Consider the following 72,089-nt stretch of genomic DNA (forward strand, 5'->3'; position numbering starts at 1 on the left):
GGACGAGAGAAGCAAGTTGTGCGATTGTATTGCCAGTTGTATGAGTCTTGTGTGAAAGTAGACAAAAATCTGTTTGGTGAAAGCAGACAAAAATCTGTTTGTGACTATCCTTAAAGTATGCTCCAGCATAGCAGCCTTATATCATGGGATGTTTATTCATAATCATATTCTTGAAAGTAGCTTGGAGTTGGATCTTCTCATTGGAGGTGCTCGTGTTGACATGTATGCTAGATGTGGGAGCCTAGAGAACGGACAGGTTGTCCTGCATAGCCTGATCTCGGTTGATTGATCTTCTATCCTGAAATTAGTCAAGGTCCTCTGTGGTTGCGACTTCTCTTTCGAAAACCCTTCGACAATGGTGGATGTGACTTGGGTCCATCCTACAGAAGGGTGGTCCCGTTTAGCTGGGAACTTTTCTCAAAAGACGTAATAATGAAACTGTGAAGACCTAGAGTAAGTAGAGTTAGAATCCCGATTTATGTTGTTTTAGGGAAGCGGAATGGGACTATTTGTTATGGGCAGAGAGGTTGAGCTTCACATCCCTCTCGTTTCCCATTCTCCATGAACCAAGTGCAGCATAAATCCGCTTCGACTCTGTTGTTCCTACGCAAAATGGTTCATCTGGAGCTCGACACTGGCTACTTCCTAGGGACTTGGCTGATAGGAAAGAAACCCTGACTTCATGTCGGTCCTAAGTGGGAACGGTTGGATACTTTCGCTTCGGGGCAGACTAGGGAAGACCTAGATCGCAAACCCTGTGACATTCCTTGTAAGTGCCAGGTGGCGCTTTCTAGACTCCCCTTCCGATGGGCTGCTAAGACGTGTCCCACAAGTGGACAATCAGACACGTTACAAATAGGTAATCCTTGAAGGATCGTAGTACACAATTCAAGAGTTTACCTAGTGGAACATTAATATTCAATGGTCCCCATCCAGTTGATACTTTGAATGACTGTGAAACAATCGAAATGCTTGGCATGTTTCTTAGCGCAATTGTGGGGTTAGTGTCAATGTCTTTTAGCTCCTCCGAGATTAGTATTTAGGGTTTTACCCTATCTCTATCTAAGGTGATTTTTTGGATTTTTCTTGTGATCTTTATTGGGTTTATCATCCAATAATTGGCTCTTCTACTTGCCAGGATAAACTTTTGTCTACTTTCCTTTGTGAATTCCAAGGTGACCATGTGGATTCTTAACTCCACTGGTTTGCGGATCCTCCCTCAAAACTTACTTGTTTTCTCCTATTTTGGGGTAGCTACTTCATGTGGAGATGCATGCTACAATTTTGGCTTCACAAACTCCAAGCCTATGATCAATTAGAGGTTTGAGTGACTCCATCTTGGGTGTGTTTATCTTCATATCTTGTTGTGTTCCTTGAGCTGGCAGGATATGGGTAGTAGACTACAAATTTTTCTCTACACATGAGCTACCAAACCAATGCTAAGTTTAACATCCAGATTAGAGCTCAGGGCTAGATATGTCAACTCTCTTGCTGACCATACTACCACCTAATGATGAACTTGTGCTCTACACATGAAGTTCTAATGGGTCACAATGTAGCTTCCTTATATGTTTTGCCTGACCGAGTTATCACATGAACATTCGGTTCTAGTTAGTTCCTTGATTTCAACTATATTAGCTTCGGTTATTTATGATGGGTCATGTCCTTGTCTTTTTTGAGCATCATATGCTTGAGCTTTCAGACACTCTAATCTCATGTATCCTATCTGCATGCATAGAAGAAACAATGTTTAAGGATGGTCAAAAATTTCCTCAGACAGAGTTACTGTTACTCATAATTTGTGTAAGCAGTAGATAGTGAAGGAGCTTGATTGGCTAGCATGGTGATCCATTGGCCAAAGGGGAATGCTTTGCTACCTTGCCATTCTCCTATAGATGGGCCATGTGGTACCTACCATTGTACTGGTAGTACTCAATGTTATGAATGGCCATGTCACAAATACTACACCATCTCTAGTTTAGATTGCATTCAACCTGAACGTATTTGGGGCTATTGCACTGTGTGCACCAAATTTTTTTCTCTCATTTTTCTTAGTATTTTTTATGTGTTCTTGCCCTTGTCTTTCTTCTGACTCCTTGTGGACTTTTTCTCCTCCTCCTCTTCCAAGTTAGATATCTCACTACCAGATTCTGCCTCTAGGTTAGAATTAGAATCGAAATCACTATTGTCATCATTGTGGTTCTTTTGAGTTGACTTATTGGATTAATTTCCTTTTTTGACTTTTCTTTGAATAAAAATTGCTCTAATCTAAGGGCTTTCTTGTATAATGGGTCTATGCTACTACCCCATAAGTCATCGAAAGCAATTATTGAATAGGTTTATTAAAGTCTTGAACATACAATGTATTCAACATCTCATCTTTTGGTTGAGCATTTGGGTCAAATCTACTGTTCAAAATAGTGAACTTAGTGGTACACACCTCAGCTAATCGATTCCCTTGGTTAAGGTGGCAAAGCCTTTCCAGCTTTTGCACATCTGTTCTATCAAGTTGGAATCTAATACAAAATGCAATGAGTGCATCATTCCACCTTGGCTAGCCATACTCAAGTTGCAATCGTTTTTTGCATCAAAGGTTCAAATATAGTAACATTGTGAGGCTCATTGACTTAACCAAGGAAGTTGAGCATGTATGGAAAATCAAAAGAATGAATAAAGGCATTTGAATCTTCATTGAAAGATCTAGGAAACTTAAATGGAATATTAGGTGTGTGGACCATTGGAATCAGAAGTGAGGATGGAGTTGGGAGTTTTTAGGGGACAGCAAAACCGATTTAACAAAAGCCAAGAAATGACTTGTTAGATTTATTGGAGTGGTGGGAGCAATTGAGGGAAGGGCATATTCATTATCAATCAAGGGGGTGGAATGCAAATGGTACCTTTGCAACTGTGAAGAACATTATTGTGTATGTAATCATCATCCAAATTAGTATGCAATACATTAATCTCTATAATCTTGACGTTGGACTTACTAGGGACAATGTTGTGATTATCATTATTTTCGTGCACTTTAGCCTTTCCCTTTTCCTTGCACTTTTCACATCAAGCATTTTATGGCATTGTGGCCAAATATGACTTGGCTTCACACAATAATGACAAGTCAATGCGGACTTATAGCCACCAAATTTTATACAAGACTGTCCATGTGACTTAGAATGAGATTTCTAAAAGTCTCTCCCATGGCAGTCACCATCATTACTGCTCTTAGTATCTTACTGCCTTGGATTGTCAAAGATGAGAGTTATGAAAACCATTAACATTCTTTTTGTTAACTTCTTCATTTAATAATGCACCCTCTAATCCTGCAAATTTAATCCATAAGTAGGCATGTTTGCACACATAGTAGTATGGAATGTGTCCCATGATTCAGGCAATGTAACTAGCAAGAATAATGGTGGAAGATTCTCCTTAAAGTCAATCCCATGCAAATACAAGTGGCTAAAAATATAATGAAACTCATTTAAGTGGGAAGACATGGAAGTCCCCTCTTTCATACAAAGGTCCATGAGTTGCCTTAGCCAATACATTTGAGAGGCAGGGCTCTGTTTATCATAGATATCACAGAAAATTGATCAGAAAAGCTCGCATTGCCAAATATATCCTGCAACAAAAGGGATATGTAAGAGCAAATAGTAGTGAAGATGCATACAATCCGTACCAAGATCTATCACAACTTCAATGTGTCAGTAAACTATACATCCGATAGGCATGAACATCATGCATGTAGTAGGTCTCAGGAGAAGTTAATGAGAACTACCAAATGCATGACCAACTGAGCAAGGGTAACAGAGCTATACATCACTGATATCACTATACTGAATAGAAATAGATGCTAAGGACAAACCATGAATCAAATCAGCCAACAGAAGAGTAACTGCGACCAAGAAGCATAAAAAAAGCATGTACATATCTCAATGAGTCCCACTATCTCAATGAAAGAAGCTCAAGGTTAATTGTGTAAATCCAAATCTCTTTGCAAATATCCAAGTAATAGGTAGGTCCAACTAGAATGCCAACTAAGTGTAAGCTCAACACATGAATACATAAGCATCCAGAAGTTAAGATACATCAAGGGCATACATTTGAGAGCAATACATGTAGTAAATCCTCAAGTTCATAAGTGTGGGAGCACTATGCAAGTAGCCATTGCCAATATAAATGCCACCAAATTTAAAGGTTAAGCTCAAAAACTCTTAAGAGCATGTCTAGTGTATAGCATCAATGTCATATATCAATATATCCAATGAAGTACCGAATAGCATTAAATGTCAATAGTCATAACCTTCACAATTAAATCGCTTTGCTGCCCACTATATCATAGTAATGAAATACCCTACCAAAGCTAAGATAATCTAGGTCAAATCCCTTTGAAGATGTTGAACCAAGCTCAAACAATCCCGGAGCAAGTTGGGAATGATTACCTCGAATGGAAGAAGCCATGGCTGCCATTGATGAAGTACTGAAGGTATCAAGTCAACTGAAGCAATATCAAGTGATGCTCCTCACTCAAGGCTCTAATACCAATTGAAGGGAGAAGCCTAAGTGGAAGCATGAGCAAGTGAAAACAAGGGAAGTGCAAGCTATGGAGGATGGAGCGAGAGAGAGAGAGAGAGAGAGAGAGAGAGAGAGAGAGAGAGAGAGAGAGAGAGAGAGAGAGAGAGAGAGTGTGTGTGTGTGTGTGTGTGTGTGAGGCTCAAGATGTGGAAACTCCAATAGTCACGTGCGACCGGCCTTCCCTTATTCATTAGTTACTAAAAAAATAAAGAATGCAGTGATGATGATGGGCACCAACTACTTGCAATATAGGTGTGCAGTTATTGTAATTGTAGTAAATATATAAGCGGCGTAGACATATGCACCTTTACCCCCAATAGGATATGCCCAATCCTTATATGCAAATAATCATCAATAAAAGAAGTCATGAGATACTTCACACCACCTAGTGACTAACAAGGCATGGAACCACATATATTAGAATGAAGAAGAGCCTGAGGCTCAATGCCCATATGTGTAATGCTAGACTTCTTATGAGAACTATGTGTGTACCTACCATAAAGACAATGATTACATGAATCAAATCAAGTCCTTATGCAAATAATCATCAATGAAAGTCACCAAATACTTTACACCATCTTGATGATTTGACTAACAGGGCATGGAACCACATATATCAGAATGAACAAGAGCCAAAGGCTTGCCCATGCATGTAATTCTAAACTTTTTATGTGAGAACTACGTGTCTACCTACCATAAAGACAATGATCACATGAATCGAAACATTTGTAGTAAAGGGGCAGAAGATATTACAAATGAGAAAGATTTTTCGTTCCTTTTAAGGATTTGTGCCCAAGGTGATGATGCCATAAAGATACGTGTGGTATATGAGCCACAACCAAAACATGGTCAATAAACCCAGATGTAAGCAAGGGATAGAGGATACCAACCTTGGCCCTCAAGCAAAGATAAGATTTCTATGAGTAATCTTCCATGTAGAATCACCAAAAGATACATGATATCCTCCATCATCCAACTATCTAGCAGAGATTAGGCTTTTGGTCAAAGCCAGAATATGGCATACATCATGCAAAACAAAAGTGATATTTGAAACAACTTGCAATCTGACATCCATCAATGCCAATAATATCCAATGCTAGTTATTCCTAGTCTCATAGAACTTTTTATGCTACAAAAGGAATGAAACCAATTCCTATACAGGGTAACATGGAAAGAAGCCTCTAAATTAAGCATTCAACATTGAGAAAAAATAGATGAGGTATCAACCAACTAACTACATCAAGAGAAAAGGCTGTCAAGATGTAATCATCATTAGACTTAGGCTCCAAGGCATTTATCTTCTCAATTTTTACGTTGTACTTACTAGGAACAATATTGTGATCATCAAACTTATCATGCACTTTACCCTTGCCCTTCTCTTTGAGCTTATCATCACACATCTTATGGTAGTGTGGTTGGATATGGCCCTACTTCCCATAGCAATAACATGTAAGAGAGGCCTTATGACCACGGTACTTATTATGAGACTGCTCGTGAAACTGAGACCTTTATGAGTCTTACCACAGCAATCATTAACACTCTTAATATCATGTATGCCCCTAACAGTCAATGCATGAGAAGGGCTACATCCATATTCTTTTTGTTTATCTCCTCTATGAATACAATGCCCTCAACATCCTAGAGTTTCAAACTATCCTTAGGTATATTAGCACACATGGCAATACGAAAAGTGTCCCATGACTCAGGAAGTGTTACAAGCAAGAACAAGGGGGGGAGATTTTCATTGAACTCAATGCCTTGCAAAGTAAATTAGATAAAAATAGAATGAAATTCATTCAAATACACATATATACTATTCCCTTCCCTCATGCAAGGTCCATGGGCTATTTCAACAAATATATATGTGACGTAAGATTTTGCTTGTTATAAAGATTGCATATCTTTTCCCATAATTGCCAAGCATTATCCTTAGGTGCCACAACATTGAAATGAGTGTGTTTAGACAATGATACTATAAGAGTGGGTTTATATAGCTCATCCAACTCATCCCAATCATCCTGACTAATGCCTTTGAGCTTTACACTCTTAATGTTCAAAGGCATAACTAGCTTCTTTTAAACCAATACTACCTGCCATGCATGTATCTTTCAATAGGTGAAATTAATGCCATCAAACTTTTCAATATTGAAAATAGCACTATCATTTGAAGAACCAGCCATAATGTAGGATACCAATGCAATATCCAAGAGAATGGACTACTATAAATGACTACAAATCAACCCCAAAAACTCAACCAAAACAATGGTAAAATAGAGGGGAATACCAATGTATAGCTATCCACCAACTACAAGTAATAGATTGTCAAAGTAGAATATTCACTCTCTAAGACAATACTAAAAATTGTAATTACAGTAATACTAAAATAAAGACAAAACCTCCCTTATATATACACTTGTCAGTCTTTGGATGTGAGGGTTTCTGCCATATTCCCAAAGACAAATGCAAAAAGTTGGATCCTATTGGGGGTAAAGGTGCTTGTGCATATACCACATTGTATTTACTTCACACCATAACTACACACCTATGTGCCGCCATATGTGGTGGGTGTGCCTATCATTGTCACTTTATTCTTTACTCTCTTAGTAATTATTGAATAAGGGAAGGTCAGTCACACATTGTGACTATTGGAGTTCCCACATATGGTCTCTCTCTTTCTCTCTTGCTCCATTTGCCATATCTCTTGCTTTGCATATGCTTTCACTTATGTGCTCCCACTTGGGCTCTACCTTTCAATTATTATCAAAGCTAACCATTTGAGGAGCTTCTTCATCCTTTACTTTAGCTAGGAATCAAAGCTTCACCTCAAGCTTTCATGGCAGCCATTGTTTCTTTCTTGTGAGGTATGCATTGAGTCTTTCCTTCTCTCAGCTTGTTCTAACTTACTTTCGGGTTGTTGAAGAGATTCCCATAGCTTAGTTAAGACTTCTTGAGTGCTTATTGAGTCGAGGAGCCACCATTCTATCCATTTTGAGTGGATACAAAGTATGATGTAGAAGTTGTGAATGGCACATTTATACGTTGTAGGTGACAATTGTCCATCACTATCACTTTATTCTTTATTCTTTCACTAACTATTGAAGAAGGGAAGGCTGGTCATACATTGTGACTATTGGAGTTTCCACATGATGTCTCTCTCTCTTACTCTCTTAATCTATCTGCCATAGCTCTTGCTTTGCTTTTGCCTCTACTTGTGTGCTTCGACTCGGGCTCTACCTTTCAAATCTGAAGTTTATTAAAGTCAATTGTGGGATTTGTACTACCTATATCTCGGGCCACTACATCATCAATAGTGATAGGCAGGGACGCTTCCCCACACTTAAACCTTATTGAATTGGTTTGGAAAATTAGGGACCTAGCACTTGACCATGAACCAAACCCTTGCATCCCTACACTTAAGACATGACAAATATATATAAACATAAGAGGTAGGATTAGAAACACTTGGCCCGTTCAGATGGTCGAGGTGGACCATAGTCGACGCGTTGAGGATTGGAGTCGTCCCGCAAGAGGTACAACAACACGTATCCAACATGGTAGGGACCATGCAGCAACACCTAGGGAGGTAGCATCGTTGATGAAGACCCATTAAGTTATCGATCGCGAAGAATATAACACTTAGCTCAATAGATGCTCATATGAGAATGATAGATCAATCTCTCGCCCCACGGCTCATGTGACTCAAAGGGGAAGGAAAAGAATCAATATCTCATGCCTAGTTGAGAAATCGACAAGAGGAATGGCCAAAGGAGCTATGCCAACGTGCACTGTTGTTGGCACCCTAATCTATCTAGCATAGGTGTGAGAAGGCAAGCCAAGGAGCCTTATAGTGCAATGCAAAAAATAGAGTGTCCTATTGTGATAGCAAAGGCCCATCCCGTGTGTGTAGAGAAAACAAAAACGTACTTAGTAGTAGTATCATAATGTCTCTCAATCCTCATCTCTCACAGTTGGTTGAAGGGAAAACTAGTCACGCTCATCCCTCCCCCCTCCGTCCCACACTCTATTGATAGATATAGGAAGGCAACCCATACTTGTATACCCATCCAGCTAGGATGAAAGCTCACATAAATCGAGGGTTGTTGATGATCGGCTTTGTCTTGTCAATGATATCTAAGAGTGTTGACCGATGAAGAGGCATACCTAGGGAGATAGCTAGCAGATCAAGAACTTGAATGGCCTATAGAAGATGTTGTCTTCTGTAGGGGTCAAACACACTGATGAAAATACATGATAGCGCACACCAAGGGGGATGGCTTTGGAACTACATCTTAGGGATTTCAACTGAGGAGTCAATTATTCTAGACTATGAGGTGTTACCACCTTTTCCACAACTAGCTTTCCATCCAAGGGTGTATGCCACTTTTTCTTGGAGCAAGGCCTATTATGACATGGGATATTTTTCCTTTTCTCCCACAATAGTTTTTATTATTCTTTGATTTTTCTTTTTCTTTTTTATTTTATTTTATTTTATTTTTCCTACTCTTTAGGATATTCCCACCTTTTCTCAAAGAGCAAGTCAGCATGACATGGACTAAAGTCCTTTCTCTCATGACTTTTTTTCTTTCTTTCTTTAGGTAAATGGTAGAATACCATAGATCAGAACCATCCATGCTACATCTGCTAGATTGAAAAGAAAGGCAATAGAATGAGGGCATGAGGTGGAGGTGAGGGGCTAAAAGAACAATGCCACCTCGTCACAATGAGATTGATGGATATCAACAACATCATGAGAAGTAGTAAAGAACAACGCCAAATAGAGAAAGGGATTGTCAGCTATGATTGTCAAGATCCCAAGGGAGGATAATACTTCTTTCGACAATATTCATTAATAAATAAGGGATAATTAGAGATATTGATGACTTGCACTTGGACAGAGCTATTAGGGTTGACAACAAATACCTTGTAGGGACCCATTCAACGTTGTTGAAGCTTTCTTGGAAACTTACCAAAGTGTGAATCATAGGTAAGGACTAGGTCACCTTCCTTAAATTCTTTGTGCTTGATGAAGTTATCATGGTAAGCCTTTCATCGAGCATGTGTGGCTTCCATACACGGTAAGGCTATCCTACGAGTTTTGTCTAAACCTTCCAAGTGTAGGAGGCATCGCTATAGAGACTCAGTATCTCCTAACCGCTCTTTCATGGCCAATCACAAAGAGGGTAGTTCTAGCTCAACAAGGAAGATGGCTTCTGTGCCGTACAATAGCTGGAAAGGTGTTTGTCCTATAGAAGCCTTATGAGAGGTTTTGTATGTGTTTAGAGGGCCTCTGTAAGTTGATCGTCCTAGTCGCAATGATGTGTAGCAATCATCCTCATCAAGAACAAACAAATAATGCAATTGGTATCTTCTATTTGGCCATTGGCTCTGGGGTAGTAGGGTGTGGAATTGCAATAGTGGATCTTGTAAAGCTTTGTCACCTCTTCCATAATCTTATTTAGAATGTAAGTGCATCTATTACTAATAAGATTTAAGGTGCTACTAAAACTAGTGATGATATTCTCATACAGGGACATGGCCACGCCATTGCCATCATCTTGATAAAGAGCTTTGGCTTCATACCACTTTGTCACATAATCCATATACCCCAAAATATATCAGTTCTACTTTCTTCTAGTTGGAAGGTCGATTGGGCCTATGAAGTCGATGTCCCATTTCCCGAACGACTTTCGGAAAAGGATAAGCTGTAATGTCATGGCACTAGATTTGGAAGGCTTTCCCGTCCATTGCAATAGGCATCACAATGCTTACAGTACTCATAGACATCTTGTAGACCACCAATAACCTACAAGAAAAGCCTTGTTGGTTATCGCTTCTCCTACAAAATGTCCACCATAGGGCTTGTCATGACATGATTTTAATATGATCTCAATCTCATCTCTCGCAATATATCTCTGCAGCACTTCAACTTTGCCTCTCTTGTACAAAGTGCCACCTAGCAAGATGTAGGGGGCTAATTCTAATAGAAGCTCATCATGACATGCTTTTAACACGATCTTGATCTCATCTCTTGTAAAACATCTCCGTAACACTTCATCTTTGCCTCTCTTATACAAAGTGCTATCTAGCAAGGTGTAGGGGGCTTATTACAACTAAAGCTTATTCTTCTCTTAGTTAGAGATGCTTGGAGGGTACTTTTGTGTCACACCGAGGTTGGAACCATCTCCATACCATGGGATTATTGTTTTGACCAAAAACAATGAATCGTCAAGGAGGTTCTAATCATCATGCTCCTCTTCTTGAATCTGAGGGATCCATGATAGATGATTGGCCAAAACCTGGGAGTAACCAAGCTTAGTAGCCACTTCAAAGTTTAACTCCTGCAACAAGAGTAACCATCTCATCTTTTGATCTTTAACATCTACCATATTCATTGAGAAGAACAATGCCTCATGATCCATGTAAAACTTGAAAGTGCATCGACAGTAGGTAGTGTCGAAACTTCTCCAAGACAAACACCATTACGAGGCACTTTAACTCAGTCATCAATATACAGTTCCTTCCTCGATCAGTGAACTTACAGCTTGCATAGTAGATAGGTTGATCTAGCTTGGAGAAGCCTTTCTAGCATAGGACTTCATCTAACCCTTCTACAAATGCATCAATATGCACATAAAATTCCTTTGTTCAATTAGGAGGTTACAAGGTGGGTGCTTCAATCAAACACTGCTTCAAAGCATTGAAAGCTTCTTCACAATCATTTGTCTAAATGAATTCTATATCTTTCCTCAGAAGCTTGTGTAGGGAAGAAAGCTTTGTTGCAAAATATGCAATGAATCGACTATAATAACCTAGATGGCCAAGAAATCCCCTCAATTGTTATTGTTTGAGATTGGTTGGTGCTATTAGAGCTACAACCTTCTCAATCTTGGTAGCGTATGTTGCTATCCCTTGTATAGAGACAATGTGGCCCACAAGAACTCCTGAAAAGACTTTGAAGATGTATTTGTTGAGGTTGAGAAAAATTCCATACTATCGGCATTGATCAAAGCACTACTCCAAGTGTTCCCAATACTCATGAATTAGGCTATAAACACAGAGGTCATCAAAGTATACCTCAATGAAATCATGTAAGTGATTTTGGAATGCAACCATCATCACTCTTTGAAAGGTAGCAAGGGTGTTATAGAGCCTAAACGGTGTCACTCTGTAAGCATAGGTTCCACATTCTATCATGAAGGTTGTCTTGGATTGGCCTTCTTCTACTATCTAGACTTGGTTATATCTACTGAATCCATCCAAGGGAGAGTAGACCTAATTCCCACCAGCCATTGTGTCTAACAGTTGGTCTGTGAAAGGGATAGGGAAATGATCCTTCTTTGTCTTGGAATCCAGCTTCCGAAAGTCCACACATATTCGCAAATTTCCATTCTTCTTGGATACTACCATGATGGGCAAAACCCATTCTCTATTGTCCATTGGATACATGAACTCAACTTCTAGGAGCTTTAGCAATTCTACTTTCATCAGGGCTGAGTAATTTGGATTCATATACCTCTATCTTTGCCTTACAAACTTAACATCAGGCTCTAGATCGATGTGATGTTGACACACTATGGGATCAATCCCTTTCAAATCTTTATACGGCCATGCAAACACGTCTAAGTTCTCCGTCAATACATCTCCTTCAAAACATCATGCAAGACCAACAACTCCACTTCTAGAAGACTGCTACCCACCTTCAAGTGACGTTTAATGCCATCTATATCCACAAAAGTTAATTGCTTTTCACGTACCACTTGGTGGATGAAGATCCCGCAAATTGCTTCTAGGTATAGATCCGACTTCTTCAAGAGATTGGCCTCCTCATCTAGTGCTTTGCTAGAACCCACTTTGATCTTCAAAGGGGAGTCATCTCTCTTTGGGTTATTTGAAATGGTGTCAGGGCTATTTTGGATTTTGTTGGAGAGTTAGTTACCTCTTGACTCGAGGCCTCTTTTTTTGAGGATGCATCTAGAAATGTCGCATAATAGGAACCATTTGAGTTATGTTTAAGCTACAAAACTGATGCTTGTTGACAAGGTGCATCATCATCATCCTTTCTTAAGATAGGTAGATTAAGGCAACAAAACCCACTGCTAGGAAGGCTTATTTTACTTAATCAATTGCTTGTAAATATTTTGCATAAAATGAGGTCCATTTACCAATCCAAAGGGTACCAGAGTCATTTTGTCCAACAACATGGGATCCTCACCTCCGAAAGCCTCTAGGACTTCCTTTTCATTTCTATTCTCTTATGGTTGGATATATTATTCCCAGTGACTTTTATTTTCTTTATCTTGACTTTCATCATACATGTACTACTCTCTTTGTATCTTCTATTTCTGCTTTTGTATCTGCTTCTACTTCTGATTTAGGCTTTATTCTAGTCATGTAACAAGGAGAGCAATACATCTATGCTTCTATCTCACTCTCAGAAGTAATTTTTGAAGTCATTCTTGGTTTAAGTAAGATATATTCACCCATTGACAAAGACTTTTCTTCTTTTGGGAGTTGGCCTACTATGCCATTGTCTTCTTGGGAAAGAGCCATTTGACAGCCTCTTCATCTGCTAATGTACCATCTGTAACTTCATTGGAGAAGTCTAATAAGGCTTTGATAGAGGTAGATCAATTACCTTTGTGAGAGCCATACAACTTCACTACCACCTTGTTGGGTTCCCAAGGTCAGGGTTCCCTTAAATCAATATGTTTGTACTCTTACTTCAAAAAGCCATGGTCTTCCCAGTAGCAAAGGATATGAGGTCCCATTGGAATTTGGTTTCATCACCAACTCGATCGGCCAATAGTCTCTTCCTACTAGGTTTTTCCTTCACATGTGGAAAAATGTCCAAATGCTTAATTTTGCTCTAGTTTGCTAGTTTGATAAGCCAATGTGTAGACTACATACTTTGCAAGTCTAGATCCTTCATTGTCATATCCATTATTATGTTCACTGGTAATCCTCCATCAATTAATGCATTTGCAATAAAATATCCTTCAATCCAAATACCAATCTCTAGGGTGCCAGGATCCAGGAAGGCACTAGCTACATCCACTTCTTTTATTGGCTTTGTAGCCTTATTAGACTTAATGGCAATTGTGCTAGCAATCCTTAGGCTATGCCTTCTTGGTAGTATGCTTTTAAAGCTCTTTTGGCAATTGGGGATAGCATTAGCAACTTTCAGAATGTTAGGTTTGGTTTGAAGGTGTCTAGGTCTTTGACCAAGTCATCATACTCTTTGATAGGATCTAAAGGCTTCTCCAACCGACTGAGGACAACATCCACTTTCATCTTTCCTCTTTCTTCTAGCAGTGATAACATCTAAACATCTTCTATTATTGGAGATACTTTTCGTCTATCTCTTGGACCTTTGGTCTTGCATTTGTAATAATTGTCTCTGTATTCTTCTATGGCACTAGTTGCTCTATATTGTACTATTCTATTTTGTATTATTCTGTTTCTTTGTTGGAAGATTGAACTTCATAGTTCTCGTAGCAAGAGGATTATTTTCTTTTTGAATGAATGGTTCCTTTTTCTTAACATATGTGATTGTGGCAACTTCCAAGTCTACCAAGTTAGAGCAAGGTTCTTGGACCTTGGTCTAACTTTTAGCAACATTGACCTTTACAAGGGCTAAACTGGGACAATCTTTTGCAGTGTGACCTTCTTCTTTGCATTGACTACATAAGGGCTTGTAGTCCATGGACCTTCTAGGATTTGGATAATTTGGTGAGATATGTCTATTTTCTCTGCATGAGTAACACTCCACTTCTGATCTCTATCCACCCACCAGACTGCCTTCCTTTGTAACTTTGGGTAGGGAACCTCCTTGGACCAAAATTAGGACCAAACCGACTAGGGCTTTGGGCCGATATCTTGGGTGGTTATCTTGGATTCTAGTAAGTTGAACCTTACTTCCTCATCTTTTTTCCTTCTTTCATGCATCTCCTTTAGAGAGTAAATATCATTGTGTTTCTTTATTAGTTAGTATGAACAGAAGGCTCCAAGGATACTTGATTTTTGAGTACACTCAATGGCTAAATGTCCCGCCCAATGACACTTTCCTCATGATGTATTTGATCACATCACATCTTTTCCACCTCTTGTGGTACTAGATATGCTAGTGTTATTCACTTTCAATGTCTACAACTATTCTGTAATCATATCCATCAACTCTTTCTTTATGCTTGCAACTGAATTGGACAAATAGTCCTTTAAATTTTCTCATCCTAGAGTATTTCTAATAGGATTTTGGTAAGTCTCTATAATCACTACATAGACTAGTTGGGTCTAGAGGGTCCTTTATTCTAATTTTGATTCAGAGCTATTGTTGAGATAGTTAGTTGTCGGTTCCAGTTAGTAGGGTTCCACTATTATTGTTGAGTTGCCATTGGGGGAATTGTTTGAGGCCACTGTTGTTGTGGTTGAACCATTATTTGAGGTGTATTATCTGTGACCACTATGGATTCGATGCATTATACTACGGCACTCTTTGCATTTGAGGGTAGGGATAAGGAACAATCCCTGGGACTACATTGGTTATATATACCATTTTTGGCATGGGAGGAGGTAAGACTCCTCTTTCTAAGGTCATCGACAGCCTTGCTTCCACTTCATCATACAATCTTGCACCTTCCACTATAGCTTGCAAGTTGACTGGTCTTCTCAACTCCACAAACTTACAAACTTCTAGCTATAGGCCTCTAAGAAAAACTCCCTTCTAGATGCCTTCATCTAAGTGATGGTTAGTCCATCTCTTCAGTATGGATTCCATTCTAAAAGCATATGCTTCCACCCATTCTCTAGAGGATTGACTTAGATTCATGAACTTCTCTCACATCATTTCTTCAAAATGTTCACACCCGAATTTGATGAGAAAGGCCACCTTCAGGTCATCCCATGTGCAAAAGTTCCTACTACTTATCTCTCATACCACATGAAACGCCATGCCTTTGAAAGTGTAGGGAATATCACCAACCAATGCTCTGGGATTCTGGCATTGTTAGCTACACACGCTACCATGAACTCAGCTACATGAAGATGAGAGTCTTCATTGTATTCTTTCTTAAAGATTGGCAACGTGACTACATTCGCTAGCCTATTATCAACATTTCTAAGACATATCTGACTTGGAAGGGAGCCTTGGGTTGCCGTTTGGGACTTCTGTAAATAGTGCCTCAAGGGCATCAAAGGAGGCTTCTATTGCTAGCTGGTTCTCGGCTTTGATTTTTTCCTTCTATCTTGTCACATACCTTTGGATTTATTCTAGTACTTGCCTTTTGATCGTGTCATTCATTAGGGAGTTGGCTCCATCCAGTTTGTATGTACTCAAGTCAATAGAAGGGAATCAAAAGGGCTTCAGTCTCTCAAGGACTCTCTTGCCAACATTTATTCTGCTTCCTTCTTTTCAATGTCTTTGACTTTGGATTTCATTTCCAAAGGGGAAGATATTCAGTTTTGAAGGTATCAAAATTCATTCTTCTAAGGATCGCCATAATGCCATTGTCTTTATAATACCAACTTCAGAGGGTTCCAATAGCATAGATAATGAAGAACACTCTATTTACTAGCTTCCAGTGGGTTGCCAATTGGTCAAATAGAAGGTTGTCAATGCAGCAAGTATCCCACATATATTGTTATTAGGCATCCACGAACAAAGTCCCAACTCTTTTCCTTATTCTTGTGAACCTCAACAAACCATGACTCTTGAAGCTTCTTCACAATCTTCCACTTGATGATGTCTAAATATTCTTCAATGAAGGCCACATCTCCCATGGATGGTCACTCTCTCTATTTCTACTTTGCTCTTCAATTTTGTGGGAAACAATTGGCTATAGCAATACAAATTTTTGAAGCTTCAGAAGATACTGGAATCAGCCTGTCGCATAGAGCCCACATCATGACAGTGACATACTTCCACCAATGAGGAACACACTTCTTTTAGAAAGTGGCTTTGGCAATGAAGTTATCGAATTTTTCAACAGTAGCAGGAATTCTACAATCTTCCATTGCTTTTCTTCCTCTTCAATAGTGCCACTTCTTCCTTCAGCCTATATTGGTGCTTATTGATGACAATTTTTCCTAGTTGGGTACCAGAAACATAGACCCCCAAGAGGAACACCAAGAAAATGGGAAAATACTATAAGAAAATCTATATTATCATAGCAACAAGCATGTTATTTATACTTTAATCAACCACAATGAAAAAAAGAACACCAATCTTCACAAATCTTCACGTAGTAGCATAGAATGAATCTCCCACAGATTTATCACAACCAATCTTCAACATATTCTTCATAGAAACAATCAAAGAACTGCAATGGCACAAATGAATAATTAACTTTGAATTGAATTTATCACATAGTATTCATATTTCATCATCTTCACAGTCTTCATAGTTTTTCTCCCAATCTCTTTCATTGATACAATGTTTTTCATAGAAAATCGGCTCTCTCTCATACTCTATCTATCTCACACATGCTCTCTCTCAATATTACATTGAAATAATAAATTCCAATCATCCTCTCTTGGTCATGGATACCTATCCCAAGAGGTATGCCTAATATGAAGGGTCACCAAAGCCACTGTTGTGTCCCTTTGGAGCTCATCAATGTCGATGTCACTTTAATCTTCAGGTTCAAGTCTTCATTAGCTACTTCTTCAACATATTCAAGCTATTTTGAGCTTGTATTTTTCCTCTTCCAAGATCGCAAAACATTTCCCAAACTAAACATCCATCCATAAAAACACACATAAAAGTTAACATAGGCTTACAAACTGGATACAAAAGCTCTACAAAACACTACATAAGGTCTATAAAAGGCATAAAAACAATATAGCTCAAGCCAAAACCACTTTAAACCATGAAAAACCTTCTAACACACTCAATCATTCCTCATAATACTCATTCACAATCTCAATCTCACAAATAGAAGAAAATAAACCAAAACAGAGGCAAAACAAACCCTATTAGAACCAAATAGATATATCATAGAATTTATCAGAACATCATATCTCAACCAAAAACCATCATGAGCTTCTCAAACCTACTCAAACTAATCCCAACACACTCTAAAACACTTTTAAACTCAATAAAAACCAATCATTCCATTATAAAATCAACCATTCAACTCACAAAAACAACAAAAATGTGCTAAAAAAACAAGTCAATTCAACTCTCAACACTTCTAATAAATGAAATTAGTGCCATCAAGCTTCTCAATATTGAAAATAGCACTAGCATTCAAAGATCCAGTCATAATGATAATATACCAATGCAAAATCCAAGAGAATGGACTATTGTAAATGATTGCAAATCAACCCCAAAACTCGGCCAAAATCAAGGGCAGAATTGGGGGAAATACCAAAGTATAGAGCTATTCACCAACTATAAGCAATAGATTATCAAAGCACAATTTATGCTCTCTCCAAGACAATGCTGAAAAATGTAATTACAACACTACTGTAATAAATGTAGTAATAGGACCAAGACCACACTAGGCAAATAATCGCAAAAGATTAAGCTTCCATTGCTAGGGATATCCGAGTAACAAGTAAGATATGTAAAAGCAACTAACACAGTGAATAAGCACACAATTGATACTAAAGTCTATCATAAACTCAAGGAAGTTAATAACCAATACATCCCATAGGCATAGATATTGTCTATGTAAGAGATCTCAATATCAATTGTAGAGATCTGTCAAATGCACAATTGACTAAGCAAAGAGTAATGAAGCTCAATACATAACCAAGAAGCATGTATACATCACTAAATCCTACTGATAGAGGTAAGTGCCAGTGTCCAAAGTATGTAAGTAAAGTCAGCCCACAAGTAGGTGTAACTACATTAAAGAATATCCAAGAGAGCATGTAGATAAGGCAAGAGTCCTATTGTCTCTATAAACCAAGCTCAACTACACAGAAAATCCAAAGCTCTAATGCAATGTATCCAAGCAAATGCAAATAGTTCACATGCGAATCCATTGAAGTATATTTGAAGTGTAAAAGAGCAATGCAAGGGTCAATATATGAAGTACGTAACATCAAGGTGCCCATAGACATCAACTAATACATTCGGGAGCATAAAACTCAAGTAAGTCTTCAAACCCATAAAATGACAATCACTAAAGCAACTGAATCAAGTAACCAAAGCCCTAAGGCATCAAATCTAACTCAAATAACATCAAGCCTCAATAGACATAACCTTTGTAGTTTAAAAGCTACTATCCAAACTACTATGATAGTAATAAATCTCTACATAAGTGAGCTAATCAGGCTCTAAGCAATCCAAGTAGCATCCCAAATCATAGCCATACAATCTAGGCACCAAAATAGAATCCCCAAAGCATCAAATAAGCACAATGGAGCTTGCTATTTACTATCCACAGGGTACATAGTAGGTCTATACTGAATAGTAGAGTAATGGCTAATCCAAAACTCTCCAACCAATGCTCGGGATTAAGCCACACATTGTTCAAATGTTTGCCAAGGTAGCTGCCAACAAGTGCCAAGAGCTCCAAGAGTTATAGGAGAAGAGGTGCAGTGAGTCAAGGCAGCACAACAAGCAAAAAACATGTTGGTTGTACTGATCCATTTGCTAGTTGTGTTGCCTTCGTTTGAGCCTTGGGCAATGATCAATGAGGTCTAGAATGTCCCTGGAACAAGCATCAATAGCTGGGAACAAGTTGGGAGGAAGTGAGAGCACAATGCACACCTCGGGGTGAAGATGCCATGGTTGCCATGAAATCTTGAGCTGAAGCTTTGAATTCAAGTTGAAGCAAATGAAGAAGAAGCTCCTTGAATGGTTGGCTCTGATACTAATTGAAGGGAGAAGCCTGAGTGAAAGCATGAGCAAGCGGAAGTAGTAAGAGAGATGTGAGCTATCGAGGACGGAGAGAGAGAGAGAGAGAGAGAGAGAGAGAGAGAGAGAGAGAGAGAGAGAGAGAGAGAGAGAGAGAGAGAGAGAGAGAGAGAGAGAGAGAGAGAGAGAGAGAGAGAGAGAGTCAAGATATGTGAACTCCCAATAGTCACAATGTGTGGTAGGCCTTCCCTTATTCATAGTCACTAAAAGAATAAAAAATCAAGTGACAGTGATGGATGCCCACCATCTATAGTGTACGAGTGTGCGGTCATGGTGTGTGAAGTAAATACAAGGCGATGTAGGCACAAAGTGCCTCTACCCCCAACAGCAAGTGGAGGTGGAGGTGGTGATGTTGGTTGCAACGAAGGGCAGAACAAGTGAAGTATTATGAATAAAATTAGGAAGATTGCTTTAAAAAAAACTCACTCACACATACTCAAATAGATAGAAGTTGACCTTGAGAAAGTGGATGAAATTTTGGTTTGTTTTATGAACATATCAACTAAAAGTATGAAAAAGTAGGAGTGGTTGAATGCATAAATTAGATTAAAGAACTCTCCTCTACTAGGAATCTAGAGCACGATAAAGAATCCAAGAGATAGGTCTCATGTTATAGGCTATGTGATCAAGGATGATAGGGTGAAGCAACGATTGATTGATGGATTAACCTTTCAAGATATGATAATGTGGCTCACACATGGTGTAATAACTTTGATCACACATGGATAGTTGCTGGACTTAACCATTGCTATGTGTCGATAGGGCCAATGGATCTTACCAAAAGATGGAACACTCTCTTGTTTGATTAAATTTAAACTCCTTTCTTTAAAGAAGTCTTTTAAAGGACCATCACCCCCCTTCAAGCTAAATGTAATGTTTTTGGAACAAGGTGATTACTTAAGGAAGTTGAGAGGATACTGTGCAATGGCCGCAAATAACACTATCCTCATGTTATTGAATGGCAAGAGATTTGCACAATTGGAATTATTGTAATATGAAAGTAGCATGCATGCAATAAAGTTGCTATGGGGCAAAGGCAACACAATCATGTTTCAACACGTACAAGTCATGTTCATGAATACCCTTCTTTGCTCTCTTGGCAATGACATTTTACTTCATGTGTTGCAAGACCTTGGAAGTTACCTTTAAAGCCAAAGACAATAATCAAGCTTCAATTAAGAGCTAAATGGGATTTTGGTGGTGAAATGATAAACAAGGACTAATTTGCAACATTGCATGCCAAATAGAAGAAAGAAACACTAAGTGATAATGGGAACATTATAATGCATGATGACGGTATTACTAAAGTCTTGCATATGCATCTATTATCAAGTGTAAGTTTTGATCTTAAGTCAATGGAGATCGTAAGCAAAAGCTCTAAGATTTTCTTAAGCATGCATGCATGTGAGTGGATAATGTTACTTCTTTGCTTCTAGAAGGACCCTTTAGCTAGAGGGGGCAAAGTTTGCTTTGAAGAGGATGAAGAGAGGTAGTTTCAGGCCCTCACGGATTCCCTCCTTGTTTGTTTAGATCTAGTATGTATGTGGGAGGGATCTTGTAACATGCTGGAATTTTTTTGAGAGATAGGGGTCATATCAAAGAATGTTACCGTCATTAAGTTGATCCCAAAATCTAAAGTAGAAGTAAGCCTAATCATTAGCAAGGTCACTTACGATGTGTAATGTGCCATATAAGGTGATGGCCCAAATGTAAGCTCTGTGAATTAAGCTAGTGTTACCCATATGGTTCATATGCAACAATATGGGTTTGTATAAAATATGAAGATTCAAAATGCAATTTTAAACATTCTGCTTAGAATCGTTTGTGCACTAGAAAAAGGTTGTAATTATTTGCCTTGTACATATGGATCTTGATAAGGCTCGTGATGAAATAAGGTAGGAATTTATCCTCAAAGTCTTGCAATATTCTAGTTTTAAGGATGTTTTAAAAGAATGTTTTGCCAAATAATTTCAACTATTTTCAACAATGTCCTTGTTATTATATCCTTTAGTGGTTACCATACTCAATCAATGTTTTTATATAAAGACCAATGAGGTAGAGGTGCCTCTTTGACTTGCTTCTATTTACTCTCATTATTTAGCACTTCTCAATTCGATCAAGAGAAAGGTATGGCAAGGGATGATCAAGGGCTTAGCACTCCCTAGTGGTAAGATTATGTATGCTTGCATGTTCATTGATCGGTAGCCAAAGCAAGTATATGATGAGTTTGCTTACCTTTTCAAGATCTTTGGTTTGTGCCCATAAGACTAAGGTACTCTAAATTGGGTTTGAGGATCCTCCTACTCGTATGTAGTAGTATAACTTGAAAGAAATTGAAAATGACATCGTTTTTAGGTACCTTGGTCACCCATTAGAAGAATGGTTGTTGTGAAGGATACGTTAATTCCTTTTTACAAGTTCTTGTTTTCCTTTGCTAAGACAAATTGGAACCAACTTGAGATGCCATTTAAAATTTTGTGATCCTTTGGAGATAAAAGTATGTACCATATAGTAATCGTGGGACCAACTTATTGCATCAAAGAGCGATGGAGGTGTTGGATATTATGTTCAATTTGAATGAAAGTAGATATAATATGGTTGGATAGGTGGAATAGCTAAGGACTTTTGGCTTACATCTTGTGCTTTTGGAATAAGGGGTACTTGAAGTAATGGATGAATGAAAAAAGGACTAGTGGCTCACACCTTGTGCTTTTGGAACAAGGGGTACTTGAAGTAATGGATGAATAAACAAAGCAAGCACTCAAGTTTTCCAAAGAAAAGGAGCAACTTAGAGTAGTTGAATAATAGGTGGATACTCAAAACCATGGAGACTTGGAAAATTTTGAGATGCAAGGCATGTTTCAAAAAATTGTTTGAAGCATGCCCAAAAGGCCACTTCCTTGTTTTAACTAAATATGCTTCTTTGGAGGGCAATGACCAAGAGATTGCCTACTAAAGATGTGCTTGGTAAATCTAGAGAGGTCTCACCTGGAAGTAGTGGCTTTTGGGTGACATAGGATCCACGGTAAATTGAGGATGTTGTGGGAGATTCCGAGAATTGTTGGTATTAGAAAAGTATGGCTCACTAGAAATGAAGTTTTGTATGATAGAAAAAGGAGATCACAAGTGATTCTTGTTGGTTGTGCTATTAAAATAATGTATGAAGCCTCAACCATCATGGCGAAGCTAGCTAAGAGGGACCCCATCTTTAGGATGGTGTCTAAGCTTCTACAGAAGTTGTGGCAACTTGATTATTGTTAGTTATGCTATTAAAATAATGTGTGAAGCCTCCACCATTATGGTAAAGCTAGCTAAGAGGGACACCATCTTTAGGATGGTATCCAAGCTTCTAAAGAAGCAGTTGTGGTAGCCTTATGGCAATGCAAATTGTTATTATCATTTGATTAGAGTCGTGTCATGCCAGGGTTGGGGGGGGGGGGGAGGGTGGAAAACAAAGCGGGTTCAGAGTTGTGCGGTCACATTTATTGTGGATAACAATAAAATCTCGAAGGACACAATCCACTAATCCTGTTGCATCATAAATGCTGCTAGTTTGTCATTTGTTGATTGCTCGCAACCTTTTTGAGAAAAACAATAAGTTGCAATCTGATTGGGAGTGTTGCTGTAACAGTGAATTTAGCACCAAATAAAGTGTATTCAATGATTGGTAAAGCTTTCACACCAAGAAGAAAACATTAGGGGTGTTATGTTTCAGCCATGGAGATGTTTTTAGAGGACTTATATGCAGGTGAATGGCTAAAAATAGGGCAATATCTCAACAGCTATCCAAAAAGAATGAGTGGTCAAAAGAAGAGTAAAAAAGGATTAAAAGAAAGGCATATGCTTTGCATAGAAGCACCCCCTACAAAGGTTGAGTGTGACCGCATTGTTGCAGGTATACTCACCCCCCTTCCTCCATAGGCGTTGGGTATGACCCAGCCCTAATACAATATCTTTACTATTAGTTAACGAGAGGTGGGGGGCGGGTGCCACGTGGTAGCCCCCCACCTCCCCCACAAGAAAAAAAGAGAACGCGGGGGCGGGTGCCAGCGCCCGTCCCCGCCCCTGCCTTCGCGCCGGACTGAGTCTAGGCGCGGAGCGCCTAGTAGATTTGATAATGCAAGATCTACTTGCATTTAGAGAAATGCGAGGGTAGTCTGGGAATTATCAGAAGATTCAGGGGCATTTTGCCCAATTTTACCTCATATAAATAAGGAGAGAGACGATCCAGAGGTGCTTCATGAGTGCCCGTCCTCCAGGCCGCGATCAATTCTAGGTTGTTGCCTGCTTGCATTGCTACCACCATGAGCAGCGCCCTGCAAGAAGGAGAGCGGCAGTCCTCAGAGATCGAAGAAGAGCATACTGATTCGGAGTCATCCGAAGGTAAAGACAATGCTGCACTTGTCCTCTTTTTCCTCCGAGCATTTTTGCCTCATACATTCGGTCCTCTCCTGCAGCCATTGACGAAGATGACGTCAAGGTGGAGGCATCTGCTTTCAAGAGCTCCTCCATGGACAGAGACGACGCATTGCCCCCGAAGGTTACATCCGAAGTCGAGGTCCTCAACGAAGGTGTCACCAAGCAGATTATCAAAGAGGGGCATGGCAGCTCCCCTACCGATAATTCTACTTGCTTCAGTAAGTTTGATACGCTGATCTACTTTGAATTCTTGCAAAGTGAATCCTGGATGAATCCTGGACAGAGCAAGCAATGAGAGGAATATGGGGCTTTGCATGAAAATAAATAGCAAATGGCACAAATAAAATTTACCACATAAGGTGGCACTTCTGACTAATTCTAGCAGGCACTTCTGTGAAAGTACAAATAAGGACGTCATCTGGATTATGTCTTTGACTTCCAAAGACTAGGAGGTGCCTCAATCAGGAGCGTCAATATGTACCAGGCCTCTCACTATTGTCTATTAAGTTTAAACTCACACAAGCAGGCTCTTGTTTTTAGCATTGCCTGTGACGGCATATGCTATTACAATGATATGCTGGTGAATCTTCTCCGAAAAATTGGCTCCAGTTAACTGAAGTTAAGAGGTGGACTTTGACTTTCCATTTCACATGAGTCAATTGGAAACACAGAAGTGCAACGCTACTGCACACACCCGTGCACCTTTGGTTAAATAAGTTGAAGCTCATGTGAGATTCCCTACATTTGGTAATAGGACATAAACTCAAACAGCTTTCACGTACTGATCAAAGGTGCTCTATCACTTTATGAGTTCATTCCTAGCCAGCAATGCTTGATTGTTTTTGGAAACATGCATCAATATGAAGCAACAAGAATTCAAAGAGAAATGGAATGCACCAGTTTCTAGCATCTTCATGCAACTCTAAACTGGTGAGCCTAAGAAGCCAAACAACAACATTGAGTCCCTTGGCTCCGAAAGTTCTGTCTTATTGCAATACATCACTGAAGTGTGAAATTCTTGACTCTCTTTGTGACATATTTCAAGCAATGCAGATCTCTTTAGCTCCAGCGCAGCCCAAAGTTGTGGACATGGGAGACCAACTTTGAGACTAGAAGGTGCATTCAGCACAGAGATGCTGAGGCACTTGCGAAATCCACCAACTACGACCATCATCATGAATTGGAAGCTGTCTGTGGCTTTGTGCAGTCCCTTATCCTCGTTTTGCTCACAATCTTAAGTTTTCCACTTTCTTATCACAATATCAACACACTTGATATAGTCTTCATAATATGACCTCCTAAGTCAGTGGCTACAAACCTATTTCCCAAGGAGATCATAAGTGCCATGGTTAGATGAGAGGATGAACATCTCTTTACATGCAGCTTATAACCAGCTGTGAGTCAACTAGGATCTTGTCATTGGATCCGTGATTTGTTCACGCCTCAATGATGCTTCTTGTAGCACACATTTCATGTGGCACCATGTTTCATTTTTTGTAGGGTTTGCAGCTGTGAAGACAGTGACTGCTGCAAATAAGAGTGTTGATCCTGTACAGCAGCCTAGAACTGATAATGCAGCCTTCAGGGTGGGTTCATGATTGGCGATAGCAGCGAGAGTGTGAAGAGAGTGCTGAAACTGAAAACACAGTTGATCTAGGGGTGACCATCAGCTGGCAATAGCTACAGATGTGGAGGAGAGTACAGGAAGGCAAAATGAGATGGTTAGAGTGCTTTGGAGGTTGGTGGCAATAGGGAGGATCCACCAAACAAGCTGGTGGCAGCCAGACAGCAGGGGTAAAATGATCAATGATGAGGGTGGCAGCTTGCAGCAAGGGGGTGATGGAGATGATGATGGAGGGTTGGAGTGCTTGCACAATTTGTGAATGAGGGATGAGAGATGGATGCTCACAACATGTCCTTATGTAGGGAGTATTTGGGCATTTGTCCTAGTGCCAAAATAAAATACATTTTTAATGGAATAAATCTTTTTGGGGCTGTTTTGTGAAGCTAAATTTGGATTGAATACACAATAGTTTTGTATTAATGTAGTCCTTAGGATTGGTGGCTCAACCTCTCCTCAGGCCGAAAAAAGGCGTCCAAGTGGAGTGCAAGTTTAGCTCTTTCTCTTTTTCTCAAAAGGTCCCACAAAGGACTAAGGCATTGGACTAAAGGTGTCACTATGGACTACCCAAAGGCCTGCCACGATTGCAAAGATGATGGATACTCATCTTTCGGGTAGCCCAAGTGAATGGGTTGTTGGGTGTAAAGTCCCTTAATCTCCGTGTGTATAAACTTATACGGGTGTGAACACACCCTTATTTGTACCCTAACATATAAATACATTTTTTTCTTTGTGTACACTCATCTTGGGATTCTCTCACTCTCACTCTCAACACTACTACTACTACATTTCTGTCTCGCACTTCATTGCGCACTCATCCCAACAAATTGGTATCAGAGCTGCAGCAAGAGTATGCGCGCTTCCCGAGGACAGTGTGAGTGAATTCAGCGTGCATGTGCGAAGAAGGAAGCAGATTGTTCATCTTTCAGCCAGTCGATGGGCAAGAGGCATTTGACTTGACTAGGCGACTAGTCAGGTTGGTCAGTCGCATTGTTTTCAGGCCAGCGTGGGCAGCGGGTCAGTAATAAGCGATAGTTGTTTTTGACCAAACAGGTTAGGCGGAGATCAATTGGCGACGGTGGAAATAGGTGATGGCCTACACAAGTCAAGCTTGAGCAAGCAGTTTGGCGTGAGCTGGTAATGGCGTGTGCAGGTGATGCCTGGCGGAGACCACGGGAAAGCGGGTAGGTCGACGACAGCACATCCATCTTTTTTTGTTAGTTTAAAATTTTTTTTTTCTGCAATCTGCCCCCCTTCTCATTGACGGGGGGGGTTCACACACGGAAGCACAACTTTACATTTGTGCACATTTGTGCTCGAAAATTTGGGGGTTTTCCCAGATTTGATGTTGTTCATGCATAATAGTGACATTGGACTTGGAATATGCAAAAATTGTACACACTGGCCTTGAAAATTTTGGGGCTTTTCATGTATTAGTGAAATTTTGCTTAATTGAGCCGAATTTATTGGCATTGGTGCACACTTGGACTCAAGAAATTTGGGGCTTTTGCAAAATTCTGCATTTTGCTATATTTGCCTCTTTTATGCTCTCGGGAACACATATTAATGCAATTGGGACAGATTGGTCAGTGAAAATTTGGGGCTTTTGCTGAAATTTGTGAATTTTGGCAAAATTGATGTATGAAATACACATTGAGGACATTGCTGAAGCAATCTTGGTGCTGTAAGCAGTGAAATTTCAGCTTATTATCTCCCACTTGTGAGATTTTGAAGAAATTGCAGAGAATTCTGGTGTTTTTGTATATCAAAAGTGCTTTTGGACACATATGTATGCAGTACACATGTTTGGCAGCTTCCATCGAGTTGATGTATTCCTGAATGGTATGGTGCAGTAGTCTTAGTGATCATTTGTGGATCTGGGATTGTTGCAAATGTATTTTTGGTGATACTGCTGAAGCAGGAGTCACCTTGCAGTGGTGTATGCATGGATTATATGTTGATATCTTAGTTATATTATTGAAAGTCATACCTTCTACTGCTGTACATAAATTTGGATCAAATCTTGCTCTTATCTCCTGAAAATTTGGTCTGAAATTAGTTGAATATTCAACCCAATATTTATTGTCATAAAATATAGCATTGGTGCTTGGCACTTTGTTGAACAATGGCTACTAATGTTTTTAGTAGCAATAACACTTAATCCCTTCTTGAAATCAAGAGGTTTGATGGCACTGGCTTTGATTTGTGAAAAGAGAGGATGCAAGGCATTTTGTTTCTCAAGGATTGTGATGATGCTCTCTTGGAAATCAAGCCTGCAGAAGAATAAGGCCATTGCATACATTAAAATGGTTGTATCTGATGATGTACTTGTAGACATTAAGCATCTTGATACGGCTTATGCCATATGGAAAAAGTTGATGGACACTTATGAAAATACAACTTCAGTAAAACAAGTGTATCTCATGTGCAAGCGTGTGAACATGGAGTTGGAGGAGTCTAAGCCAGCATCGGAGCATTTAAGTGCTTTCACAGGGATTTTGAGTCAGTTTGTAGGACTTTGGTTTGTAGCTCTTCAATGATAAATTGAAGACTATTTTCTTGTTGATGACTTTGCTTGACAACTGGGAGTCATTGGTCGTTTCACTAAGCAACAACCTTGTTTTAACCTTTGATGGTGTTAGGGGCTCTATTCTCAATGAGGAGATCAAAAGAAAGTCTAGTGGAGAAAGCAGTGGTTCAGCCTATGATCTTAGAGGCAGGTCACAAAAGAGAGGTAATGCAGGAAATAAAGGCAAAAGCAGGAGTAAAAGCAAGGGCAAACAACAGGATGCTACTTGCTATCAGTGTGGGCCCAAAGGATATAAAAAGCCTGATTGTCGGCTTTACAAGAAAGAGCGAGAAAGAAAGGAACAGCAAGGAAAGAAAAAGAAGGATGACAAGAAAGATGATGATAGCTCTCCCTCAAAAGAAGTTGCAAAGGCAAATGTTGCATCTAGCGTGGTTATTGAAGAGTTCTCTAACATTGAACAGATACTTGTTGTAGCCTCATGTAATGATGTAGATGTTATGGTAGCAACAAGTGATATACACATCATAAAAAAGGAGGTGATTGATGCCTTACTTTCAGCTCATGATGGGCTGTCCCAATCATGGATAGTGGATAGTGGTGCCTCTTTTCATGCTACTCTCTCTTTGGAGTCATTTTTTGAATTCATTGCAGGTTGCCTAGGCAAGGTTTACTTGGGCAACAATTATGAGGGTAGTAGTCCTCCCTCACCCACGTGATGGCGTCGTGGTATGACGTTGATAGCGTCCACCCTCTACACGTGAAATCTCGTTCCTTAAGCCTTTTGGCTTTCTTGTAAGTATTCTCGTGCCTCCGTTGCACATCATAATACACATATCGCGTTACTTTCATTCCGTGTCGTGTTACCTTGCCCGTTACATGTTACCTTCTGCTGCCCATGACGTGTTACGCTTTCGCGTTCCGTGTCGTGTTGAAAAACGCTTCCGCACAATTGTGGGACCACTGAATAGAGGGTGATCCCTCATGAGGCGAGCTGTTGCCTACCCCATGACGGCTCCAAGGATCGTGTTACCTTCATTCCGTGTCGTGTTACCTTGCCTGTTACGTGTTACCTTCCGCTGCCCATGACGTGTTATGCTTCTGCGTTCCGTGTCGTGTTGAAAAACGCTTCTGCACAACTGTGGGACCGCTGAATAGAGGGTGATCCCTCATGAGGCGGGCTCCACGGGGTGGGTGTTGCCTACCCCATGACGACTCCAAGGGAGTGTCGTCACACTTGGTATCAGAGCAAACTACTCGACTGGTGCGCAATGACCCCCGAGTGAGTGAGCCTGGTTGAAGTACGATGGGTAAAAAGAAGAAAGGTGCTGGAAAAGTAGAAAATGAGCATAAAAGAGTGGATAGGGTCCAAAATGAGGCCGAAAAACAGCGAATTGAAGATTTTATGCTGAAAAATACAAGATTTTGACTCATTGGTTCAAAAATGAGGATGAAAAACGAATCCTCTGGACAACTAAAATACAATGGCTGCAAAGCGGCCATTTTTTGTCAAAGAAAGAAGAAAAAGATTTTGAAGGCAAATTGAAGCTCGTCAAGGACACACAACTTCTGACAAAAACGTGTCTTCGAGTAGTCAATGACAACATAGCCGAGTGGTTTGAAACCCACAAGAAAATGTTAGCCTTGGATTTGGTGCGCGTGGAGCGCCAATTGCATATAGATATGATAACACAGTATGGTGAAGCCATCGCGCAGGGGGATATGCCGGATGATTTAGTTCCAACAAAGACACCCCCGCATGTCAATCTACACAGTGTGTTGATATGCATAATTCCAATAGTGATTACGAGTCAGAAAGTGAATCAGAAAGTAAAAGTGGTGCAGATGACCTATTGAATGATCAAGAGTTTTTGACTTCAATAGAATGCCGCATAGCCATGGCTGAACAGATGATATCAAATGGCCAATTGACTCCCGAACAACGAAGAACGCTACCACAGATGGTAGTCAGAATGAAGCAAGTGCTGGCAGCGCACAATAGACAATGTCAGGAATTTGTCCAACTACAGCTTGGCAGTATTGATTCAACTTATACAGAAGTAGATGACGAAGGTCAACAGTATGCTAATCAAGTAGAATTAGAATGGTCCAACGGGCCATATGCAGAAAACAAGTATGAAGAACTCGTGACGGCACGGACGAGTATAAATGAAACCGTGGCCAAGGAGCCTCCAATATGCATATAGGGGGTCAGTACGCCCAGTTACATGGTAGATAGAGTGCTTATTGAAGAATATGAAGTTTGGCAAGCGACCTCTTGGTCGGATTCAGAAGTGGCCTGTGGGCCTAGTTATATGTTTGATGACGTATTGATAGAAGAATGTGCTGAATAAAAGACGACCTCCGAGTCGCATCTATTACCAGATGGCGTGATCCTTGAAGAGTGTAATATTGTGGATGAGGCAATTATAGCCCAATCCCAAGCAGTTGACCCCCCTAATGGCATGGAGTCGAGTTCAAACTCTCATGACCAGTTTCCATATGAAGACTCTTGGAGCTGGGAGGATAAACGAACGGCCAGAGCATCTATTGAGGACTCCTGGAGCCGGGAGGATAAACAAACGGCCATATCTTGCATTGAAGACTCCTGGAGCCGGGAGGATAAACGAATGGCCATATTCCACGATGACATATTTGAAGACTCCTGGAGCCGGGAGGATAAACGAACGGCCAGATCATGTATTGAAGACTCCTGGAGCCGGGAGAATAAACGAACGGCCAGATCATGTAGTGAAGACTCCTGGAGCCGGGAGGATAAACAAATGGCCAGATCATGTATTGAAGACTCTTGGAGCCGGGAGCATAAACGAACGGCCATAATTCAGTATAAAGCTAAGCCATGTTGCCGGGAGCCGAGTTCGAGTTCAAGTGATTATAGTTCTAGTGATTACAGTTATGACTCTTATGAGTCCAATGATGAAGATGACTCTGCGGAGTCTAGGTCAGAAGAAGAAGAAGAAGAAGATGATGAAGAAAAACCAGATCAGAATGCAGATCTTAAAGCAGACGAAGATGAGTCAGATGCAGATCAGAAAGATGATGTTGAGCATGGGAGAGCGGTCTGTACCGTCTCGAAGAAGACCGACATGGACCAGGTTATGCTGTGATGGGTTGAGGCCCTGAAGGGAAGAAGGGGCCAGACGGAGCCGGGTGCGAGCTCGCGGGTTGGTGACCCTCCCTATGGTACGGAGTCGGGTACGAACTTGCGTGACCAAAGTATCGTTAAGCTGCTGGAGGTCATGGTCGTGTTTGACGAGTATGAGTCAGAAACCGAGCCGTCACATTCAGATAGTGATAGTGTTGAAGACTCCTTGTGCCGGGAGGATAAACGAACGGCGACATCCTATGTTGAAGACTCCTTGTGCCGGGAGGATAAACAAACGGACACATCCTATATTGAAAACTCCTGGAGCCGGGAGTATAAACGAACGGCCAGTTTTCATAGTGATACCCCACACAACTCCTGGAGCCGGGAGATTAAACAGACGGCCACATACCATATCGAAGACTCCTTCAGCTGGGAGGATAAACGAACGGCCACTTCTCATATTGAAGACTCCTTGTGCCGGGAGGATAAACGAAAGGCTATGCTTATTGAGAATCTTTTCAAAGACTCGTTGAGCCAGGAGGATAAAAGAAAGGCCATTTTCCACGATGATTCTTCTGAAGGCTCCTTGCGCTGGGAGGATAAATGAATGGCCCATTTAAATGATGACACCCTTGAAGACTCCTTTAGCTAGGAGGATAAACGAATGGCTTATTTTCATATTGATTCTTGCGAAGACTCCCTGTGCCAGGAGGATAAAGAAACGGCCAATCTTTGTACATCTTTTGTCGAAGACTCCTTGCCATGGGAGAATAAACAAACGGGCAATTTCCATGCTGATCATGCAGCTATACCAATCTCCTTGTGCTAGGAGCGTAAAAGAAAGGCCATTTATCCAATTACCATATGGTACTTGAAGAGAGTGAAAATCCGAAGGATAAAGAACTCCCGTCGCCAGGAGTATAAACGAATGGCTTATGTGCAAGGTGCAAGGAGAGCAGTCCAAAACTTGCGTCGCCACGAGTATAAAAGAACAGCTAGTTCCCCTCCCTCACCCACGTGATGGTGTCGTGGTATGCACGTTGATAGCGTCCACCCTCTACACGTGAAATCTCGTCCCTCAAGCCTTTCAACTTTCTTGTAAGTATTCTCGTGCCTCCTTTGCACATCATAATATACATATCGTGTTACCTTCATTCCGTGTCGTGTTACCTTGCCCGTTACGTGTTACCTTCTGCTGCCCATGACGTGTTACGCTTCCCTGTTCCGTGTTGTGTTGAAAAACACTTCCGTACAACCATGGGACCGCTGAATAGAGGGTGATCCCTCATGAGGCGAGCTCCACGGGGTGGGTGTTGCCTACCCCATGACGGCTCCAAAGGAGTGTCGTCACACAATCATGCATGTGAGATAGAGGGTGTAGGTACCATTCACTTGGCCCTTGAAGAGCTGATTTTACAGGATGTTAGATATGTACTTGGCATAAAGAGAAGTCTATTGTTAGTTGGGCAGCTTGATGCAAGAGGATATTTTACTACCTTTGGTGGTGAAACTTGGAAGGTTCACAAGGGCTCTATGCTGATTGTTAAAGGCAGCAAAAAGGGGACTTTGTACTATTTGCATTGTAAAACATTAGTTGGTAAGTTTTTGGCTGTGGCTGAAGTTCATTCACAGATGGAACTTAGTCATGAAAGACTTGGCCATATGAGCCAGAAAGGCCTTCGGGTTCTTTCCTCTTTAGGGAGATTTGATGTGAAAGGCTCTTGTCTCGACTTTCGCAATGATTGCATATATGGAAAACACGTGAAGTCTCCTTATTACTCTGGTGTCGTTAAGAAGTTCAATGCTCTTGATTTAGTACACTTTGATGTGTGCACTATGCCTGTTAATTCACATGGGGGTGCACGGTACTTTATCACGTTTATTGATGATTTCAGTAAAAAGTCACGGGTGCATGTGCCAAAGAGCAAAAAGGAAGTGTTGGATGCCTTTAAAAGGTTTTATGCTTTTATTACCACACAAAAAAAAGCTTAAGTAAAAAACTATAAGAACGGATAATGTGTGTGAGTATGTTTCTAATGAGTTTAAAAAGTTTTGTGAGATGCATGGCACTAAGAGGGAGTTGATAGCCCCTCACAATCCTGCATCAAATGGCGTGGCTGAAAGATATAATTGCACATTTGTGAGAGAGTTAGATGCATGCTGTCCACAGCTAATCTCGTGCAACAGTTTTGGGGTGAGGCTCTTAAAATTGCAGTTCATGTATGCAATCGCTCTCCTAATTGTGCATTTGAAAATGGCATTCTTGAAGAGGTTTGGTTTGGCAAACTTGCCTCATATGACCATTTGCGTGTCTTTGGTTGTGGTGCCTTTGTGCATGTTCGTGTAAATTAGAGAACTAAACTAGATATAAAATCCATCAAGGGTATCTTCATGTGATATGGAGATGAGGGAGAGATGGGTTATAGAGTTTGGCTTCCTCAGGGCAAGAAGATAGTACGCAGTCGAGACATAGTATTTAATGAGGCAAAGTTGCTGGAAAATGCTACACATGGTGACCTTGACAAAAAGAAAGTCAAATTTCGCATGAACAGTCAGCCATTTAGCAACTGTTAACTGAAGATTTTGTCCCTTTTGATGCTGAAAATGAGTAGTAACCTATTGTGCTACAGCCAAAAGATAATGAATAGCAAATTGATGCACATGATGGAATAGGACAGCAAGAAGAACATGGTGAAAACAGGTTACAGCAGCAAGAAAATGCTGAAAATCAGCCACCAGGTGATGGTGTGCACATACTTGAGGATGTAGGCCCATTGCCTAACAATACAGATCATTGGGTAAGAAGGTCTACACGTATTAGAAGGCAGCCACAAAGGTTTCAGCCCTCTTTGGATTGCATTTTATTGATTGATGAAGGTGAGCCTTTGACATTTAGAGAGGCACAATCATGTGAAAACAAGAGAAAGTAGGAGCTTGCTATGCAGGAAGAGATGAAGTCTTTGTATGCGAATAACACATGGGAGCTTGTACCTTTGCCCAAGGATAGGAAAGTTATCCCCAATAAATGGGTTAACAAGGTGAAATGTATTGATGGGAAGCCCAAGTACAAGGCACGTTTGTTTGCCAAGGGCTATACACAGAAGGAAGGCATAGACTTCCAGGAGGTTTTTTCACCAGTAATGAAGATGACTACACTCTGTGTTTTGTTGCTCTCATTGTATCCTTGGACTTAAAGTTGGATTAGATGGATGTGAAGACTGGTTTTCTTCATGGTGACTTGGATGAAGAGCTGCACATGAAACAACTCGAAGGTTTTGCTATTCTAGGGAAAGAGCATTTGGTTTGTAAGCTGAAGCGCAGCTTATATGGGCTGAAATGAGTCCCTAGACAGTGGTATAAAAAGTTTGATACCCTTATGCTTAGTCATGGACTTAAATGCAACCATGCAGATCATTGCTTATACACTAAAAAGGTTGATGATAGAAGTCTTATTATGCTGGTCTTATATATGGATGACATGCTGATTGCAGGAAAGCATAAGAGTACTTTAAATGCTTTTAAAAGGTAGCTGGATTCAGCCTTCTTTATGAAAGATTTGGGGGCTTGTGGTTCTTTGATGTATGCCATGGTTGCAACTCGTTGTGACATTGCTCATGCAATGGGAGCTGTTAGTAGATTCATGTCTAACCCTGGCAAGCCACATTGGAAAGTAGTGGAATGTTACTTTAGATACTTAAAAGGTACACAGGAAAAGTGTATATGCTATTGTAAGCCTAAAGGGTACACTAGAGTTGCAGGGATTTTGTGATTTGGACATGGCAGGAGATCTTGACACTAGAAAATCTACAAGTGGGTATGTCTTTACGTTGGTTGGTGGGGGCTATTTCTTGGTGTTCAATGTTGCAGAAAATTGTGGCATTGAGTGTTACAGAGGCTGAATATATTTCAGCCACAGAAGCTTCTAAGGAAGCTATTTGGCTTGGTTGTTTGGTCAAGGATTTTGGTCTTTCTTCATGTACTCCAGTGCTCTAATGTTGGGATAAGTGCGCAATGAAGTGCGAGACAGAAATGGAGTAGGAGCAGTATTGAGAGTGAGAGCGAGAGAATCCCAAGACGAGCATACCAGTGAGTGACGGTACACAAAGAATAAAATGTATTTATATGTTAGGGTACAAATAAGGGTGTGTTCACACCCATATAAGTTTATACACACGGGGATTAAGGGCCAAGACCATCATCCAAGACCTATCGAATGAAGTGGTACCGAACTATGTTTTTGGTACATGCAAGAAACATGGCATTCTTAGCCAAACATACGGCACTTTGGCTAATGATTTAAATAAGAAATTTGACAGTAGGATCCCCCACAAAGTATAGTCAAGGCAAGATTGCTGTTGTGAGGTATGAAGAAGTCATGAGAGTGCACAACAGGAGTAGATCATGAACCTGGGGAGAGAAGGGAAGAGAGAGAGAAAGCATGCAGAGAGAGAAGGAACAAACCTGCATTGATCAGAATGAGAATGTTGAATACAAGGCTGCACAGTCAGCCCTTGCACCCTACTGGTCCGTGTTAGTGGAAAATGTGGTAGAAGAGACTGAGGTTGTAGTTGATGGGAGTGAATGGATGCAGCTGAAATCATGCACTGTAGAAGCAGCCTGAAAGTGGCAGCCATAAATAGAGTGGAACTGCTGAATAGGCCAACCTTCCTATGTAAGTGGTGAAATGGAGAAAACAGTCTGACGTGGCTGAAATAATGCCATAAATGTTGTCTGACTAGCAGTAAATGCCTCCAGCAAGACTGCAATGTGGCACTAGACAAACGTGCCTAAATCAGGAGCAGAAAGTAGACATGAAATGCTGGAAATGCACCCTCCCAAGCTGGCTGGTACTGAACAGTGTTAACATATTGGAGAAAATTGGTGCAAATGCATACTAACCTCCACCTGATGTGCTTGTAATTAATAGAACTGACACAGAGAAAGAAGAGGACAATGCAAACCATATCTGCTAACAGAATTAAAGCAGTAGATGTAGTAGGGTAGCTACTCAAGATCTTGGGTGAGTGGAGAAGTGCACAAGAATGCCTTCTCTTGATGAAGTAAAAGGAAATCATGCTACACAATGCATGGATTTTCACTATGGAGGAGTCTACTCTTGTAGGCTTTGTCCTTTCTAGGGGCCCAATGTATACATACAATGAAAATGCAAAGCCTGGGATGCCCTGTGCAGTCAAAAGGCAGGGGCATTGAGTGGCTGGCGACAGTTGGAAACTGCTTTAGAAGGGCTGAAAACATGTCACCTACTAGGTGTCAAGCTTGGTGGATAGGAGCTGGGTGATGGCTGGCTGTACCACAAACTGAGATATTCACAAATGGAGGGGTGTAGACAATAGTGGATGATGGTGTGAGTTGATAGCGTGAGCTTTGAATGTCTCCATTACACACTCATATGAGTGCGTCTTCAAGCATATAGAGCTGCAATCACTCCAATGTTGATAAACGTGAAATTGAGAAATGCATCCATGGTATTTCACTGCATTGTAATCAATGAGGAATCTGCACAAATCTCAGTCCCAAACCAATGCGATTCGTCAAATGAGGCCTTAGTCCTGATTGTTAAATAATCTTAGAGCTTTGCCCTAACTAATGCACTTTCAATTCATTGTCAAATTAAAGTAATTCAGGCATGTCAACTTGTTGCCCATAAATCCTAATCTTTACATTTTTTCTAATGTCTACCTTGAATCTTCAATTGGAGGTTTTGGTTGGAATGTCTTTAATAAGCAATTCTACACCCAAAATGACTAATTTTTGTAAAGCCTAGCTACCCATATTTTGTAAACAACAAAAAAACCTAATTCTGATATACTACAAAACAAAGCTTGCACAACCTAAAAGAAAGAAAAGAGAAGAAAGAGATTGATTCTCAACTGTCCAACACCTTGGTGTGGCTGCAAAACACTCTCCTCTTGTTATTCATTGTAAAAAAATCAAAAAGCATATATCTCCTTTTGTCGATACAACTTTTCAAACTTGGGTTGCTCAAAAAAATGAGAGAGAAAGAGAGCCCTAAATAGCCAAGATCAAGTTTTCAAATGAATAACCAATTGTTTCTTAATTATATCGTATTTTTAATTAAGGACTAATTAATGGCTTGATAATTAATGATAAGTGAGCCGCTCATTGCACAAAATTAAGCTCAGGGTTTGCTTAATTACTTTGGGTGCCCTAAGTGAGCTACTTACTAGGTGAAACTTTCAATGTGACTCAATTCTAAGGTACAAACCTTGAATTTAATAAAAGTTTCACATTGCTCCTTGTTCCTTTTGTCCTTTTCTTGTACCACATAGCCTATACACTTGTTCATCGCATGCCGTGATATCAACTTCTTCATTGTTGGTGCAATGGTCATCATTCCAAGAGTTAGGGATACTAGAAGTATGAGTGTATTTTAATCAATTCATAAAGTCTATTTCTCATTTTGGTGACAGTAGTGGAAGAGAGAATACAAGCTAGAGTATTCCTATAGGAATTAGATGATTTGCATGTGGGAAGCATAATAGAATTGTGGTTAATATCACTGATATTTGAACCAAAGGAAGTCTCCATGATTTGGTGGACCGGACAGTCCCTTGAAAAGGCGCACTCAATTGCTTTTGGCTATGCACTAGATGTAGATGGCAACTCAGAAAGAGAAGAGGACTCATCAAGTCTTTTCAAAAGGGAGAGCAGGAGTACTTGAGGACCTAAGTCCAAAGTAGTAGTTTTAGCAAACCAATCAGATAACCCCTTGGGTGTAATGGGGGCGGCTTGGGCAGTTAGTCCAGAAGACATATGTCTCGTTGGTCTACCTTGTTGGTATGGAGGATAATCTCCCCTTGGCTATGGAGGCAAGATAGAAGTGCCTTCAATTGATGTGCTTGAGTTTCTAGGTTAAAAAGTAGTCTTGGGTGGACTATTCTTGGCTCTTGAGCGATATTGATTGTCAAAATGACTGGCCTTTTGGCAACGTGGACAATACTTATTTATCTTAGGGATATTTTATCAATTTAGTTTCAATCCTAGAGGGGAGTTGCTTTGCCTCTCTCTACCTAACTTAGTCTTGGTGTTGTTCTTTCCACCTCCTTACTTCACCTCTAGGGAAATCAAGGCTCCCTGTGAATAGGGAAAGTGAGGTCTCTTATGACATTGATTGAACAATCTTGCAAAACGTAAATGTGATTTGTATTATTTGAGTATTTTAAAACGTGGTTAAATGTTCATCTTTCTATTCAAGGGTGGTCAATGTCTAGAATGCCCTATGACTATACATGGGTCGTCATTGACAAGATGCGCAAGAGAAATTAATACAAGTTTAGTTAGGCGGTCAGATTGACAAGAAAGCCTAGATGATTAAGACCTTACACTCAGGTAGTCACATTGACTAGAATCCATATAATGAGTGGTTTTAAAGAGCGAAACTAGATGCTCATGATCAAAGAAATAGACCATGAATTAGTAAATCTATACAATTAAGCTCTTCAGAATCTAAATTTGGCGACTTCTAAAATTTAGAAGGTTACTATTTTTGAAAGTTGCTTAAATGGAAATTCTGTTCGTGCTAAAGGCTTCGGAATTTCACAAGGAACAATTTTGTTTGAAGCGGCTAGCTCAAATTCTTAAACATTGGAGAGATTTTTGGAGTAGAAGGTTTAGTACTAAAGCTTCTTTCTCTAGAAAAGTGCAATGTGGCATCTAGAATGGGATGTGCCATTTTGAAGAGACAAGTGTTCCTACACTTGTCATTATGCTCAATACTTGTCATTTTCAGCAAACACTTACCATTTGTAGCATTCACTTTTCACTTTTGAGCACCCAAGCCCCAAATCTATATATTTAAGGTCTCTCTCTTAATTTTCAACAAGCTTTAATGTTGAATTGTAGGCCTAATGCTTTGTGCATGCTTATCTAGCACTCATCCAAGAAGCACTTTTTACTTAGATTAATAAAGTCCAAGTGATAAAGAAGAAAATCAGCTTGGTGTTCAGAGTATACAAAAATTAGGGTTTCAAAATGATAATTTTCAGAATTGTAGAAAATCAGCCCATTGTATATGATTTAGGCACTTGGTGCCTGTGGTTTGTTTCAATAAAATCTTGTAGAGGGGGAGGAGCAAGTTTCCCTTAGTGTGGTGTCGATTCTTTTCTTTCTTTCATTGTGCCTCTGTCTTTTAATTTTCATGGTGATAATTGATCAAGTTGGTTAAGTTCAAAGTATTGTCATTCTCAGATTTTTTCCTTAGACCTATCTCTAACTCAATTGGAGTTAAACTAACCGGAGACATAGTGACACAACTTAACTCAAGTGGAGTTAGACTAACTCTAGAAGTAGTGATACAGCTTGTTAACTTAGTTGTGTCCACACTATATACTAAAACATTGGGCACTGTCCATAATTGACAATTCTAACACCCCCTTGCAGTGTCAACGTGATAATTTATAAGGAGTAGTCAATCATCAAAAGCTAGTAAGTTTAAGGATTTTCGAAATTCTTCAGAGTATACAAAAATTAGGGTTTCAAAATGATAATTTTCAGAATTGTAGAAAATCAGCCCATTGTATATGATTTAGGCACTTGGTGCCTGTGGTTTGTTTCAATAAAATCTTGTAGAGGGGGAGGAGCAGGTTTCCCTCAGTGTGGTGTCGATTCTTTTCTTTCTTTCATTGTGCCTCTGTCTTTTAATTTTCATGGTGATAATTGATCAAGTTGGTTAAGTTCAAAGTATTGTCATTCTCAGATTTTTTTCCTTGACCTATCTCTAACTCAATTGGAGTTAAACTAACCGGAGACATAGTGACACAACTTAACTCAAGTGGAGTTAGACTAACTCTAGAAGTAGTGATACAGCTTGTTAACTTAGTTGTGTCCACACTATATACTAAAACATTGGGCACTGTCCATAATTGACAATTCTAACACCCCCTTGCGGTGTCAACATGATAATTTATAAGGAGTAATCAATCATCAAAAACTAGTAAGTTTAAGGATTTTCGGAATTCCTCAGAGTATACAAAAATTAGGGTTTCAAAATGATAATTTTCAGAGTTGTAGAAAATCATCCCATTGTATATGATTTAGGCACTTGGTGCCTGTGGTTTGTTTCAATAAAATCTTGTAGAGGGGGAGGGGCAGGTTCCCCTAAGTGTGGTGTCGATTCTTTTATTTCTTTCATTGTGCCTCTGTCTTTTAATTTTCATGGTGATAATTGATCAAGTTGGTTAAGTTCAAAGTATTGTCATTCTCAGATTTTTTCCTTAGACCTATCTCTAACTCAATTGGAGTTAAACTAACCGGAGACATAGTGACACAACTTAACTCAAGTGGAGTTAGACTAACTCTAGAAGTAGTGATACAGCTTGTTAATTTAGTTGTGTCCACACTATATACTAAAACATTGGGCACTGTCCATAATTGACAATTCTAACACCCCCTTGCGGTGTCAACATGATAATTTATAAGGAGTAATCAATCATCAAAAGCTAGTAAGTTTAATGATTTTCGAAATTCCTCAAACTTTTTGCATGGTAGTGTCTTGGGGAAAATATTTGCAATATTTTCTTGTATGGGGATGTAGATCATGCTAATCTCCCTTGCATGTGATCTCTCTCTAACATAGTGAAAATTTATCTCAATGTGTTTCATACGAGCATGAAACACTGCATTACATGCTCCTGCAATAGCATTCTGACTGTCAGAATGAATAGTAGTGGGCTCTCCAAATGAACATGAAGATCAACCAATGCAACATGACGTAATCAAATACACTTGACTATAGTTGTGAAAGTTACCTTGTACTCAGTTTCACAAGATGAGGTAGCCACAATAGATTGTTGCTTGCTTAGCTAAGAAATTCATGATGAGCCTAGAAGGAAACAATGTCCACAAGTAGACTGCCTTGTATCATGAGCAGCAACCCAATCTGAATCATTGTAGGTATGCATTGCAAGTCTTTCCCCTTGGGAAATAGTAAACCATACAACTGTGTTCCTTTCAAACAACAAAGAATACACTTAATAGCTTGCTAATGTAGTGTCCTTGGACTGTGCATATATCTACTCTATTGTGATACTGCATATTGTATGCTAGGATGAGTGTTGCACAAATAGATAAGGCAACCAATAACTTGGCTGTAAATAACAACATTTGATAGATCACCGTTATCATGAATTGAAAATTTCAGCCCTGTTTCTATAGGTGTGCTCATAGGATTACAATCTTGCATGTTAAACTTTACTAATACCTTTTGAACATATTGTGATTGAGACACAGCAACAACATGCTGGTTTTGGGTGGATTGGATCCCCAAAAAATAGTGAAGCAGCCCACATCTAACATATCAAAAGTAGACTACAATTCAGTCTTGAAATTTGCAATTTTTCTCTACATATATCAAGGCTTTATTTGTGCTCAAACATTTGTGCTCTTGGCCTTGCACAACAAAGCTTGGAGGTTGTGCAACATATACATCCACTTACAAATCTCCATTCCCTGCCCTTATATCCAATTGATGCACATCCCAATTGAAATGTGCAACCATAGCAATCACACATCTAATGGTGGTCATCCTGGATGTAGGAGCAAATGTCTCCTCATAGTTAATGCCCTTTTTCTAAGCATATCCCTTTGTAACTAGCGGTGCCTTGTATTTGTCAATAGACTCATTAGACTTCTTTTTCAGCTTGTAAACCCAACATGTACTAATGGCCTTTTTGCTAGAAGCCAAGTTAACAAGACTCCAGGTGTTATTTTGCTTTATAAAGCACATCTCATCACTCATGGCTTAAACCCAATGCACATCTTGTTGTGCAACCTCAAAACTTGTAGGCTCATCCTCATCTAAAAGAGTACTAGCAAAAGCATATGCTTTCTCATCATCAATAAGATGGCATGTATAAAAAAACTGTGCCCACCCTATGTTTCTAGCACTAGAACATGTACGTTGAGGTGAATGAGTATCCATATGAGTCTCTTTAAGAAACTGTATGTAATAAAAGCATAGTCCTCCTCTATGAGGTTGGTTGAAACATCACCATCGGTCGTGTGAGGGGCTGATGTTTCTTGGACAGCCATTCCGGAGTCTTATTTCTTATCTTTTGCATTCTTCAGTATTATGACTTTGCTTTTTGCAATAGTGGCATTTCCCCTTCTCCTTAGACTTATCTGCATCATTGCTACTCTTATTTGAAGGCTGCCCAACATCAGCCTTGGGTTGATTTGCATTTTTTTCCCTTTCCCTTTGCCTTTGTAGTATTGTACCTAGAAAGCATGGTTGAATCACTTGAATGTAGGGCCATATTCTTTCGAGTTAGCTCCTCTTGACGCAAGAGATTGGTCAATTGCACGAATGTGAGGGGCTCAGGTGCTCCCCTCAAATGGCAAATTAAGTGAAGTAAAAACCAAAGTACGACTCTCGAAGAGAGTTCAAAGTGATATTTAGCATCTCACCATCTTCAATCATCTCATTAATGTTGAGCAGCTACTCATGCAAATTGTGAATGCATGTGATGTGATCTATTGTAGAATCATCTTCATTCATGTGCTTGACCAACTCTCTATGCAAGAAAGAGATTTAGGCCTCATTCTTAGCTGCAAATATATGCTCCAATACAACCTAAGCTACATGTGAGGTTTTGCAAGATTGAATGTGAGGTATGATGGCTCTTTTCACTGATAGAGCTATTAAAGACAAAGCTTGGACATCTCTAGAATCCCATCTCTTTTGGTCACGTGTAACAATGGGCGCAGCAATAGGGTGTACTCCTCCTCTCCCCTAAATGAAGAGGTGTGCCAAGAGCAATCATTGCAGGTTGAACTTCATTACCTATGACATAATCCCATAAATTCTTGGCCACAAGGAGGTTCCAAATCATGAAATTCCAGAGGGAGTAATTTGTGCCATCCTATATGTCCTCATTGGTGAGGATGCCAAGAACATTGTTATTCCTTGCCATAGCTGAATAAAAATTGAATGGAAGGTGTGACCAAAGCTTCCAACATAGAAGAGGGCTACATGACCAAAATCGTATTCGGGATCCCAATGCAAACAAGATTACTTGTTGTACCAAAACTATCAAGAGCTGAATCATTATTGTGTAGCTAAACAATGACTGTCAACGCCTTGATTTCCGTGTCCAAACTGATCCAAACAGCAATTTAATGCTATACCACCACCTATAATATGCCTTTAAAGGCACAAGAGCAAAAAGCCCTAATTTGTTTTACATAAATTTTGAGAAATTGCAGAAATTCAGAACTAGTTACAACCAATGACCAATATCAGTGATGAATCTCGAGATTTCATTGCCAATGGGAGTCGATTTCAGTAAAAGCTCCAAATTTTTGATGGAAATTTCAAGAAATTTTAGAGAAACCCCCAAATTTCTTGGCATTGAGTGTGAGAAATTGAAAAATTCTTTGAAATTGGAGATGAGATAGGCAAGATGGATGAGAAATTACACAAATTTCCAAAAAGCCCCAGATTCTAAAATTAGTGTTTTTACACTTAGGATTTTTGAGTATTTTTGTATAGTTGAAAATGGCACAGATGGATCAGAAATTGCACACATTTTTGAAAACCCTGAAATTTAAAAATTGGGGTTTTTGCATGTTTTTTCAGACCTATAGAAAATGGTGGATAGAGTTGAGAAAATGGCAAGCAAGGCAGAGAAAATCACAGGCAGAGTTGAGAGAGGTTGTGTGCAGGCTGCGTGCAAGCTGAAACAACAACAGCTCCTCCCTCCAAAACAACAACTCCTCTTTTTTTGTCGGCTGAGTGGACTTTGTGCCACTCACCTGGTCGGCAATGGTGAGACGGAACCCATGTGTCTAGCTCTAATACTAATTGTTGCACACAGAGAGAGAGAGAGAGAGAGAGAGAGAGAGAGAGAGAGAGTGTGTGCGTGTGTGTGTGGAGTTTAGTGGGTAGTAGTCCCACACTAAAAGATGCAAGTACTAGAATCATAGTATGAAAGTACAATAGGTCTTAAGTAAGTTAGACCTATCCCTAACTCAATTGGAGTTAAACTAACTCTAGATGTACTAATACAACTTATTAACTTAGTTGTGCCTACACTTTATACTAAAACATTGGGTGTTGCTCATAAGACAAATTCTAACACAGGATTGGTGTGGGTGCTCTTTTCTTGTACTTTAGCTTAATGGAAAGAGGGGGCTTCCTCCAGCTTTTCCTTCCATCGTTTAATGGTGAGAGGGGGCGGCTTCTTCTATTGGTGTTTATAGGGTTTTGATTACATTTTGCTTCATGGATATTATTATTATACTTTGTATTATTGTCTGTATCATCAAGATGATTATGATTGTAAAAGGGCACAAGGGCAAGTGAATGTTGGAGATGAAGGAAGAGAGAGTGAACACAAGACAATGAGCAAGAGTGGGCAGTAGTTTCACAGTCAAAAGGTGCAAGTGCTAGAATGATAGAATGAAAGTACAATAGGTCTTAAGTAAGTTAGACCTATCCCTAACTCACCTAGAGTTAATTTAACTCTAGGACTAACTCTAGAAGTGGTGACACAACTTATTAATGTAGTTGTGTTTACACTATGAGTTGGCAAATTCTAACACCCCTTTGTAGTCAATATGGTAGAAGTATAGGAAGATCAATTATCAAAGGGTAGCAAGTTCAGGGACTTTTGAAAAGCCTCAAACTTCTCACGAGGAACTCCTTTGGAGAAAATGTCTGCAACATTCTCTTGCATAGGGACATATATCAAAGTGATCTCTCTTGTAGAGCATCTCTCTGTGACTTAATGATAATGTATCTCAATGTGTTTCGTGCGAGTATGAAACACATGATTCTGTGCCACTACAATAGCACTTTGATTGTCAGAAAGAATGGGTGTAGGTTCCTCCAAAGAAATCTGTAGATACGCATAACAATCTATGCACCCATACACATTCCACTGTTGTGGTGAAGGCTGCCCTATACTCAGCCTCACAAGACAAGGTAGCCACTGTAGGTTGTTTCTTACTCAGCCATGAAATGCATGAATGGCCTAGAAAGAAACAGTGAACGTAGACTGCCTAGTGTTTGCATCACCAACCCAATTTGAATCACTATAAACTTGTAGGTGCAAGTCTCCCCTTGGGAAATGATAATGCATGTGATTGAGTTATCAGCAAGACTAAAGCATCTCAAAATTTCACGTCCTTGTGACAATGTCACTGTTTATCATATGTATCTAATAAGAATAAACCTTAGTACATGGTGCTAGACAACCTGAGTGCATAATCCATCTCTTTGTCTCTAACAATGCATTCATCATCCTCAAAGATGATCTGAAAGCCATGCTTATTGAAGGTAGAAATAGACAATTAATAGTCATTGTCCGTACGCCACATATATCATAACTGCAGCCTACTGCTGTTTGTACATGTGACATGCTTCCTAGCAAGGGCTGAATGCAAAGAGGTAAACAAGCATTTTCTGGAAGTGATGTACTTTGATGCATCACTGCTAAAATACCATGTTTGTTGCGTTTCAGCAGGATTAAATGTTGAATTAACCATAGAAGAATCATATTGCATGTGAGGAATGCATAATCCTCATCCACAAAGTTGGTTGGAGCATCACCATTAGTAGATTTGCTGGCTTACGTTTCTTGGACAGCCAAACCAGAGTCCTTTTTCTCTTTGGCCAATCTCTTTCTGCATTTATTAATATAGTGGCCGGGTTTTTTACAATAATGATATTTCCCCCTTCTTTTTAGACTTTTTTGTGTCTTGGATAGCCTTATTTGATGGGCCATGGCTGTCTATCATCACCCTTTTACTGATTTGATGTATTTTACCCCGACTTTTTCTTTGCCTTTGAACTCGGAAAGCATAGCTACATCGATTGAATGCAATACAATATTCTTTCGAGTTTGTTTCTCTTGTAACAAGAGGCCCTCCAACTCCAAAAATGTAAGGGGTTGCTTCTCTTTCCCCAACCCCCGTCCCCCCAATGACAACATCAAAGAAGTGTGGAAACAAGATATGACTTTGGAAGAGACTTCGCTGTGATGTTCACCAATTCAACATCTTGATCAATCTCATCAAAATTGAATAGTTGCTCATGTAAATCTTGTATATGAGTAAGGTGATCCGTTATGCTATTACCCTTATCCATGTTTACATGTGCCAACTCTCTACAAAGATATGAGATCCTAGCCTCATTGCAGGCTACAAACATATGCTCGAGTATGTCCCGTGCTGATTTTGAGGTCTTACAAGACCACATGTGTGGAATGATGGCTCTTTTTGTTGACAATGCTATCAAAGAAAGTACATGAGTATCCTTCAAATTCCCTTTCCTTTGATCTTTCGTAGGAGGGGGAGGAGGGGTAGCGGTAGCTGCAATAACAACAACCTATCCTTGTCGAGTATGGCATTGCGGTGTCTGAGGTACGAGACCTCTTGGTCGCTGCAAGTCACTTGCAATATAGTCCCATAAGTCCTTTACAACAAGAAGGTTGTGGACCATAAAACTCCACAATGGGTAGTTGAAGCCATCAAGCTTGTCCTGAGTGAGGACACCAAGAATGTTGCTCTGATCATTATTTCCCTGAGATGCCATGCTATCAGTGATGAACAGAAATTTGCAGCCAAATACTTCGATTTGAAGTATTGTGTGTGCTCCTCAGAGTACCAAAAATCCCACGGGATTATTAAACAAGTATCAAACTGTCACACAAATGCCAAAGTATACACAATGTCACACAAATCAGCACTTGGCCAAAACAGAAAACAGAAATGCATTGCTGTACACTGCTGTACCACACTTGCCTCGTAATGCGTGTCCACAAAATAATAAAATCTAGCGATTTAATGTTGTCTTGTCAAAATTTTTGAAAATTTTCAAAATTTGTTGCCAAATCTGATTGTCACAACAAATTAATGCTGTTCTACCACTTGTTTCTTGCCTTGGAATGCGTGTTAGGCAAAAGTCCCAAATCTTTGCAAAATTTCAAAGAAATTGAAAATTTTTTTACCTTACAGTTTGAATTTTTGCAAGAATGTCAATTTTAGGATGTGTGGCAACAATAACCAGTAGTCAAAATTCGCCTCGTGATGCGTACCGGAGTAAAAAAACTAAAAAGCTCTAGATTTCTCGTACCAATGTCAAAGAAATTGTGCAATGTTAGCAACTTCGGTGGAGATTCACGGATGAGAACTTGAATCGGGCAAAATCCCCGACTTTCCTTGAAATTTTTTTGAGAAATTTTAGAAATTGGAAAAGTCGGCCAAAAATCCCCAAATTTCTTGGCACGAAGTGTGAGAAATTAAAAATTTCTTTGAAATCAGGTATGAGACCAGTAAGATAGATGAGAAATTGCAAAAATTTTCAAAAATCCCCAAATTTGAAAAAGTAGGATTTTTTTTTTCTCGAATTTGTACAAAATGATAGGTAGGGCTGGGAAAATGGCAAGCAAGGTTGAGAAAATAGTGAGTATGGTTGAGAATATTACGAGTATGGTTGAGAGAGGCTGTGTGTGCAGAGTTGCGTGTAAGACTATATATGGGACTGTGTGCAGGCTGAAAACAACACCAATACCTCCAAAAGACCAGCTTCTCTTTCTTCGATGATTAAGTGGACTCTGCATGGGTGGCACCGGTTAAGTGGTGGAGAGTCAAAACCCACATGTCTAGCTTTGATACCGAATGTTGAAAATGGAAGAGAGAGAATACAAGACAATGAGCAAGAGTGGGGAGTAGTTCCACACTCAAAAGATGCAAGTGCTAGAATGATAGAATGAAAGTACAATAGGTCTTAAGTAAGTTAGACCTATCACTAACTCAGCTATAGTTAATTTAACTCTAGAACTAACTTTAGAAGTGGTGACACAACTTATTAATGTAGTTGTGTTCAAACTACAAACCAACTAACTAAAACATTGGGCCCTCAAGCATCTGCTGGTGGTTCCATCTGCCTTTGCAAGCTCAAAAAAAAAAGTTTGAAGTGGTTCCATCCGTCTTTGCAAGTCTTGGTAGGCCATTGGACAGTTGACGAGCACCCTTTGTTTGATGCCTTTGCCTTTTTGGAGTAATCACTTGGGCTCCCTTGGTAAGATTATGCCTTTGCCTTTTTGGAGTAATCACTTGGACTCCCTTGGTAAGATAACCATTGTCTCTGTAGTCTTGGTAGCTCACTGGGCAGTTGACGAGCACCCTTTGCTTAATTCCTTGGCTACTTTGGGGTGGGACACCTTGGAGTAATTATGGGCTTGATCTATCTTGACAATCCCTTCTTGGTTCCATTTTTGGGCATAAGAGGGGGTGTTGAGCTGAAAAATGCATTATAAATTGATTAGCTCTTTATTATAGTCCCAAAATATTTCATTAGATGATGCGTGTTCCTAAAGAGAGTCTGCGTGCCATAAGCCACACCCTTATTTGGGGGGATCCACTCATTGATAAATAGACAAGCTGCCCACCACTTAGCATAATTTTGGTTTGTAGATTGTTGGTGCCTATCTCTGCTGTCCACATCTGGGCTATGGAGGATATCTCAATTTGAGCTATTGTCCAGCTCCTCTCTCCCTGATGGTGATTGTTCTCTGCTTGCTAGAGAGAGTATGTGTCCCATAAGCCACACCCTTATTTGGGAGGATCCACTCATTAGACAATCTATGTTCCTAGAGAGAGTTTGTGTCCCATAAGCCACACCCTAATTTGGGAGGATCCACTCATCGATAAATAGACCAGCTGCCCACCACTCAGCCTAATCCTGTTTTGCTGATCGTTGGTGCCTATCTTTGCTGTCCACACTTGGGCTATGGAGGATATCTCAATTTGAGCTGCTGTCTACTGCTGTCCAGCTCCTCCATGTTGGCGATTGTTCTCTGCTTGCTGTCATCACCTTGCAAGTTGTGCTTATTGCTGCTGATCTCTTTTCAGACTGTTTGATCCTGATCTGCTGTTCCCAGCTTGCCACGTCAACATTAGCACCTGAGTTTGCTGCCTCTCCAGCCTTGCCATGTCATCAACAGCCTTCATTTTGCTGTTCTCTGCTGTCACTTGGCTGCCATCTCACCTCAGCACGCTGTATTTGCAGATTTTCTGCCTTCCTCATTAGTTTGCTGCATCTTCGAGCTGTCCTGCTTCGTCCTAGGCGCATCTAATCTGCGTTTTGCTGTTGCTGCGGATACATTCGGAGGCTGTTTAATGTGATTCGAGATCTGTTAGAGTACGACAAACTCTTTTGCTCATACTCACTAACCTCCGTTTTAGAGACACGAGAGTTCGAGGTTCAGTATTCACCTTGCATAGTGTGTTTGCTGCATTGTGCATTGTAGTTATTCATTATTCATTCATTCATTTTAACTGTTCATTGTCTTTGAGTTACCCTAGTCCTACTAAAGTCTTTTATTAGTTTGTGCTTTATCGTACGATTGTGTTTGTTATTTGTAGGCAAGTATTTCTTTGCAGCCAGCTATTGGAGAAATTTGCAAAACAAGGATAGGTTGAGTGGAAGGGTAGCCTTCTATTCATAGATGTGGATCCTACCAAAGTTTGTGTGTCGGCTTATGGGAAACAGGGACTTTGGTAAATTTTGAATAAAAGTTTGGTAATTTGAGTTTGGGCCATTTTAAACAGCTAAATTCTAATCAAGGTTTTGTGTTTATAATGCACCTTTTTAGCTTACATAAATGACATCAAAAGAAAGAGAAAATGCACAATTTGTAAATAGGAACGTGGATTCACTATGATAACAAAAAATACAATAGTTGAGTGCCAAATAACATACTCCATAGGCTTCCTCTATCTACACCAAGAATCAGCAATACCAGTGATTGTGGCCATATACCCTTAGGCCTCCTTTTATAGACAAAAAGGGTGGGATGACCTGCGAGTAGGTCGGTCGAGGCTCAAGAAAAGCCACCCATGAATTTGGGTTCTAGGTGCATGTGAACTTGTGAAATGATCACTTGCAATAGTAATTGGTGTAAAGTTGTGGATGGTATGTTTAGGGTTACATTCTATGCGTGTACGGGACGTTTCATATGGTACTATTCCGTATGGTTGTACCATATGGTCTCATACAGGATCCATGTGTTCGAACTATTCCGAAAAGGTAATCGTTTCTTGCGTGCAGAATTTGATCGTTGGTGCTGCTTTTTGACCCTTTTTTTGGGACTGTTTGGAGTTTGAAGTTTGAACTTCACTTTTTCTTTCGCACTCCTCCTTCCTTCATGAATCATACTTCCTCTTCTCTTCTCCCTTACCTCAAGGCTCAACCCTTATAAAAGGGTAGTCCCCTCCCCCCCTATCTCACCACACAAATCAGTTTGTAGCTTGCTCATCTTTTCCAATCTCTTCAAGAACCCTACTTCCTCTCTCCCTATCCCCCTTCCTCTCTCTTTCCATCGCATCTTCCAAGTTTCTCCTATCTCTATCTTTAGAGAGCTTGAGTATGATGACGACGGAAACATTATGAGTGATAGGGACTTTGGTGAAGTGTCTAAGGCCTCTTCTAGTGAGGGCGACTCTCCTTCCGATGTATCTGGGCCGGATGACAGGTCCTCATTAGTGATGAGCCATTTTGTATTTAGTCATTGTGAGCCTTTTTACGAGCTTTGAGTGATAGGCTATAGTATCTGCCATGGCAAATGCCATTTTGTATCTTTTTCTCTCACTCAATCGAACATGTTACGGTTTACCCAACTCTAATTTTAAGTTTTAACTCTTATATGGACTTGCAATTGTTGTCTAAACTCAAATCCATGGAAACTTTGTGCTTTCCATGATCTATCTTTAAGTTGCACAGTTTATGTGTCTAGGCTGATTTTATATATAATTTTATATGCATGTTTTAAATGAAAGTACAAAACAAAATATTTTATTCTTAAATTTTTTGTGTACGCACTAAACCGCACATATTCATGTATTGAACGTATTGTACTAAATGTACGAGACCACCCTAGGTATGTTGTTGGGCAAGTATTGAGAGTTGTGGTTGAACATGTATTGAGAGTTGTGGTTGAACATGAGAACCCTTGACTGGTTATCTGCTTGCCAGGATTGGAAATTGGTTTGTGTGATTGTTCAAAAGCAAATGCCAATTTAGTCTTCACTTTTCAATTTTGAATGTCTTTGATTTGCAAAGACGTGGTTCGCATAGAGCCATGATTAAATTGACTCCCGATGGAGCTGGATAATCAGATAAAGCTTATAGACTTAAAACTTTCATCTTGTCATAGCCTTTTAAGTTGCTTTTCTAACAACATTGTTGTTTGACTTGTGTTTTGGAGCTTCTAGTACACTATAGAGCTTGGGCTGAGATAACTATGCACAAGTTTGAGGATACCTTCCAAGAACAGCAGCCAATGGAGTTGGTTTTAGGGCATGGTGAGCATTACATCTGACTTTTTGCTTTATATTTCGTCCTGGGCAGAACAAAACTTGACAATAGCTAACTGAAATAGTATTTTGTTTTTTAATGCCTACTACCAGAGAAGCCTGTACACCGAGGTCTTGCTATAGGTGTTAAAAGTATGAAAGCAGGAGAAAGTGCTCTTTTTCGTGTGGGTTGGCAGTTCGGTTATGGTGAGGAAGGAAATTTTTCATTCCCCAACGTTCCTCCCAAGGCAGACCTCGTGTATGAAGTGGATCTGATTGGATTTGAGGATGCTAAAGAAGTAAGTTGGTGACAAGCTGAAATTGTGGCCTGTTTATAGGATCTGCATAGCTGGCTTAATTGATTGTGGTGGAGAAAATGGGATGTGGAGTCTGTTTGTGCATATCTGTGTGCCAATGTAATTGCTGTACATATTGCTTCTTAGGAGTAAAGCAAGCTGAATATTAGGAACTTGGATGTGTAGGGAAAACCTCGTTCGCAGATGACTGTAGAGGAGAGGATTGCAGCAGCAGATAGAAGAAAGCTGGAAGGAAATCAGCTTTTCAAAGATGAAAAGATTGAGGAAGCCTTACAACAGTATGAGATGGTAGGTTATCCATTGCCTAAATATCATCTCTTTGGCAACTTGTCTCTGGCTTTTTCCAGATATGAGGTATATTGCTTCTGATTGAAAGGATGATACATGGAGCTGTACTCTTCAATATCAATGATTCAATTTTTGCTTTTCTTCATATGGTTTTATCCTGAAACTTCAGCCACTTCCTTTTTTCATTGCTTCGCATGTCATGATAGATCCTTCTCTTCTCCAGGTCGATGCAAGGCGTGCAGATAAATTTCTTGGCTCATGGTAGTGCAAACTGTGTGTAGGTCACAAAATGCCTAGCTGCATTCTGTTTTCCTTTTTAAAATTTAGTTGCTCCTTGTGTCAAATGGTTTCTTATGTGAAATGGTATACCTTAACGATGATTTTGATCAACTTTGTGATCCTGGAAAGGTTCTTGCAATGAGTTCAAGCTTGGAAGCATTTCGGCATGAAACTTTAGAACCAAAAACTAGAATCGGGGTCAGATTTTGGTTCTCCCCTTAGTAATTTAATTGCATGAATTGGATCTCTCGAGCTGCAAACCCTCATAAAAAGGGCTATATTTTGCATGTGTCATCCGCGAGGCTTGATATTGAATGTTTTATTACACTCATGAAGGGGGTGATTATGGACTATGCCACATGGTTTGTGGGCAATGGATGAATTGTGTTAAACACTTGAATTCCAATTCACAATCATGAAAGATGCCAGCCATGATTGTGTTATCACTCCTCTAGAAGAGGAGAAATTATGTTAGGCAAGCCTCACTTGCAATTGAAGGACAGCAAAAGCTGTAAAACTAGCAGAAAAATGCCTATCCTTGACATGCTGCTAATCCAAGTTTCCTTATGTCTGCATACCTGGCATTGTATTTGAAGAGCCCAAAAGGCTAATGGGTAATGGAGACATTGTTTTGCATCTTGAGTAAGAATGCATGGCTCATTTTTAGCCGGCTTTGGCTTTCTCAGCTGATTGTAATGTTGCATGGCTCATTTCAGAAGGCTTTACGAGCAAGTCATTCATTTGATATATAGGTGGAGATAATAATCGACAGTTGTCACTGGTTGAGAATGCATACCCACCTCTTATGTGACAAATTAGCTGGCTTTGGCTTTCTCACCCGATTATAAAGTTGCATGGCTCATTTCAGAAGGCTTTACTAGCAAGTCATTCATTTGATATACAGGTAGAGATAATAATCAGCCGTTGTCACCGGTCGAGAATGCATACCCACCTCCTATGTGACAAATCTCTTTCTCCTTTGGTTTTTTTTTGAAATGCTAATGTCATTAAATAGCATAGAACATGGTCAATTGGCCCAAGATGTGCCATGTTATGTTCTGGCTTTATGGGTATACTGCTGGTAGGCTATATCTCAATCATTAGGGTGCTCTTGGGGATTGACAAGGATGACCCATAGATACATTACTCTATACCATTGCCTCCAGCCAGATATGAGAACTTACACCCTGTGATCTCACATGCTTATGGTTGTGCTGGATCTGTTTGGGAAAGTGATTGGCTCTTCATATCCCAGTTGCTGCCTTTATAAAGACTGGGTTGGTGCAATACTTCTGACTAGGACAATTAAATATTGAAATATTTTAAGAGATTAAATTAAAGATAAGTGGAAGCATCTGTATGTAAATAGCTGTGGTGGATGAAGGCTCAAGAACGACATTCGAGTGACAAACTACATTAGTGATAATGTTTGTTTGATTAATTTCAGGTTGTTTGTAACTAATATGAGCGTGTTCCTTACTGGTCCAGGCTTTGGCATATATGAACGATGAGTTTATGTTCCAGCTTTTTGGGAAGTACAAAGACATGGCTGATGCTGTAAAGAATCCTTGCCATTTGAACATGGCCGCATGTATGTTGAAGCTCAGTCGATACGATGAAGCGATTGCGCAATGCAGTGTGGTATGCAGTATTTATGACAGCTTGTAATTGTGTCCTCTGTTGAAATTTGTCAAGGCTGTCTAATAGTGTTATTTCATTGGGGTTTAAAAGGAGAAATAATGAATGTTAATTCTCATTGTTTTATCAGGTGTTACAAGAAGACACTATGAATGTTAAGGCTCTTTTCCGCCGAGGCAAAGCTCGTGCTGCTCTTGGTCGGACAGAGGAAGCCAAAGAAGATTTAAAGAAAATCCAGAAGATAAATCCAAACGACAAGGAGGTTATTCGAGAATTGCGCATGTTGGCAGAGCAGGACAAGCAACTATATCAAAAACAAAGGGAGCTTTATAAGGGAATCTTTGGTCCTACCCCTGAAGGGCAACCAAAAAAGATGCACTGGTACCACATTCTATGGAATTGGTTGGTTGCAAGGATAAGATTCTTGCTCAAGCTTAGTGGCAAAAAAGATGCCTAGGCCATGGAGAGGGAAAACGAGGGTAGTTTATGATCACTATACTACTTTCTGACGATGCATTATTGGGTCGTCTTTAATTGAAAAGACAATTAAGGACTGCTATATATTCATCCAGGCTGATAAAAGCTTTGTGTGGAAGTGAAAGAGCATGTCAACCGAACACACAATTGTGAGTTGTTATTTTGTAGCGTATGTTGAGTAAAGTAGACGAGGGAGCATCCTTTCAAACTGGCATGGTATTGTGGACATACACGTGCACATGCATATGACTTGGTGAAATTTTGAGTATTCTTGCACTAGGGTCTGACAAAATGATGACTCGTTCTTCTTGACAGTGCATTGCCATTAGTTCATATTTTCGTTGCAGCATGCGGTCAGCTGTATGCTTGGGAGTGATAGTATTCACGAATAGCATTCTGGATGCTATTGAAGTGTTTCTTAGTGAATGTTGGCTTGGAAGCCCTATGCCAAGTGTAGAGTTCGGGGGACGTTCTCCTTGGTGCTTAAATAAGGGAAAAAAATTTGGAACTTGTTGAATTATTGACGTTCCACTGTTCAGAAAATTTTCTGGAGATCCCAATGGGCCTCTCTCTCTCTCTCCCCCTCTCTAAAAGACAGTTGTGTGCTAGCGACTTAAACTCCATCCTCGGACCCAACAATCGTAGCTCTTGTAGATCCCTCTTAGCAGCCCGTTCACCAGCATGGAGCACAGTCGCCTATCCTAACAGCCAGTATGCCTCAGGAGGCGGACCCGGCTCTCTCTCTCTCTCGTGGAGTCCAAGGGGACGTTCTCCTTGGTGCTTAAATAAGGGAAAAAAATTTGGAACTTGTTGAATTATTGACGTTCCACTGTTCAGAAAATTTTCTGGAGATCCCAATGGGCCTCTCTCTCTCTCTCCCCCTCTCTAAAAGACAGTTGTGTGCTAGCGACTTAAACTCCATCCTCGGACCCAACAATCGTAGCTCTTGTAGATCCCTCTTAGCAGCCCGTTCACCAGCATGGAGCACAGTCGCCTATCCTAACAGCCAGTATGCCTCAGGAGGCGGACCCGGCTCTCTCTCTCTCTCGTGGAGTCCAAGGACTATTCATTGTCAAGAGCTTGTAGCATAGCTTGCAGCAGAACAGTCCATTGAATAGCCAGAGCTTGTTACAATTCGTCAAACAGTCAGCCCAACTCGGTACATTTCACCTTTCCCCAAAACCACCACTCTCTTTGCCTCGCACCCCCCAAACGATCTAGCAAATGAGTCTTCAATCTTTTCATCACCTCTCCCCTTTGGTGCAAGGACAACTAGGGGAGAGGGTTAGACTTGAATTCTCGCCCTAGTAATAGGATGTACCCCAAAGACTTTCTCTATTGTCGTGGTAGTACCAGCCAAGCTAAACCAAGAGCCAAGGATGTGGGAGAAATGCATTTGTTGACAAATTAACAACTTGAAAGTAGTAAACGTGGCCTTGAAGGATGCACTTTCCATGATGTACATATGCTTGGCTTAATTAGTGGAGAGGAAGGCTATAGAGATGACTACATCTAATACAAATGCTAAAGTTGAAGCCAAGAACATGACAACAAATTGTAAGATGAGGTATAGAAGGAAATTAAAATAAGGAAGGATACATAAAGTGTGAAACATTTTTTCTATAGTTAATGAAGTGATATTGCAGAAAAAGATTGCATCTCATGCACAACTAGAGGAACTTCTCTAATAGATGACTTGAAGAAATAGTACTAGAGGATGAAGGCCAGAAAGTATGTTTGGAGTTGCATAAGTTAGAAACCAAACCCAAAAACTAATATTGAAAAATCAAGGGTTCAAGTGGGTGACACCATGGCGCATTACCAAATAAGGATATATACAAACAACTTTGGGGTTTGGAAACATATAAGATAAAGTTGAAGCACTAAACTAATCAAATTGTTTGAAGGGAACCAAAATGTGGATCATAGATGAGCTCAAACTAGCACAACTCAAGACATGAACATGTGAGATTGCCAAGATGAAGGCAATTTGAAAAGAGGGTAGTTGGGTAATTTATCAAGGTGGCAAAGCCATCATAGAACAATTCAAAAAGCCTAAGCATTAGAATACTAAGGTTCATTAACTTACACAATAACTCTTGTAATCTTAGTAGTTCATTTCCATTTGCACCAATGGTATCTTGAAGTGAATTGTGCATGAAATTTTGCTATATTAGTTGATCTACGTGCCTTTGAGGTGTCTTAGAGGATGTTAATATCACTTTCTTACTCTCTCTCTCTCTCTCTCTCTCAGTCAAAGAATTAATAATTAAAGTAGATATAAAAAGAAATTGAAATGAGGGTAGAGGCAGATAAGCAAGGCATGATATATACTATCTATCCAGTATTGCAAAAGAAGGTTGCATTCCATGCATGTATAGTTGGCCTCTTGGTGGGTGGCATGAAGAAGCACAATTGGAACTAGTTGAAGATCACCTAACATATTCAAAGTCATAGAGACTAGAGACTAAACTAAGGCCAATATTGGAAGATCACGTGTTTGATTGGAGGATATGATGGCATATCACTAAGCAAGGGAAGAATTAGGCAACCTTGGAGCTTAGAAACATAGAGGATGAAGTTTTATATATTAAAGTGATCAAAATGTTTCAAGGGAACCAGAATGTGTATCTTAGTTGAACTTACACTGTCACAACTTAAAAAAGCACAACTAGGTGAAATCGCCAAGATAAAGCTAGTAGAAAGAGGGTAAATAGGCAATTTATCGAGGTGGCAATGCCATCATAGAGAGGAGTCTTAGAAAGCCTAAGCATGTTGTTTAAGGGTCATAATATATTTAATAACATAAATAACTTCATAGCTCCACGAGTTGGTTTTCTTTTTGTTCCAATGGTACCAAAGTGGATTGTAATTGAAATCTCAATGTGCATCTTTTTATTTTATATGCCTTTGAGGCATGTTAGAGGATGTTAACACACACACACACACACACACACACTCTCTCTCTCTCTCTCTCTCTCTCTCTCTCTGTGTGTGTGTGTGTGTGTGTGTGTGTGTGTGTGTGTGTGTGTGTGTGTGTGTGTGTGTGTGTGTGTGTGTGTGTGTGTGTGTGTGTGTGTGTGTGTGGCATCGTGATACTAGAGCAACTATAGTGATGTCATGAGATCGTGATCTCTCTTTGGTGCTATCACGACGATGTTGGTGTTGTACTATTGCTAGTGTGAATGCTACAATAAGCTATTGGTGTAAATGCTAGAGAAGGGGTTGTCATGGTGCTACTAGGTAATAGTGCTCTTTGATGTGGTTGGTGGGCCCTCATCACATTTTCTTGAGGGAGCAATAGAAAGCAATGAATTTCTTGGGATAAAATGAATTGCGAATGATTGTGCAATGTGAATACTCAAAATGTGGTCAGTAAATCTTTGAAATGCATATGTGGTCCATATCTCAATCGTTTCAGTGGATTAACACATGATTGCTATTGCAACTTGGTAGAACCATAATGTAATATTGACAATGTGCATCCCTAAAACTAATGTTACACTTCACAATTTGTGAAAGCATTTCAAACATTATCTCAATGAACCCATCATGCTTTTAATTGTGAATACATTCTTGAACATTAGTCTCGCATGCAATGATGGTCATTTTGCACCATTTTTTGCACAAATACAACAATTATTTTTGCTCAATACGATTGTCTTTTTGTGCTCAATAATTGGCAAAATACATGCCGCATTTAATTGCAGAGAACATCGACTTAAATTGTCACCATTAAATCCATTGATTGTGAAACAAACACTCGAAATATTATGTAGGGAAATGCAAAGTGGACAACCTCCCTAAGGTTGAAAAGATAGAGGAAGACTTCAGGAATAATGAATGTAATTAGATTTGAGGAGATGCATGATGAGATACACTTGTTTGTTAGGATGGATATACATTTGTTACGTGAAGAGCTTGGAGAGGAAACAAAGACTAAAATAGGAAAAAAGATGGGTGAATTGTTAATGAATTGATATGCCATGATGAAACATGGGATGTATAACTAGGTATATGAATGTAAATGCAAGTAGTAGTTGCTGTCGTGAGGGTGGAAATAAAAAATGAAACATTGAAAGAGATGCAAGAACAAGTGAGTTGCTTGCATGATTGGAAAAGACACAATCATCTCTGAGCTACACAAGTAGTCAATAGTTGCAAACAAAGGTTAGGAACACAAAAAGGTGGACAAATGGAAATGCAAGTAGCAAGTGTTCTCATGAAAGATGAAATAAAAAAGGAGATATCAAGGAGAGATGCAAGAATAACTAGATGCCATGCAAAGTCATGGGTTGGAATGAGAAGGGTAGAGCCCAAAAAAATGTTGAGGCACTAAGTATGAAAGTTTATGCATTGAAAGCATAATTATGGATGCTTGGAGGATTGATAAGACTGAAAATATGACTTGTGCTTTAATCTTGAAGTTTGTGGAACTTGAGAAGAGGAAAGCCTTCCACTCAAATAGGATTATCCTAAAAGGTAAAAAATAATATCTGGATGATGATCTCACACCTGCTCGGTTGGCCCATAGAAGGGTGCACATGCCACGTGCCTTAGAGACAAGAAAGGAGGGGAAGTGGGCAATCTATTGAGATTGAAGAGTCATCATCCTGGAACCTTGTTCAACATGATGGTATGAGGCTTATGAGATAATGAAGCTATTTGTATGAAATTGCAATAGATATTTAAGGTTAGATGTACGCTACTTTGAAGATGCATTAAAAAAAATGAAAAGATATTCCAATGTATATAATGGATAAGTAATAGGTTACCACTAATGCAAAGATATAGATGAGAGTTAGCAAAGTGCTTGCAACTACATATAGTTGGAGGGAGTAGAGGATCAGGAGGGGGGACCAATGCTATATAAGGATAGCTTGAGAGATATGATCCAAGTGATACATTGAGATGTAGATGCATGAGACATGTGGATTAGGGCAATAATTCATGGACCGTGAGACATATATTATAATATGCTATTTCCCATTTACATATTTCAGCCATGGAGAATATCCATATATGCCTTTGTATAAAGATATGGCACTTGGAGACATTTTACAACTAGGGATCTTAATGCATAGACATGTCATTAATAGTGATGGTCTCTACATATGATAGATGATCCTATGTGTAGAGAACTTACATTGAATGAAGTGGGCTTGCACCACACAACCCAAGATAAGGGATATTTGATGGAGTGTGAGTGTCATTTTCTTGCATTGGGTTATGTACATGGTTTAGTGATGTTTTAATGGGTTGACCCGCTGGATAGTCTAGATGCATTGACTTATTGAAACAATAAGGTTGGGGCTAGTATTATAGAGGTCTATTCATGGGTTTTGTCAATCTATTGTGAAATATTCAAGAGTTCATAATCTTAGATAGAGCTATTGCAAACCATGCATACTTGGTTTTCATTATCACTTGCACTTCCATAAGAGGTGACATGCATGTATCTATATATCTCTCGATACCCAAAATATCACTTTGGTAGATAGACATCGAAAATATATAATGGTACATTGTTTGACAGGCTATCCACTCTAGATCCAAATGCATCACTTGAGGAACCCACTAGAGATTTAGCAAACATTCTACAGGTTGGAGCAGCCTATGCATTTTCACATACAAAGACTAGGTAGAGAGACCCCCTCACACTTCTCCCCAAAACAGTTGGAATGACAATGGTTGCCGCAACATGTAAAATAGATTAAAGCAATATATAACACTTGGTCACAACACACATAAACAAGCAAAAACACTCTTTTGATGTCTCATGTGGAGGAAAGAAGTGTGTGATTCCTTGCTAGATTTGAGACAAAGTTATATTGGTTGTTTTGGGACAGTAAAATAGAAATACATGGAAGATGCTACAAGAAAGAAGCCACCCACCCCATTATAGATCCAAAGGGTTGAAATGCATATGCAAAAATACCTCTATAAAATGCTCACGGGCAACCCTTGGTACTGCACCCCATAGTAGTTAGACTGATTATATGAACTTTATTCACATGCACTGTGATTTTAGGTGCCATTCAAAGATTGCAAATAGGAAAGGATCAAGATCGAGATGGTTTAGTGGTTAAGAATTTCTCGCATGTACGTAATACATTATCTTCACTCTTGGCTTAGATGGATAATAGAGTTGTTTGTGATTGTTTCCCAAGGAGCTGGTTTGACAACATTATTGTATTGCTCTTCAAGAGTGGAGACCCTATAATCCCTAGTAATTACAAGTTCATTATGGTTAAGCAAACTTCTATGGCTTAGCCCTTAAACATGAAAGCTGAGCATTTGGGAAGAGAGGATCAAACACAAGCCGACTTCAGGAGAGGCTACATGACCTTGGACCATGTGCTTATACTCACAGACATCATTGAGGAGAATAAGAATATGGAAAGAGAATATGATAAAAAAAAGCTTTTGATAAATACCATAGGCTAGATGGACGAGAGGGTTAGAGGACCTTGGAGTCCTTGATGAGGGATATATGCTTTACATGAGATTGAAGCATGTGGGTTATGAACACAAAAAGAGTTGCCAAAGAGAGCAACCAACACCATTGGTGTTGAATAGGGTTACCCTTTCACCTACACTATTTGGATTCTACATAGATGAGGTGGGCCATACGTAGACAAGATTGGAGGACTTGACATAGGGCTAGTTGAGGTCTATATTTCCATCTTATTATATGCAGATGACATAGTCCTCATCTCAAAATCATTGTAGGATCTATAACACAAACATGATCACTATAGATTTTTTTGTCATGATAGAGATCTCTTAGTAAATTTAGGGAAAACCAAGTGACGGTGTTTAACAATGCAAGCCTAAGTGACTAGATTAGAATATTGGTTTTCCTTTGGTTGAGAGAACATTGAGATCATCAAGTCTTATATATGACTCGGTGTTACCTCTAAAGGTCCACAACACTTGCTGCTAGTATGATCAAATGAGCACATGGCTAAGCTTAGGTGGGATCAAAAAAGATGCTCTACAACCTTTTGACTACAACCTTGATTGCCCTCACTTTTCACTCACCTGCATAGAGTAGATCTAGGCGATTAGGATGGAGATTATATAGTTCATTATTGAGAGGTCTTGAGTGAGACCAATGTAGCCACTTGGTAGGAAGATGCTACTGCATTGAACACATTTCTTCACCTCTCAAAGGATGGTTATATCAAATAATCAACATACATGTACACTCACTTTTCTTTTACATGGCCTTAGGTGCATCATTAGTTAGCTTTGCACTTCCTGGCATCAATTGAGAATAGAGATAAGAAGGCTTGGGGACTATACCTTCTATCTACGTGGGACTGAGGTTGCTGAGTTAGAGGAGCACTACACCTATTTTTATATAATGTACTATGAGATTAAAGGGAGATACCATTACCTCTTTCAAGAGGACTTTGGATCCCAAAGGCAAGTCATGGAGTAGGATATTTGGGTGTTAACCACAAGAGAAATGGCCTACAATTTTTCAGAAAAAAATGATTGTTGTAAATTTTGATTGGCTATTTCATTGAGATTCAGGCTCCCTCCCATGTAAATTGTATCTAATTGAGTAGCACTATGTGGTAACAATGTGCATTACTCAAATTTTGGAGTAAGAATAAGGTCTAGGTCCATGCAAAACAACAGTGCAATAGTGCACGTACACTATAGACCCATTGTGCACACTAGTCTACCTTAGTGTACACATGCATATATACACACCTTTGTGTAGGAAAAAGGGACATATGCTTAGGTTACATATGCATACACACGTACACTTGTGCACAATAAAGGGACATACGCTTGGGAACCTACTTGTTGCCTCTTTTCTCTCTCTCTCTCACCCAAAACCTGCCTTGTTCACAAGGGAGGTGAAGAGGAGCAAGGAAGAAGGAAGTTGACACCTTGTGGTGCACTTGGATATGACCCACAACTCATTCTAATGATGACATCACATAGACAACCTTGCACTTAGAGCACAATGCACAAGTATCTCATTTTAGTTCACATAACTTGTGTAGTAGGCACCATACTACATTCCATCCCCATATGAATAGATGCACAAATGCATTGAATCAACCCACCTTAGTGCACATATATTGCACTCCAACTTAGCGCAGTACACCTAGTACATTGCATCTAACACCACATGTAGTTCAATGCATTTAGTGCACCACACTAGCTTGCATATAGTCTGGTGAAACAAGCTCACTATTCTATTACATCTGACCTTTCACCTAGTGCATTGCATTGTAAGGTTAGAGCTAAGGTACTAAATCAGCTACAATGCAAGGTTTAATATTGTAGCGTGTGCACATGTACATGTTTGTGTTGTGCATATGCACTATGCATTGTGCATTGTGCATTGGTGAGACCCCGGGTGAGACTAAAATTGGAATGCAAAGTAGGTTAACGTATTAGGGGGCTAAATGAGAGGTGTAGTATAGGATAAATGCCATGAGTGATGCTAGAAAAGTGTGCTAGAAGTGGACCAAGTGTAGTTGCACAAGTGCATGTGTATACTAGAGTGTGTGTGCCAATGCATGTGCACTGTGCACATGCAAGTTGGTACCTACATTGGTATAACATTCTAGTGATACTTTTTGAGTGGACATTAGTTAGCCCACCTATCGAGTTATAGGATATCTATCTAGTCACCTTTCTACTTAGCATGTTCACACTATGGACCAGTTGTATATGTATGTTGTACTATCTCTTATTCTTGTAGACTATTATAGTGGAGAAGAAGAAGAATAAGAAGAAAGACTAGGGCTTTCAGCCTCCTATCTTATGTGCATTCTTTGTGTGTTATATGTCTTGCAAGAGCTCAATCTCTCTCCTTGGCCCCATCTTTTCATTGTATTAGAACAACGTTTAGGCAAGGAGTTGTGAGCTATAAGCACAAGAGTCTACAAGGAAGCCCTACTATAAAGTACACCTATGGAGATCTCTCACACAATCTCTAATTGACGAGCCATCTTTGAAATCTTGTAGAGCATGCCAACAAGATCATGCTTGAGATGTCCTAATCGATGTTGGAGCATTGAGGTCTTCCTTGCTCCCTTTGTGGCGAGGTGGTTGTTATGGCGGTGCATATCCATAATAAATCTTCAATTTCAACATTATAAGACATAACATCATATGAGGGTTTCTTTAGTAAGAAGCCTTCAGTTTCCTAATTTTGCATCTTTGGATGTGATATTTATGTCCATGTGGATAAGAAGATATGGGGCAAGCTTGACTTGAAGTGGAAGAAGCTTACCTTTCTTGGTTATAGTATGACCATGAAGGGCTACAAGCTCTGTGACCCAAAGAAAAGAAAGGTATAGGTGAGCAAGGAGGTGGTAATTGATGACATTGTGGCCTCAAATGTTTTGATTGATGGTAATTGAGGAGCAAGGAGGTGGTAATTGATGATATTGATGACATTGTGGCCTTGAATGTTTTGATTGACAGTGATTCTTTTGCAGGTGGTTTTTCATAATTGATTGACACCCCCCCTCAAACCCCCCCAACCCCCCCCACCCCCCCCCCCCCCCCCCCCCAAAACCTACTACTATTGATGAGGCTCTTGCACAAGATGTTTGATGTTGTGCTATGTAGGAGGAGCTTCATTCTGTTTAGCATAATCATACTTGGAAGTTGGTTCCGTGTCTAAGGAAACAGAAGGTGATTGGTGTGAAGTGGATCTATAAGACCGAATACATGTTTGATGGCACTATACACAGAGGGAATGCTTGGACTACTCAAAGACTTTTGCACCTATAGTCTATACATCTACTATTCGGGCTGTTTTGGCTCTTGAAGCTCGTCACCAATGGCTAGTTTATCAAATGGATGTGAAGTTTACCTTCCTGAACAACATTTTAGAAGAGGAGATTGATGTCGATTAGCCCCATTATTTTCATGTACAAGGGAAGGAGGATCATGTCTAGAGGTTCTAAAAGGCTCTTTATGGCCTAAAGCAAGCTCCTAGGCCTTGGTGCTAACGTATTGATTGGTTCTTTCTATAGAGTGGCTTCCATTGATGTGATCATGACCCCAATCTCTATTATAAGGTTGAGGGTGACATGTGTGTTTTGATCATCTTGCATGTGGATGACTTGATTTTCACGAGGAGTGACTCATAATAGGTGAACATGAGAGGTTTTGTGGCAAGTGTTCAAGGTGACCAATCTTATTATCCTTCATTTCTTCCTCAATCTTGAGATTTATGAGTTTGGTATAAGGCCCTTTCATTTCCCAACACAAGTATCCGAGATTTTTTCAAAGTTTGGCATGCCTGTATTTAGGCTTATTTCTTGCCCCATAGACCCACAATCTAAGTTGGTGACTATTTGACATCCCCTAGTAGATGCTACTCATGGTATAGGCGCCTTGTTGGTTCCTTGGTTTGGCTTATCCATATTAGGCCAAAGATTTCTTTTGTGTTGGCATTGATGTCTTCTTTTATGGAGACACCTACTCATGCTCACATTGCTGAGTTGCTTTGCATGTGTTGCACTATTTAGAAGGGACTCGATCCTACGTGATTATATATGGAGACGAGGCCACTATTGGTAGAGTGGAGTGACTCAAATTGGGCATTGGAAACATGGTGTTTAGATGCTCTAGTACACGTTTTGCTTTCTCCCTCAGATCAAAAGATGTCTCATGCAATGATAACAAGTAGCCTACCATGGTCTTGTATTTTATGAAGGCATTGGCTCTATCAGTTGTTGTTAGTGTAGTTCGACCTTCCAAAAACAAGACCCACTTAGCTACATGTGGATAACTAAATTTCCCTAGCTCTATGAATAACCCAGTGTTTCATGCTCACACAAAGCACAGTGAGGTTTGGTACCATTTTGTTTGTGAGCAAATAATGGATTTTGAGTTAGGGATTCTATATTGTCCCATGGTGGACAATGCAATAGACCTCTTTATGAAGCCTTTGTCTCAAGATTCTATGCTTCATCACATTAGATCTTTGGGTCTTCAGACACTTCCAAGATCTGAGGAGGGGTGTCAATTTGTATTTTGTCATCTATCATCTCCTACTTGTGAGATCAATCAGAGTTTGGCAAAAACATAGAAGCTCCAACTTTTTCGCCCATCGTTTTTATTTGCGTTTCTTTTTCAATTCAGGAAGTGTTCATAGTGGGGGTAGAGGGCAGTTTGGGGGGAGGCACTTGGATTTGTCATGGGCAATCTATTCTAGACAAATCCAAGTGCCTCCCCCCAATAATCTTTTTCAATAATGTGACTAGTTTGGGGGGAGGCACTTGGATTTGTCATGGGCAATCTATTCTAGATTATTGCTAGCAAATTGTGCATTTTCTCTAGTTGATTGACTAGTATTCATAGCCCTCCCCCACTCCATGATCTTGGTGCTACCCTTGTCATGAGTATAATTGGATGCCCTCACTAATGCCTTGGCCTACATGCACAACTCTGCCATTGTATTCAACTTTCTATTCAAATTCAGTGCATAGTTATCACTTCATTCTCTTCTCTATTGTAGTCTCTCTCTCTTCTCTTTCCTCTTTGAGGTCATGCTTCCCATCCATTGTGCACTCTCATAATATCTTGAGTTAAATGATGCATTGCATGAAATTCCTTAGATAATGGAATATTCTCTTATGTCATTTATCATGCAATCCCTTTGGCTTGAGATGTCAAGTGACAATAAAGCAAAGGTTGCAGCCCATGAAACAAAAAGGTACATACAAGTTACATGGAAAGAAGTAAAAAAGCTCTCAAAAGTAGGATTCATATGCAAATATAGAGCGCATGTAATAGGTGTTACCCATAGTGGTGGTTCTAAAGAAGAAAATAATATGAGAATATGCATTGATTGCAAAACAATCAATGTAGCCACCAAATGTATGGATCAAATGCTAGAGCAAGTAGTAGGGAAACGAGTCTACTATTACTTGTATAATTTCTCTAGTCACAACCTACTATAACTCAACATGAAGAATAGACACAAGTTAGCCTTTGCCATGAAGTGGAAGGATGCATATATGGGCACGTCTCTCACACTAGCCAACTCACTCACCAAGTTCCAATGCATCATGTACTATTTTCAATGACATGTTGTGGGATTTCTTGGAAGTGGTCATAGATGGACCTCAATTGGAACAATATCTCAAAAAGTTTAAAAGATTCTTTGAGAGGTGTATGGAATAATGATAGTCACAGAATCTCCCAAAGTGCATTAAGAAAAGTAGGGATGGATTGTAGGACACTTGGTGTATAGAAAAAACATGGCCATTAATATCACAAGTATTAAGGTGATTATTTGACCTAATATCCCCATTGGTTAACCCTAAGGGATTTCAATGCCTCTCACAACACACCAACTACTATTTGTCCTAAAATATTTTACCATTGCCAAACCTTTATACAAGTTTCTTATAGTGTTGTGTGTGGATTGATGAGTAGAAAGAGCATACAAAAAGTTGGAAAGGATCCTCATTATTGCACCTATTTTATGAGTCTTAGACTAGTTGATCACTTTACACATGCATGTAGATGCATGTAAAATTGTGTTAAGAGTAGTTATGTAAACTCAATGAGCACAACACATGATTTCCTATTAATTTTTCTAATTAATACCTCACTAATATATAGATGAACTACTATGATATTAAGAAGTTCCATTGCTACTTGTCTACACCTTTAACCTTTTTCAATGACCATCAAGGATTATTATATCATGTTAATGAATTATGAACAATAGCAATGATGTATGCTATTAAGAATGGTATATACTATTAAGAAGTTTCATCACTGCTTAAAATTTCACATTTTTTGTTGATTGTCAACGTCTTTTTTCTTAATTCTATTAAATCTATGTTTGATGTGCAGAAAACTTGATCAAAAAACTCGATTTCTCTCTATGTTCGACAATTTATTGACTGAACTAATTGCCCTCATTATTTGAGCTAATTTGAAAGATGTTTTTATTTTGTTCAATGGTAATTAAAATGTACGAATAAGTTCATTTCTTCCTTAAAAGAGTACACAAACCATGATACATGCTATTGTTTTGTCTTTTGGGACTCAACTAATTGTCAATGCTCGTGGCATTCATTAGGATTGTTGGACCTCAACTTACTACACTCTCAATGCCTATGCCTAATGAATTCATTTTATGCCCAAAGAAACATGCATACATGAGGATTTTTATTTATTTCAATCAAATGGATAAGGAATGCTAGCATTATTAATTGAAATAATCTATTGTTATATCATGTTAACAAACCATGTACAATAGCATAGATACCATAATGGTTACTTTTATTGCTTGAGTATGAATTTAATATGACCATAAAAAAGGAAAACAACATTTTATGGTAGAGCGAATGTCCCTAGCTTTTTTAATAGAAAAGCTATAGTTAGGGTAATTGAAAATCTCCTTCATGTATATCTCTTTAAGATTGAGCAAGAGAAGAAATTCTTTAAGGTGGAAGCTATAGGCTAGTGGACTAAAAATGATCTACAAGCTCTAGAGAAGGGACATTTTGAGAGGCCCATGAACAAGGATAGGATGAATAATTGCCAATGGAAACCCAATCTTAACAAGTGACAACAAGAAAGTGATAATGACTTGGTTAAGTTGGACTACTCAAGAGGTGTATCCATGATCTTAATAAACTATGATGGAACAAACTTTTATTTGAATGACCTATGCTATTGAGATAATGATTTAGTTAAGTGGGACTACTCAAGAGGTGTATGCATGACCTTAATAAACTATGATGGAACAAACCTTTATTTGAATGACCTATGGTATTGATGCCATTATGCTTGCAGAATTACTAGTTTTGAGGTTAAGGATAGTTATACAAGATAGATGGTGTACTAACACTTGTATTGATCAACTTGTCAAGCTTGAGAAACTTGCAAAAAGTTAGCTCTCTTAGCTATTCATACCCTAGTTATAAAGAAGAAAATAAGAAAATCCTACTAAGAAAAGCATGTGCAATATCTGAGGTTCAAAAATAACGACTCCTGATTTTCTTATAATACATCAAAGGATATAAGTAGAAGATGAAGACGCATAGTGATTTCACTCAAAAAAGCATAAGACTAAGGAACAAAGATGGTCTACACAATTACCATATTTCCATATGTTCCCTAAAAAAATGATTTGGTGTATAGTTACTAAAGTGAGATGCTGCATGTGACGGTCACACACATCATTGTCCATTAAAATAGTAAATATAATTTGTATAATCATTAATGTTATTAATATTAAGCTTGTATATAGTGTTAACATTAATGTATTGAAGATAAAATATTTATTCAACCTCAACCTATTCAAGCTATTTACCATTCTTTTGGGCATACCTTTAGTTCTAAATCTTGTTTCATCACGGCCTTGTTACTCTCTATGTGTCCTTCCCTCATGCTCTATCACTTTCACATGCTTGGCCCCATTGCCATTCAATGCTAAGCACCCTTTGCATGCCTTGAGTTTTTGACACAATTTCACCATCGCGGTCTTGGAGATGACTATGGATGCCATTAAATGTGCAACTCCCCCATGATCAACCTTACCACCTATGGCACTTTACTTAATTTAACATTAAAAATCTTCACTTGCAATCTTGCGATTTCAGCATGCATATTAATCAATGCCAAACTTGAGAAAAAAGTTGTATCAGGTTGACATCTCCCTAGATATTGAGATTATATCATGCTATGTAATATGTAGCTTTTGTATAAAATGATTAGAGCCATTATAAATGCCATGATGCCATTATACAAGGGCTCACACTCATGCTTGTTCATGTACATATATGATGATAAGTTTAAAGACAGCTTGCTTGAGCATTTTAAAAGTCTAGCCTTTTGGTAAGCATAGTTTCAATAATTTCTTAAAGCTATTATCCTTGATATGGAAGCTTGTGTGCAACATGACCTATATACAAAAATCAACATTGAACAAATGTTTGGTTATTAACTACCTCGTATAAATTATAGTAACCCTAAAGAGTTGCAAAAAGCCCATCCAAGTCTCACCCAAGTTCTTTTCTCTCCAGTATGACATACCTTTCAATATTTAGTTGCATTTATTAAGATTTCCTACAAAGAGATTTATAAATAAAATCTTGTTTCCTTGTCACATCCCTCAAAGCAGAGATAAATCATAAGCTAGAAATCGATAATATGGTGATCTAGTGTTCTTTCTCCTCTTCTAATGGTGATGATGATGTTAAGCCACTTGCATCACAACATCAAAGAAAAGTAACTGATAATCTACTTCATCCATCCATACACCCTTTACATGATGACACACAAAAAGAATTAGAAGGAGGAAGAAGCTCCTTATGACTCTCAAATTGCATGATGCCTACGAAAGGCTAAGTTGGCCCACAAGACCCAACTATGTAATATTAGTTGAATGAGATCTCATTGTAAGGCATAGAAAGGTTTAAAGAAATTCATATCTTATTAAACTACATAAACTATTGTAAGGAAATGAAATGAAAATTTAAAAAAAGATGTGAATCAAAGTGATTACTAATGAGTAAATGGATCTACCATAATCCTCTCTCAAGGACCAACACTATGGCATCACAAGGGTAGTCTAGTCTCCAATCTCCAATATCCATCTCATGAGCCACTTTAGCATCTATTCCACCATGTCATGTTCAGATGTATGGTGTAGAGGCACATGTAATTTATAACAAGGCGTTGAAATTCCATAAGCAAACAAAGAAAAGTGTATTCTAGCTAAAAAGCTATAAAAGAATGTACTTGACATAACTATCAATCAATCAAGTCTTTTCATGGCATCATGATATCCTATTTGTTCTTCTTCTTTTCTCCATAGCCCACTACACACTATATGCTCAAACCAAGTTCTCATCATGGTATCAAAGCCTCATTCTTGAGATTGTGAGGTGCGGGTGCATCCATTTCCATGCATGAATATCTTTTTTTCTCTTGAACTACAAAGGTGTTGTTGTCCAAGAAGGTTAATGCCCTGAGATTGAAGGCTTACAAGGGTATGGAGTTCAATAAATTCGTATGAAGAGGCTATTGTTCAAATAAGATATCAATGTATATCTTTTCTATCTACCCATTCTCCCATTTTGGTTCAATCAAGAGGCTATCATTGCCCAAAGCATAGGTTAAGTCTACAATTGAGAAGAGAGAGAGAGCCATTTATGCTTGCCATGAAGATCTCATCAATCTAGTTGTTTGCTATGATAGGGGATACTTTTGCTAGTCATCATAATCAAATCTATGCTATGCCATATTGAGAAGCTGCAAAAAAATGCACTATTGTTGTTCTGAGCTAATTACTTTAAGATATTCCCCAAGATCCTTATATCTAAGGCTTAGTTAAACCATTTTAAAAAGGAACCAGTTTTTGGTCTCAATCAATCCCTACACAAGGTGATGAGACTTTGAGTTATAAAAAACAATGCAACATGAGAAGATACAAGGAGACTCCAACTAAATTGGCATTGTAGAGTAGCTTAAGGAGAGGCAAGAGATCAACATGGTTGCTTCCACCTTGTCCACACATTGACACTATTGCCTCACATGATCAGTGTGATTGATTCATGCCACTACTCTCTCCACAATTTAAACAAAAGCTCTCCAAACCTTATCACTAAGGTTTAGAAAAACATCCTTTAAATCCTACTTTCACACTTGCTCTCAAACTAACTAGTTAACCTTAAGGCGTATTTAGATGGCAAGTCTCAAACGGGCTGTTTTGATTTGAACTAGCTTGTTTTTTAAATAAAAAGGGCATGTTCATAGGCCAAGAATCGGTGATAGAGTAAATCTTTTTATGGAATTTTTTGGGTTGGATCTAAACAATTATGTTTCTTTGACTTCACTAATCAAAGAAGAAGCCATGGCAATGCTACTTAATTGTGTGGAAAAACCTAACAAAGGATATGAGCAATTGGTAGCAACTTTAAAAAATGTGATAGATAGAAAACTCAACTCAGTCGAAGCTTTCCTGTTTAATAAAGAAAGCAAACTCAAAGGAAGACCTAAGAACTATAGTGTTTGTGCTCTATAGCAAAGGATCTTTTACGATTTTTGTAAGGCATGCAATAAAGTTGGACACAACAAGAAAGCCTACTGGAACAAAGTGAAATCCAAGTGCAAGAACTACATCAAATTCAAACACACTGAGAGTAACTACTAGACTCAAAAAGCTAACTATCTACAAGAATCTTCATCTTTTGAACAATGTAGTGAGACTCTTTTCTAAAATGTTGTATTGCATATACTCTTTTTGACATTCCATGAGCTAAAAGGCCCTCCAAGCATTGAGGGGGAAACTTACAGTCTTAGGGGCACTTATCTAAAGGGGCTAAGCTAGCACTAAAAGGGGGTGTTAAGATGTATGGTGTTGGAGGAAAATATAATGTATGAGAAGGTGTTGAAACCAGAGAGAAAAGTTGAAAATCTATAAACGAATGTACTTGGCATGACCATCAATCAATCATGTCTTTTCATGGCATCATGATTTTCTAGTTTTTCTTGTTTTTTCCTCCATAGCCCACTACACTCTATATGCTCAAACCATGTTTTCATTATGTTGATGGTGAGGTGTCTTAATGGGCCCCTTCTATGGCAAGTGATGATGGCCAAGATTATCAATGGTAAGGCCAATAGGT

General features: G+C 39.4%; 1 protein-coding gene across 2 annotated transcripts; it reads left to right on the forward strand.

Annotated features, from left to right (window-relative positions):
- Window positions 1-23,571: 23,571 nt before the first annotated feature.
- Window positions 23,572-54,829, forward strand: TWD1 (FKBP-type peptidyl-prolyl cis-trans isomerase family protein). Of its 2 annotated transcripts, XM_087691680.1 has the most exons (7): window positions 23,572-23,818; window positions 23,893-24,072; window positions 51,368-51,457; window positions 51,563-51,747; window positions 51,931-52,053; window positions 53,821-53,973; window positions 54,101-54,819. In XM_087691680.1, the coding sequence occupies exons 1-7, from the start codon at window positions 23,740-23,742 to the stop codon at window positions 54,425-54,427; spliced, it is 1,137 nt and encodes a 378-aa protein (XP_087547806.1). In that variant the 5' UTR covers window positions 23,572-23,739; the 3' UTR covers window positions 54,428-54,819. The 2 variants fall into 2 exon arrangements, with proteins under 2 accessions (XP_087547806.1, XP_087547807.1); XM_087691681.1 differs by lacking the exon at window positions 23,572-23,818 and having other exon boundaries at window positions 23,941-24,072; window positions 51,361-51,457; window positions 54,101-54,829.
- Window positions 54,830-72,089: the final 17,260 nt, after the last annotated feature.

The sequence above is a fragment of the Lygodium microphyllum genome, chromosome 13 (genome assembly GCF_053477565.2).
Source record: "Lygodium microphyllum isolate KBCC chromosome 13, Lygodium_microphyllum_v1.1.10, whole genome shotgun sequence".
NCBI lineage: Eukaryota > Viridiplantae > Streptophyta > Polypodiopsida > Schizaeales > Lygodiaceae > Lygodium > Lygodium microphyllum.

What these genes read in the sequence shown, in the direction of transcription:
- TWD1 (XM_087691680.1), top strand. Translation starts at nt 23,740, where the DNA reads ATGAGCAGCGCCCTGCAAGAAGGAGAGCGGCAGTCCTCAGAGATCGAA. An exon ending in GGAGTTGGTTTTAGGGCATG is followed by an intron (nt 51,458 to 51,562) that starts GTGAGCATTACA and finishes GCCTACTACCAG; the next exon opens with AGAAGCCTGTACACCGAGGT. An exon ending in GATTTGAGGATGCTAAAGAA is followed by an intron (nt 51,748 to 51,930) that starts GTAAGTTGGTGA and finishes TTGGATGTGTAG; the next exon opens with GGAAAACCTCGTTCGCAGAT.